The following is a 72089-nucleotide window of genomic DNA, read 5'->3' as shown; positions in this document are numbered from 1 at the left end:
CTGCTCTATCTGAATCAGGGCTGCTGTGGGGTAACCCTAGGAGACCGCAGAATCGTAAAATCATAGAATCACTTTGGTTGGAAAAGACTCTCAAGATCATCAAGTCCAACCATTAACCCAATCCTGGCACTAATCCATGTCCCTGAGAACCTCATCTCCATATCTTGTTCAACCCCTCCAGGGATGGTGACTCCACCACTGCCCTGGGCAGCCTGTTCCAATGCCCCACAGCCCTTTGGGGAAGAAATTGTTCCCCACATCCAACCTCAATCTCTCCTGGCACAACTTGAGGCCGTTTCTTTGTGTCCCTGTGTCCCCTCAGCTCCTGTTCTCCAGCTGAACCCCCCAGGTCCCTCAGCCGCTCCCATCACACTTGTGCTCCAGCCCCTTCCCCAGCTCTGTTCCCTTCTCTCCACTCGCTCCAGCACCTCAAGGCCTTTCTTTGCTCCCAAAACTGTCTCCAGGATTCGCGGTTTGGCCTCCCCAGGTCCCAGCACAGGGACGGTCACTGCCCTGGGCCTGCTGGCCACACCAGTGCTGCTACCAGCCAGGATGCTGGTGGCCTCTTGGCCACCTAGGCACACACTGGCTCATGTTCAGCTGCTGTCACCAACACCCCCAGGTCCTTTTCCACTGGGCACTTTCCAGCTGCTCTTCCCAGCTGCTTATGGGGTTGTTGTGACCCAAGTGGGGAACCCAGCCCTAGATGCAATCACTTTTTACTCCCCTTGTATACCAATCCTGTTTGTGCCAGTGTAAACCAAGAGCAATTTCACAGACACCATCTATGAGCTTGGGGAAAGTGAGTAGCAAGCCTTGTGTTGTTGCACACCCGGCAAAGGGCTCCGTAAGGAAAACCGAACACATGGCAGCCCCGGTGAGGCAGCAAACCACGTCGGGGCTGGGCAGGGTATCTGCAATGCGGGTCTCTTGTGCGAGCTCTCACTGGCAATGGGAGCTCCTCCCAGGGGTGCCAATAGCATCTCGACGGGTGAACACACACAGAATAGGCAATTGGGAGCACATCTTTACTGGCTATGCGGGATTGTGCCCTTAAATTATCCGCTGACACCTCTGACATTGTGAGGTGCTGTGGGGCCCCACAAATCTCAACTTTTGCTGCTGCCTCTTCTTTATTTTTTTTAAATAGGTTTTCTTATGGTTTTCTTAATTTATTTTTTTTTAGCCACAGCAACTAAGCGAACCGTTCAAATTGAAACACTGAAATGAACCAAGCTGAACAATAAACTAAAACATGCCTAGAGCAAGTTGAGCAATAAACAGGTTTTTAATTTTTTTTTTCCCCTTCCATCTCAGTGGTGTCTGCCTCTGATAGATGATGTGACAAAGGAAGAATCCTCAATAAATTCTAAATTCTGAATACTAAATCAGCGAGCAAGAGCAGACATGTGAGATGCCATCCCCGCTCACAGTGGCTTTACTGCTGCGATACCACGATGATACTGCCCCGTGGGGCTGGGATGGAGTTGCAATGGGAGGGAGATGGGTCCATGTGTGATGGTCTTATCGAACCTACACCCAGTCCGAGTCTGTAACCCAGGTGTGATAGAGGCTTTTCCCACTATATCCTGCTGGAGTCTCAAAGGGAAAATATTATTCATAGATTTTAAGGCCAGGAGGGAATATTTTGCTCTGTTCTGACCTCCATTATAGCACAGGACAGAAAATTTCATAGAGTGATTCTTGCAGCAGGAACAAAGCGCAGTGATCGGCTACTGTGTTAATTCACCTCCTGCGAGACATAAAAAGGCTGTGATTTCTACAAAGGGATGCCACCAAGAAGGAGGACCTGTGAGTCAGGTACTGAAGGAAATGAAAGTCCTGAACTAAAATTGTACTGGAAGCATTCTATAAACTTAATGTTGTGTGTTCAATTTTCCCTTGTCAGGGTGCTGAGTGCTCTAAAATGTTTGTCCTTGCAAAACGTGTATGGTTCAGGAGGAAAGATTTCTTTTATTTATTTTTTTTTTTTAAAGCATTGTCGAGGTCTTTGCCTCAGAAGACCTTAAATGTGAAATAATCTAACAGGGATGAGATATAGTGTAAAGTAAGATGCTAGTAGGCACAGAGTGTGCATTGAGCCCTGGGACAGGCTTGGGCACAGGACTTCACAGCCTGATTTGAAGAGACCTGAGATGTGTTTTTCTTCTGCAGCACCTTTTATGCTCTGGGTGTCCTGCCCAAGTCATGTTATGGCAGCTTTTCCTTCTCAGATGTGGTGAAACCTCTTCAAAAGGAACTAGACATTTCATAGAATCATAGAATGTCCTGAGTTGGAAGGGATCCACAAGGATCATCAAGTCCAACCCCCATCCCTGCATATTTCTGCACAAGACACGTTCTAATATTTGGTGCACAGTTCTGTCATAGACTTGTTCCTCGCTACAGCTCAGACTAGCTGTACTTACTTATTTTCCATATTGTTCCCTATGGAACTTCTTGGTATCAAGAAGTTTTCACCTTCAACCAGGGAAACCCTTCAGTTTAGCTGGAGAAACCCAGCAGCCCAGCTGGGAACTTACTCTGAATTATTTTCTTTTCACTGAACTTGCAGCTCAGCTTGAAGCTGACACAGGCAAATATACATGAACAGAGCCTGGATTTGCAATCCATCAAGCTGTGCATGACCCTACTGAACAACCCACAGCAGACATGTGCTCAAACTTAATAATGGCATCCTGGGGTGGGTTAGAAGGGGGTGGTCAGTAGGTCAGAGAGGTTCTCCTGCCCCTCTGCTCTGCCCTGGGGAGACCACACTTGGAATCTTGTGTCCAGTTGTGGCCCCTCAGTTCCAGCAGGACAGGGAACTGCTGGAGAGAGTCCAGCGCAGCCACCAAGATGCTGCAGGGAGTGGAGCATCTCCCGGGTGAGGAAAGGCTGAGGGAGCTGGGGCTCTTTAGTTTGGACAAGAGGACACTGAGGGGTGACTCATTCATGGAGATCAATACGGAAAGGGTGAATGTCAGGAGGATGGAGCCAGGCTCTTCTCAGTGACAACCAATGATAGGACAAGGGATAATGGGTACAAACTGGAACACAAATTCCACTTAAATTTGAGAAGAAACATCTTCTCAGTGAGGGTGGCAGAGCCTGGCCCAGGCTGCCCAGGGGGGTTGTGGAGTCTCCTTCTGTGCAGACATTCCAACCCGCCTGGACACCTTCCTGTGTAACCTCATCTGGGTGTTCCTGCTCCATGGGGGGATTGCACTGGATGAGCTTTCCAGGGCCCTTCCAACCCCTGACATTCTGGGATCCTGTGATTCTGTAATTCAGGCATTTGGCTTCCAACCTACACTTCATCACTGTGCTGGGCTGATCACACCTGTGACTCTCATTTGACTTACTAAAAGTGGAGCCCTCTGAAGGTCAGAGACAGATTTTTGTCTAAACTCAATCTGTAAATCCAAATTAATCTTTGCAACCTGTCTACACGAGTAAACCAGAATGACTCAGTTAAGCATCAGCTGGGAGTTGCTGTAGAGCCCTCAAGTTGGCTTGACATGGTTTGTTGGAGGATAATAAGTTTAGCCTAGCTTGCAAACTAATGGACATGTTTATAAAACCCAGAATGACAGCAAAGAATTTGGGTCTGTCGCCTCCACAACTGTTCCCCTGGCTTGCACATATTGCCCTGGTGTGGTTAAAATACATGTACAGACATGACAAACTCAACTAGGCATGATTATAAACATGACAAATAAGCTGTGATGCCACATGCAGATTCCCTGTAGGTACTTTCAAACTATTGCTGCCATCACTTCTGCTGCCAGGCTGTTTTCTGAGGATAACCCAGGTATTATCAGATTTATTGCCTTTTCTTCCTCACTCCATTTCTCACAGCCAAATGCATCAACAATTCACCAGTTCAGTGACCGTTACCATTTCTTTATCTTTTTTGCCTCATTCATTTCCTCTCTGAATAATTTTGCCATATTATTTTTATCCTATTCATACAATGAACATTAGTGCCATGCCCTTCTTCCATTATTTGACCATCACCATAAAGTACAAAAGGAACAATCTTTTGGTCTGTGGGGCACCACTTGGAAGCACAAAATGACTCCAGGTATTGGGAAAGTTGGGGCACAGCAAAGTGTCCCAAATGTCCTGCCTCATCTCACCTTTCTCTTCAGGTGTGATATGCTCCCAAAAGTACTTGGAAATATCTCTGAAAATGAAACTACCATATTGGGAAGCTGTGAAATGAAAGGCAGTTCTTTTACCTGGCTGGAGGAGATGTCCTAAAATAAAGTGGTTTTATGCCAGTGATGTCTAGCAGGCACCAGTAAAAATAAGGCTGTGCTCTGCTGGGTGCTGACAGGGAAACATCCCATCAAATTAAACAAGACGAATAAGTAATATGTGGAGATTGTTTCCAGCCCGTTTTTAAGCCGCAGGACTGAGCAAGTGGCATTGCAGCACCAGGAGCTGAGCCCAGATGTTCCTCATCCTCCTCCTGCTCCCTCCAGCCCAGGGCTACTCAAAAAACAAAAGCCACTTTTCATTTTATTTCAGACAAGTTCAGCAGAGCTGAAAGACTGGAAAGAAAAAGGAATGGAGATTTTACAACTGCAGAGATGATACAGCTGGAGATAAAAGCGCTGCGAGCTCTGGTGCCACAATCTTTAATGCAAGGATGGTGTATATAAAAGAAGAAACACAACGTGGTTTTCAGATAGATAAAGCAGAGCTTAAAAATCTGGTAGGCAGGGCAGAAATAACTGATTCTTAACTCCAGAGTGGTGAAAAAGAGGAAGTTAATAGGGAAAAAAAGGCAAAAGAAAAGTGTAATAACAGATGAAGTGTGTGAAATGTCCTGCCTGGTAAAGAAGGGGGACGAGGTGCTCCAGCTTAGTCTTAATTTATGTTAAAAAAAAGGGCCATCGCTGTAAAGAGTCCATCAGGACAGCCCAAGGGGCTGACGGCAGGCTGTGAGCGATGTGCCAGGCACAGGTTGTCCCCTATTCACCCAAGGCTGGTGAAGAGATGTGAGAAAGCACTGTGGTTTATCACCATAATTAATTCCTTTCTTGGTGCCCCTCTCACTTACTCTGAGATACCGGCAGTGGTTTGCGTTTTGCTCTCTGCTGTGAGGTGTGTTTCCCAAGAGGTGTGTGTAAAGGAACATGGGAGAATTGTGAGGAACCTGCATGGTCCTCTGGAAGTTAGTGCTTTTTCCTTCTGAGGTGAAATAAATTCAATAAACTACCTGATGGTGGCTGGCTACGAGTGTTGACCCTGCAGGAAGCAACTCAAGCTCCTGAGCATGACACCACAGTGCACCTCTAAGTAACTGCTATTCTTTACCTCTCATCTTCATGATGCTTGCACTGAAAAATCTTAATTAACTGCACTCCATGAACTATGACCATCCCTGGACACTTTCCCACCCAACAGTCTGAGAACAAAGCACATCTGTGCTTTCTCCAAGCCATGGACAGGTAGACCTCCGCAACTTTCTTGTCACAATGCAGCACATTTCTGCACTCACACATGGGCCAGTGAAGGGTTTGACAGCAAATAACCTCACCCTGGTGTTTAGGAAAATATCATGAAGACAGACGAATTCAGAAGGTGCTTCTTCCCAGGCCATGCCATCCTTGGATTAGACACATCATGAGATGGAAGTGGTATTTAATAGTCATGGAGGGATCCTTCTTCCATGCATTCATTGATTACCTTCTCTACCTATTTATAGCCTTTAGCTTCCAAAACTTTACACTGCAATATGTGAAATCACTCTTTTTGTTTCTTTTAAGCCTGTTGCCTGGTACATATACAGATTCTTCTGAGAAGAAAAATAGTCAACAACAATTTCTTATTCCTTTTACTGTTCGGGAACATGCATATCTCTCTCAGATTCTCCTCCAATTGCTGCTTTTCCAGGCTGCAAAATTGCAAAGTGACCATTAATTTGTCTATTCATAGGCAACTACTCCCATTTGTGAAGACCTGAGTATCCTGCTTACACTTTGACTCTTGCTCCTATGCCATATCTGCCAACCCAATGTGGATAATGGGCACAATAAGACATGTCAAATGGTGCTAGATACCTGTGATGTGGAAAACTTACTCTAAGCCTTCATCTGTTCAGTATTGTCTTCCACAATACCCTTTTTAGAGATGGAGCAATCAGATTGCCACCCAGGACCACCCGTTCTCATTGACTCCTCTGGAGAAGTCTCATATGCTTGAGTCTTCTTTTCTTCCATGTTTTATGCAGGATACACTCATTTCTGTACCACAAGGATAAACAAATATATAATTCTTCTCTGTTACATTTATATGCTCATACTTATTGCTTTTGATTTGACAGAATTAGTCTCACACTTCACAAAATTTAAAGCATCTTTGTTAGCTATAGAAATTCAAACCATCAACACAGGAATTAAGCTGCTTAACAGAATACCCATCCCTCCAGCTGTCCGTTCCCCAATACTAGTGGTCTTTCTTTGTGAGCTTCTCTATCCAGGATGAGGTGAGGTGCTGAACCCCTTTCTCCCCATAAGGCATCAGGGTCTCAGAGATAAAGAGCAAAGAGAACTGGAAGAAAATCCATGCAGGGACAGAAATTAATAGAAAATGTCATAGAGTAAGAAATAAGACTCAGACAAGACCACCCCATCAGTGGTAAAATCAAAGACAACATCCATTTTACAGCTTGATAAATATATATGTATATATGTATTTTAGTAGTGGCAAAGAAGGGTAAGGGCAGGATGTAAGTAGGCGAAGGTAAGGACTGGAATTCATCTCACTCAAAAAGAAGCTCTTACCAGAGACACCTGAATAAGAAGTTAATCATCCTTGTTTCTTCCACAGGAGTTGGCACTTGTCAAGCTAAATTGGATCTTTTGCCAGAGGTGAGTGTCTTTATTCCTTACTTAGGCAATTATGTGTTTAATGTTATGTAGACACTCAAAGACATTAGCAGAAAGATGGGAGCCAATCCATGTTGACTGAGAAGGTGCTCCAGACAAGAAAAATGCTGGAAAAAGTGCTGAAGTTGAGAAGAAATAACCACCCAGAAAAGTTCTGAATTTGTCCATTAAGAGTTTCATGTCCTTCTAGCTTAGTTCTTCTCCCTGTAGTACCAAGTGATAATTTTTCCTACTGCTAATGACATGGGAAGCCTTACCCTGTTGCTAGAGTGGTTATTAAAAATTACGCCAATAATAACAATTATAATAACAACAAGATAACATACCAAAGATACAGCATCTTCATCAGACATATATAATAAAAGCCATTCTAGAACAAGATCTATCTGCAGTCAAAGACAGGATGCAACTGAAATGTAAATTAAACCAGAGGAAATACTGAAGCAGGTGAAATATGGTTACCCAGGCAAAGATCCTGCACAGTGCTGATCATTCTGAAATATGAAGGGACTTTTAGATAGTTAGTATAATAAATATCTTGCCTTACTGTGTCATACACATGGGTCTAGTTCAATATCTTGTGCTTGACTAAGATATTTCTTCCAAGAGGAAAGACAGGCTTTTTTGCTTTTTTTCTTTTTTTTAAGACACCAAGAATGCAGAAATCTACTTCCTCTGGTGATTATCATCAATGGTTAATTATCCTCACCGAGAAAATGTGTGTTTTGTTTCCAATTTGAAATCTTACAGCTTTAGTCTTCAGTTTTCTTACATCTTTCCCCAGTAGACCAAGGAGTACTTTGGTACTCAGTGAGAAGGAAATACATTCTCTCATCAGTTCTCCTCTGTATCTTTCTGATAAACTGAATAGATCATGTACCTTCAGCTGTTCACTATGAGTTAAGTTTTCACTCTTGCATTACTTCAAGCTCACACTCTTTAATAAAAGTGCCCTGAGGTCTTTAACCACTGTAAACAAGGTCACACAGCATAAGGACCAAGCTATGAGGGGCAAAGCAGCTAATTCAAGGTGCCAAAACACTGCAGCAATGGTTCGTCCTCTGGAGTCTCAGTTCCAGGATGGTAGAGAAATCCACTGAAGGCTGTTAGATACAGAAAACCATGCAGCATGGGCAGTGATTGGAGGCTTAAAGCACCAGATGCTCACTCCATTCTTACCCTCTCACCCAGGCTCCATGGGGAACCACTACTGAAAATAGATGAGATGGGCCTTTCGTTTATCCCAGTGTGTTTTCTCTTATGTTTTCACATCATCCCATTGCACTCATCACACTTAGTGTTGGACCTTTCTGGAGGTATCACTTGCCCGCTGAAATCCCAATAAGACATCCATCGGCACATTGCCACCAGTGTTGTCCCCAGAAACAGGGTCCCTTACCCGGTGTGCGTACAAACGAGCCAAATTTAGCACACAGAGACAAGGTATTCTTTATTACAGAGCTGTGTAAGTCTAGATGCTGGAATAAAGCCAGCATACCAGCAAGAAAAGTAACAGCCATTATATAAAAAACATCTTATCACTACTCATGGCAGTCCTAAAGAGTCATCTGGTTACATATTTGCATATTGCATTACGTAATCATTTTAACATATAATGAGCAACATTCAGCTAAAGGACACTTTATCCAACAGTCTTGAGCATTTGTTAAAGTAAGACTCAACTAATTACGTGGGCTTCAAAATGTCTGAAGCTGCAAGATCATTATCTCTGATTAGGTGTTTTGCAAGTCACTCTTTGTCAGACTGACCTAAAACTGAAAGGATTTATGTATCTTTAGGTTAGTAATTGCAGACAGCATTCATTCTTTCAAGTGATAATGACAACACCAGCATGAATCTTCTACACGGATGTGAGATGTGAAGGCTTCATTGCTGGCACAACTGAGTTCTTTACTTATTCTGCATCCAGCTGGAAAACATCTGTAAATACAAGACAGACTCTGCTGGTGTGTCGGAAGCGCAGTACAACGTGCTAATGCTGCTAATAATTGAGTTATGACTGGTGTGCAAGGAGCTGATACTGCAAAACTACAATCCCATGCTCAAGTTGATGCTAGAGATGTTGCAAAAGGCAGAGCAAAGGAACAAGACTGTAGTTTGTGTTAAATCAGCTCAAACTAGCATCAGGTGACTTGGATTAGTACACAAAGACTGTATGAAATATACTCATTTTGTTAATAGAAATGCCTAGCTATTAGCCACTTTTTTGATTATTATTATTAATATTTTTCTACAATACAGAAAAATCAGGTTTTACTTTTATAATGCAATCAAATTATATTTCCTATTAAAACTTTAATATCAAAACAAATTAACCAATGCTGCAGATTACCCATTAATAATGTAGTTCTGACATAATTCATGCTCGTCTCAATTCTGTTATGAACTATCATACTGCTGAAGTGCAACAGTTCATAACTTGTTCTTAAGGGGAAGTGAAACGGCGGGGAGGGGGTTAGGAAAAAAAGTGAAATAGACAAGATACTCTGATAACAGCAGAACGTGGTTGTGCCAAACCTTCAGATAAAAGTATTTTAAGATCAAAACAAGACCAAGTCTTATCCGTCTCTATTAAACTTCTGAGATTGATGGGCTACTCTTTTACCAGATGCAAATATCACTGTTCTAGAGTACAAACCACAAGTCCAAGAGGATAGCTGCAAGAAGTTCCAAGTCCCTATTGTGCAGCAGTGTCCACTACTCCAGAGATCGTACCTGAAGCAACTCAAGTGTGAAGAATCCTGTAAAATGGAGCTACCAAGGGAGAAACACTCAAGTGTGCTTTTGTGGAGGAGGCCTGGTGATGTGATGCTTTTCCAGATGGAGATGGTTCCCAAAAGGAAAGTAAGTGACATTTCTCGTAACCTCATCTTCTCCATCCCTTTTGGAGGCAGTTGCTAACTCACAGCTTGCCAAACTTGGTGAAATAGTCCACCCCAGGTCCCAAGGTTGGAAGAGGCAGGTCAGCCCTGCTCTGGAAGCTGTTAAGAAAGGTTTGCTTCAGGTGTCCTGACAAGTGCAGTTCACCTTGCTCTGTCACAGCCTCAACCTTAGGTAGAATCACAGAATGTCTTGAGCTGGAAGGGACCCACAAGGATCATCAAGTCCAACTCCTGTCCTTGCATAAGTCAACCCTAAAATGCACACCATGTGTCTGAGGGCATTGTTCAATTGCTTCTTGAACACTGTCAGGCTTGGGGCTGTGACACCTCCCTGGGGAGCCTGTTCCAGCGTCCAGTACCCTCTGGGTGAAGAATCTTTTCCAAATGTCTAAACTAAACCTCCCCTGACACATCTTCCTGCCATTCCCTTGGGTTGTATTGTTGGTCACCAGAGAGAAGAGATCAGCACCTGCCCTTCGGGAGCTTAGATGGAAGCAGGAGCATCACTGGAAGAAGAAAAAATAACAACAAAAAAAATCAAACCAAACCAAGCATAAAAACAAAACAAAAAAAATGACAACAACAACAACAAAAATTTCAGAATAAAAAATATGCAAGCCAAGCAAATGGCTGCAGTAAGGGGAGAGCAAGTCAAAGGCAAAACTGTGCAACCTGTTTCCAGTGGTGGAAACAAGCACAAGGAAGGTGCAAAGAGGAGACCACAAGGTTATCATCCACAACAAACAACAGAAAGCAAGTATCAGGTTGGCAATGAGAAATGTGATCACTATGGTTGTCCACCACATCAGAGTCCTGCATTGAGCAGAAGGGTATAAGCTGGATCCCAGGATGGGGAGTCTGGAAGTTGGTCCCTTGCTCAGGTATATTCTCTCTGGCCAAGACTTGGGACTTCACATGCACAAAGTCAATATCAGGTTTTCAGCCCTTTCTCTGCTCCAAATAGATGATCTGCACCTCCCAAGCGTAGCTGTATGTGCTGTTAGTTACTCACTGATGATTGGGACGCTAATTAAAACATACTAAGAGACACACTATAAACATGCACAGCACATGAAGAAAATTAGCCAAGTGAGCTTGTCGCTCTCATTGTGCTTTTATTATGATGCTCCTCGGATGATGTTTTTAAATGAATTTTGAATAGTTTTCTTAATTTGTTTTATTCTGCTTCATGATAACAAAACTGCCAGAGCCCCACAGGAATGATTCGGAGAAGTGCAATATTATTGGAACATGTCTCCTGGTTTTCTTACTGCTTACTTATAATTAAGCTTTATTGAGGTGTAAAATGAATAACAATTAAAAAAAAAAAAAAAAGTTTATTGGTCCAGGTGCAAATTCAAAAATACTCTAGAAAACTTCCTTTTCTATGACCTCAAAGAAACATTGCTGGTTTCTACCAGTTCTCATCGGTTTCTACTAAGGCACTAAGTCACCATCCTGTTCAGCCATACGTCCCAGCAGGACGTCTCTTCAGAGCCACTTACTGTTGCTCGCTGTACACAGATGAGTGGAGAGAGTATTGCTATTTTTCTGTGAAGAAGCGAGCACACACATTAGCTGCAGCTGCTCCCCGAAGCACAAAGAGCTGAGTACCAAAGCTCACCTTTTCCTGTCCTTGGCGGGAATCAAGACCCTGCTGTGAAAAGCAAAGTATAATACAAACCGATACTCTGCCTGTTGTTGTATTTGCTCATTTAGAGGACTGTCATGACACAGACATCTATCATAGATGCAATCAGGCAGTAAGGTCTAATAAGTAGAAAAAAAAAGGGGGGGAAACATAGAAAAATTTAGTAGACCTACCCAAAGTGAGAAGTTTCTCCCAGGTACCAGTTTAGCCTGGTTATATGTTAGTGAGACCAGTTGTGGTCATACCTCCAGCAGAAGCTTTAGCACATCACTGTTTCAGGTTCTGCCTTCCCACTCTTGGCCTTGTATAGTCTTCTGCTTGGGGAATATTTGGCTACACCACTCACAGAGATGGTGGGTTTTGTCATTATTGGTTTGGGTGGGTTTTTTTGTTTGGGTTTTTCTTAAGGAAGGTTTTCTTGGCAGCCAAATAAAGCATGTCTGCACCTTCAAATGGATTTCCCAACCTGTAGCATGGTTCAAAGCTAAATCCCACAGTGGTCAGCAGGCCTTCTGCTCAATCTGGGATTTTAGCAGTTACAGCATCCATTTTAGCACCATGCCGCTCCCCCAGAACGTGGCACTAATGGATTACTGTGCATTACGTCCCTCATTACTGCTTAAATATTTATCAGAACATTATGTACTTAGTGGCTAGGGGGAAAGAGACAATCCTGCATTTCGCCATGCAAAAGGGTTAATTACAGGCTGGATAAATCTCCATGACTTAAAACAATTGATAAAACAGATACAGAGATTAACAGAAGAATGTGTTATTTACAGCTAAATAAACATTCAGCTGCATAATCCCATCTAGGATTTCCCCATAGGAAAAACTATTAAAGTAAATATTTTATATCCATGGTCTGCATTTATACAGCAGCAACACATAGAAAGCTGGTTTTATACTGTCTGGAAACAGAGCTGGTTGCTCATCTAAGGCAGATTCCTAGCCTGGAGCTGGTGTCCTTGGAAATATTTTGAGTAGTTTGTTAAGAGCAGATTCACTCTGGCCACTACCTGAAGGTATCTGAGGCACTCATATCTCCACCTTGCCCCTCTATCATTGGAACTTTTTCTGTCTTGTTCAACATTGTGGGTCCTGACATATTTCTTTAGCTTACACATCCATAAAAACCAAGATAGCAAGAAGTTTTCATTGGGGTGTATCATACCTATACTATGCAACACTGCTGGAGACACACAGAGGTACATATGCCAGAAGGAAAAGTGAGAAACCAATGTCTAACGTGAAATAAAGAACCCTCTGTTCGCCTTTCAGCAGGAAATTACACCCTGATGCTAACCTGTAGCTCACTACCATCACTTCGATCACTGCAGTGGTCCACATGTTACACACATGTAACATGCACATCACCGTAACGACAGGCTTATTTATAATTAAAAACCTTACTCAAGTTTGGGTTTTTAGCAGACAAAAGACACCAGAAAACCCAGTTGTTCATGGAATTCAGCCAATGTTTGTCTCATAAAGTAAGTTCTTAAGGTAACTTATACTGGCACTGTGAAATATTGTTCATTATAACGGAGCAGCTGAGATAATGTTGTTTTCTAATTTCCCTTTCTCAGTCAGAAATTAAATAAAAAGTCATGTCTAAATTACAATACTGGATTGAACGCAGACAAGGACCCCATGCGGGGAGCTTATGATATATCCTTCCCACGTTTTATAGCCATTAAAAAAGATTATAGGATTTTTTTTCCTTTTCTTTTAGGCCATTTACATTTGTTCTGAACTCTCACTGTGTTTTATTTGAAGCTCTTAAAAGTGCCAATGTACATAATAAGTCAATCAAGAAGTTAAATTAAGAAAAAAAAAACCCAAACATATTGACTTGTCTATACCAAACATGCACTTGGAAATCTGAACTCTGCCACCTAATGACTTACCGACTTTGCAATAAATATCACTGAGCAGGGATGTCAGGGTTGTTCTGCACAGGGAAGTACATTTATAATCCGATTAAGAGGTCTTCTAATATATCTTAGCACAACCCCAATAATGTGGTGCTCTGAGCTCTCCCCCACCAATGCAGCCATTAATATCTGCAGAAACACTCCATGGGGACTGGACTCCTCCTAGTAAAGGTTATCAGCCTCTAAAAAACCTTTTCTTGTTGCTGTCTGTCTCTGTAATGCCTCGTTTGCCCATGCCCACGGGGTCACAGAGCAGCTCACCACATTGCCCAATGCCTCCTCCATGCCACCAGCTCCCCTGTCACCCATCACCTGCTGTCTCACTACTTCCCCAGATCTCAGACTCCTCCAGAGTTGGGCTAAGCCCTAGAAGTTTAGTCTGCATGGTTTCCCAGCTGCTTTCTCAATCATTTGTTCACCACCCACCACTCTGGGCCCAGCATTTCCTCACCCCTTTGATCTCCTCCTCACATCAGTTGCCATCTCCTTCTAGAAATACATATCACTCCTTTTCTCCTACATATATTGAGTCAGTCAAGGCCACCCTCTTATGCTATCATTGTTTTGAGTCTGTAAACAATTTTACACACTGAAGAAACTGCTTATTCCTTTTCAAGCATGAAGATTTGCTCTTTTTCTACAGCTTTTCAAAGCCAAACCTACTCTCAGTTCCAAGAGCATTTGAAATATCTTTCTTCACTCTAGCAGTCTACCTCAGAGCTGGTGGCAACAAAGGAGCTTGAGGTATGTTTTCCATGAGGTTTTGTTAGCTAAAGGTGGGATTTCTCTCACTTTCACATCTGAATGGCATCTCAGGCCAGACCAGTCAGCTAGGTTCTCTCGCAGTGAGCAAAGAGAAAGAGGCAACTCCAGAGGCAGATTTACACAAGTAAATTTAATCACCTATCTTAAAAATAAATCTCCTTCTTTCTGGAAGCACCTCTTTCTTTCCATTGATGAAGAAGGTATCCTAGGCTGCCAGTTTAGTCTTGCCTACCTAAGTTCAAAAATGTGGGCATCTGGCCTAAGTCTTCCAGCATAACATGAAGATACTCTCTCCTAGAAGTGACTTCTTGGACTGACTATGCAGCCTGCTACCTGCACAAAGCTCTCATAACAAGTTACTTCAGCAAGGTCAAGGCATTGGGAAAATTTTTGTTGTGGTCGTTAAGCTGGCCCCATGCTGACAACTCACATCAGAAACCTGATGCTTTCACTGGAATTTAACATCTTTTGCTTCCTATAGCTTGTTTAAAATACTGGCCCAGGTTAGGCAGAGAGGTGGTGGATGAACCATCCCTGGAGACATCCCAGGCCAGGCTGGACGGGGCTCTGAGCACCCTGAGCTGGTGAAGATGTCCCTGCTCATGGCAGGGGTGGTATGGGCGATCTGGGAAGGTCCCTTCCAACCCAAACTACTCTTTGATTCTATGATTCTATCCTCGTGACAAGTTTGCCATGTTTCACTCCAGAAAGTGGCTGCATTCCAGTAGAAGGTGAGATGTTCTTGCATGCGGATTCCTGGACCTTGTTCAATAAACATAAAAGTTTAATATTGTATTTGGATTGCTGCAAATGGAAGGTGCTGTGTTCCCCTAATGCAATTTCTGGGAACATAAGCCCACTTGATACCTCAGGGCTCAATTAATTAAGGAACATTAAATACAGTATAAGGTCTTCCTCCCAGCAGCGCAAACACCTGCACTTCATTGTACAACTTGTGCCTCTCCTAATGGCTACACAGACAGCTAAGGCCTCATCCAAAACCTATTAAAGTCCATGAAAAGTTTCCCATTTCCTTCAGTGTGGGTTGGATCAGACACCAAGGTGATATCATGAGGATAATCAACTTGGAAAGTGAATCACATCTAATTTGCAACTGGGAAAACCTGGAATGAGTAAATCAGTTGTGCTCCAAGCCCCAGACATTAAATGTCTCGGTATAGTGTGAACAAATGACAGTAAAGGACTCTATGATGAAATTGCTGTAAAGCTGCATTCCAGAGATGCTTTTCCTGTCTCTCACTAAAACACAATGGTTTCTAGCTCAAAGTCTGTTTATTTTACTATTCTAAGCAGAAGATGCTTTAGTCTGCAAAGGAGGTTTTCATGTCAACCCTTTGTAAACACACAGATTTTCAGTTCCCTAATTCTCCTGTCAACAGGTTTCAACATACAGGGACAGTGGGAAAGATAAACTAACCTCGTTTTAAAAGACCATCAGACCAGTCAAGGAGTTTAATCTGATCATCACAACAAAAAATAGCTGTCTGTGTCTGGTTAAAAGGTCAATGAATGACTAGGATGTTACCAAAGGTGAGATCAATTCATTTTCCCTAGACAGGTTACCCACAGTGCTAACCTGTGATGATACAACATACAGTGGACTATAAGCAAATACTTTATCCAAATTTATTACGTGAGACTCATACTTCAGCTCTTGTTTGCCACTAAATGTAAGCTATGAAACCAGCAAAAGCTGCACATCATTTTTTTTTCCTCAAGGAAACCCTGTATAACAAAGAATCAAAACAGCAAGGACATGAAGCCGGAGTCAGCTTGAGATCGAACCACTTAGATTTAGGCAACTGCGTGTCTACATCTCATCTGGGTATCCAGGCTCCCATTATAGCCCATGAGATGATGTATAGAGAAAGCCCCTCCAATGCTCCAACTGCAGCCAAGGACTTGGCCATGACATACCTCTCCTGGAGAAACACAAAGAAATGTCTGTTCTTAATAAATGCAGTTATATATGATGGCTTAATTTGGTCTTCTCACTACTGTGTCCAAGACTTATGTCTGTAACTGGCTCAAGAAATAAGGTAAAATAATTTTCACGTATTGTTACCCTGGTATTCACACAAGGTACTCAAAACACTGGAATCAAGACTAAAAATATCTGATAATTCCTAGCAGCATACTGACTTTTTCAGCATCACAGGATGTCTTAATAAAGAAAGGAATGGACACAAGAATTTTAATTCTGTTGAGCTATCTCTGTAGTCTGTGGTTGGAATACACCCTAGGTTTTGAGGGAAATCATATTATTTCTTGAAGACAGTAGTTACCAAATACAAATTCTTATTGCTCCCCACTGGCACAAACTTAAGAAGTCAAAATAGGAGCTAAAATGGAAAACAAATATCCTAGACACACAGTGAAATGAAGCAACGCAGGGTAGGAGGCTGTGGAAAACATTTAGCTCTGTGACCTTCCATCTCATTTGTTTCAGTCCTACAAAATTAACTCTGCTCCTGCTGAACTGAACTGCAGCTTAAAAGAAGGGAACAACTCTCAGACCTCTGCTTCTGTCACTATAATTTCCAGTTTTTTGTCTGATAATAAAGCTGGAAGAGACCAAGTCACAGGAGAGACTCGATCCAGCTCCAAAGTGGTCACCTGAGGAGCAGGTTACCCATCTAAACCTTCCTTCATTATTTCTTTTGTTTCATTGTCTATGTGCCATTTTGATAAGTGCCTTAAAAAACCCTGTGCTGGAAATCTTGCAGTTCATATGTTGGAACCAGAGCACTGTGACATCAGCTCGGTCTCTTCTTGCTTTGTGCGTACAATAATTGGGCATGTGGTCTTTCTGCTGGCACCTGGAATTTGCTTGGATCCTTAGAAAAATACTGGGAAATTTCAACAAATAGAAGTCATTAAGATATTTCTAGTTGGTAGCTGAATGGGTGTCTACAGGAGAGAACAACTGAGGTAAAAGCAAAGTGAAGTTTTCTGCAATTTCCATCATTTTTAAGGGCAAAAGCTGAACCAAGTTACCTGCTTTAATATTGCGTTCTCACTAAAAGATTTAATACTGAAGAAAACTACTTCTATTATCCATACCATTCTACAAGAAGAAATTGATACCTCATAGAGACAGAAGTGTCCATGACTGGAGAGATGATCTCTGGTGATAAAACATCCATATCCCAACAAGAGCACAAGGGCTGTCCTAGACCATGACTCCTCAGTAACCACCTCTCTTCTGTATATGCACAGGTGATAAAAAATTAAAAGCAGGACCCTGAGATCCCACAACATGTATGGGTATTAGATATGGTCCATCACCAAGAAGATTTTCAACACCTCAATATTCATGCAAACCTGACGACCTACCAAGACCCAGACAACTGAAACAGAGATGATTCTATATCTTTCTTTACAACATGTTCCAATATATCTTTTAATTTCAGTGTCTTAAATTTCCCTGTGTCTCAAGCCCAGCTTTGCTTTTTCATGTTGATTATTGTTTGTTCAGTTTGCTCAGGCTTTTCTATATGGGAGCCATCTGCTGTTTATAAAGCTCTCTTACAGTCAAGTTTCCTGTAAAATACAACAGCTTTATTGGCCTTTTTTACTCTTTCTCAGAGGCCACTTCTGATTTTGATTATTTACTTTTGGTTTGAGGTTTTTTTTTGCATTAAAAGCATTCAATATTCCATGGGCAGTTAAAATCACTTTTACTGGAAGAAATATAAAAATCTCCATAATTACAAAAGTTTTCATCAGTCCTGAAGAACAGGAATATCCTGGTGTGTTATTTTTAATAGGCACAGTGATATAGACACTTTTAACAGACAAAATTAATATTAAAGATGGAAAAAAGTGTTCTTCTCTCAGGAAAGATACTAACTAAAATGTAAGAAAACTAACCAAACATTAAACTTGATTAATTAAAATATTTTCATTAACAATCCAGGAAAAAAATAATCTCAGAGGTGAAAATATTGTAGTTTATATATTATGAACTTTATAGTGCCTTTGAAGAGAACATCTCTACATCCATCCCTTTTACCCAAGTAAAAACATCTCATGTGAAAAGTTTTGTTGAAACCAGTCCTAGTGAAAACTGATCTGTGTCAGGTACCAACTTCAGCAAATCTCTTCCAGGCATCCGCTTAAAGAGAAAGATATAAAACTCATTTCTTTCTTAGCACTAAGGTACCAGTCCTTTCTCCAGAAAACATCAAATAATTCAGCAATAATTATTTTTTTTTTTAAAAGTGCTTCCAAAAGTACAGGCACTTGGAGGTAAATTTGCATCTTTTATAAAAATATATAAATGCATATATCAACACATGGGAAAAAAAACCTATAATAGGTCTAGCTGCAGCGATGTTTAACTAGTTTGCATGGAGTTTTCAGCTATAAACACCACCCTTGCCTTATCATGTTTAAATCTGTCACGAATGTCAGATATTGCCTTCTTAAGTGGACTCAACTGTATTACAGGCTTCTGCGGTAATGCTGGGCTGAAGTGTATCTCCATTTGACGTTCTTAAATATTCATAAGAAGCTTTGGAACATTAATATCTTAGAAGGCTTACAAGAACACTTAAATAATGTGTCTTACCTCCCTTCGCCCCTCCCAAAATGTCCCAGTCTTTTCCAATTTGTGTAATGCATTGAGCCATTTTAATAATTGTTCGGGGATTTAGTCTGTGGTTCTGCAGTTCTCTCATAGTGAGTGTAATTACTATCTCCACTGGTCTTAGTGTGTGCTAATCCTGCTTGTTTTACCAGCAGAGGAGACAAGATTTGAGAGCATAAGCATGAAGCTTTTGCCATGGAATTGCACCCTGTGAGCCCCCTGCTTCCTCATGTCAGCATAAGAAACAAAAATTAAAAAAATTAGACTCTACTTTCAGCTGAAATCTCATTTTTAACATGAGATGAGTGAAGGAAATTAACTTTTCTGTAAGTGTAAACAAAGTTATAGATTGTACAGGTTTAGCCATATTCAAAGAAAATATTACAGAATCACAGAATCAGAATCTCAGAATGTCAGGGGTTGGAAGGGCCCTGGAAAGCTCATCCAGTGCAATCCCCCCAGGGAGCAGGAACACCCAGATGAGGTTACACAGGAAGGTGTCCAGGCGGGTTGGAATGTCTGCACAGAAGGAGACTCCACAACCCCCCTGGGCAGCCTGGGCCAGGCTCTGACACCCTCACCATGAAGAAGTTTCTTCTCAAATTAAGTGGAACCTTTTGTGTTCCAGTTTGAACCCATTACCCCTTGTCCTATCACTGGTTTTAAACATTAATGAGGTCACCCCTCAATCTCCTCCAGCTCCAGAGCCCCAGCTCCCTCAGCCTTTCCTCACACAGGAGATGCTCCACTCCCTTCAGCATCTTCGTTGCCCTATTTTTTTCTTTAGTCTCTATTTAATCTAGGATTTTTGTCAGGTCATTATGAACAATGTATATGTGTACATGCTTGTGTGTGTGCGCAGATCATCTGATGCCTGTGGAAAGTCACAACCCTGTAATAAATCCTGAAATACAGAAAGTTTGCATGGATTAAAGTTGCTGAGAATTGGCATTAACAGAACTTCTCCCCAAATACGTAACTGAATTCCCATCTGTGGAGTGAGAACTATCCCCTGAAGGTTTCTGTGCATGCAACTAGGAAAATGGTAATTTTATGTGAGAGAAATACTTAATCTTTCTTTTGAGCGGATTCTACCTTATTTTCTTTACAGTCTTGGAGATCTTCTGCGTAAGAAAAGTTTGCTCCCACAAATTCTGCATTTCACACATGTACATTTCCTATGCTATTATAGACAAACCACCCTCTGAGCTTTCAAAATTAAGCACACGAGGGCTATTTGCTTAACACATCAAGGCCTGAGCTTGCCATGATGAGATTATCGGATATTAAGACCCACTCTCCACTTCTCCTCACTGATGTTACCAATCTGCTTCCCACCAAAGGGCAATATTTCAAAAAATACAGAAGCAATACAGAAAAATATCTCGATTTTATCATCATGCTGGTGTTCCAGGGAGCCTTCTCTCTCATTCACCAGCCACGAGCAGCAAATAACCCCAGCAAATCAATGTACATAAGTATGCCTCAACCTCTTATCTGTGCTTCTTGGTGATGCTTAGATAAACTCAACTCAAGGCTATTGTTTGCAATCCAGCCTCTTGTTATGCTTATCCAGGCCAGCAAGAAAATTCATTCAGAGCCACATGCCTGCAATGTGATGGTGTAGATATATGGGGATATATAGATTGAAGAGATAGCTTGGACGTAGTGAAAGTTGGGCTTGAAAAGGGTTGGAAATTAGTTATGGGGCAAGGTTGTTTGTTCCCCATTTTTGGTGGCTTCTGTTGATTGGGATCATAGAATCATAGAACAGTTTGAGTTGGAAGGGACCTTCCAAGCTCATCCAGTCCAACCCCTGCCATGAGCAGGGACATCTTCACCCAGATCAGATTGTTCAGAAACCTGTCCAGCCTGGCCTGGCTTGTGTCTGGGGATGTGCACTTTGAGCAGCTCTGCTCAGTGTGGTTCAGATTAGGATGGCAGAAGGTTCATCAAATGTGAGACAGAAATAGAAGGTGCTGCAGAGCCCCAAATGCACTTCACAGCAGAGTAAGCCTGGGGTCAAGCTGGATCACACACCCAGCATCCCAGGGGACATCCTGGAAATGCTTTGGATGCCCTGTGGGATAAGCAGAACTCGTCTGTCTCCAGGACCCTGCAGACACTAAATGCACTTTAAAGAGGAGAGGTTCAAGCACTGTCAGTCAGAAGGAACCACAATGGAGGTGATCAGCTCTGGCAAAGCATAAACCCTCAAGAGCATGAGAAAGCAAACCCCATCCTCACCTACAGTGCATTTCTTATTGCAAGTCGAGAAAGACAGACACAGGTATTACAGGTACTGTATGTTGTCCTGGGCTTCTGTATTGGGGTGAGCAGAGTTGCTCATGTTACTCATCGGACAGAAGTGCTCCTCAAATGGCATCAGCTCTGTCTCCCCATTCCTAGGGTGGATCATGATATATTGAACTCTTACACTTTCATATATTCCCATAAGTAATATCAAGCTTAGAAAAGAACACCATCCCATAGGCAGAAACAGGGGCACGAATCTTTATTTCCAAGCAGCTGGAGTGTTTGACCGAAAAGCTCATACAACATACCGTCGATATTCAAACTTTGGGGTGTTAAATCCAAATCTAAATAATACTGCAGGTTTCTTCCTTGACTAAGCACCTGAGCACTAATTACATGCCTGGTTAATTCAGTAATGTACATACGTTTCTGGGCTCCCTCTGCTTGTATTGCTCTCTCTCCGCTTCAGGAGATTAATGAGGTGAAGAAACGGGAGATTGTTACAAACCTGCAGCTTGCTGTACCTCCCAAGAAGATGATGGGAAATGTACCAAACATCATGTTATTTTGTTAACACTGCTGTGTACAGCACATAATTATAATTTAGTTGTTATGTTTTTTGCCTATTAAAATAGATAAGCAATGATCCAGGACTGCAATGAACTGCACAGCTTTGCAGGACTGTTTTTTTGCTGCTGTGTTGTGATAAGCTAAAATACAGTTGTGTATGTAAGATTTTTGGTAGGATCCTTCATAGAGAGATTGTTTCCGAAAAGTATCTATTATTATAGGTTTAACACCTTCAATTTTCTTGCTTTTTCTCTGCCTTTGGGAATACTGTTGCCTTTATATTGCTGAATTTTAAAAGCATAAAGCCTTGGGCCTGATTCTTCATTTATCCATTTCCTTATCTGAGAGTCTATTGGAATTCTGGATGTTCAAGACATGCTGAATTGTACCCTATTCCGTTCAGCGGTGGGGTACTCAATGTATATCAATGCTTACGTATGCAATATATGCTCATGTCATATGCTGAACTATAGTCTAAATCTGCAGCCATAGACTACCTGTTGTTGCCACTGACATCAAAGGGAGGTAGAAACTGGGTTGAAATGCTTTGGGTTGTTGCTTTTGGGGCGTGAATCCCAGCCAAACTGATTCATTCTGACATGCAAAAAGAACATAAAATGATGCTTAAGCCTCAGTCTAGATGACTTTTCTTTCTCTGTTTTACCTGCTCTCGATCTTTCTTCCTCTTCCTTTTTTTTTAAAAAGGCTACCATGAGCACAGGCCTGATGCTGTGCAATTAAACAATTTTCTCATTTATCAGTGTTTTATGCCCCTTAGTCTAGTGCTTACACACTCATTATATTAAAGAAGAAAAGTCTAATGAACCCAATTAATAATCCAAGTAAGTCCATTAACACTGAAACAGCTGAGAAGACACAGCAGTGTGGAAGTGAATGCTGCTTCAGGAAGCTCAAGGCTGCAACAGAGGCTGAAGTGCTGCAGAAAGATGGGAAAGTCATACGCCCAATCGGTAGGATATGCAAAAACACTTAGATCAGGACTTAGCTGTTAAAATGCAGGCACTTAGAAACATAGAATCATTTCGGTTGGAAAAGACCCTCAAGATTATTGAGTCCAACCATTAACCCAACACTATCACTAAAGCATGTGCCTGAGAACCTCGTCTGTGTGTATTTCCAGCCCCTCCAGGGATGGTGACTCCACCACTGCCCTGGGCAGCCTGTTCCAATGCCCCACAGCCCTTTGGGGAAGAAATTGTTCCCAGATCCAACCTCAACCTCCCCTGGAGCAACTTGAGGCCGTTTCTTTGTGTCCCTGTGTCCCCTCAGCTCCTGTTCTCCAGCTGAACCCCCCAGGTCCCTCAGCCGCTCCCATCACACTTGTGCTCCAGCCCCTCACAAGCTCCATTCCCTTCTCTCCCCTCGCTCCAGCACCTCAAGGCCTTTCTTGGTGTGAGGGACCCAAAACTGACCCCAGAATTTGAGGTTTCACCTTTCCAGTGTCCAGTCCCTGCCCTGGTCCTGTTGGCCACACCAGTGCTAGTACCAGCCAGGATGCTGGTGGCCTCTTGGCCACCTGAGCACTTGCTGCCATTCCAGATGCTCAGGAGTGTTCAAAGCACCTTCATGGGTAAAAGCAAGAGGTGAAAAACCTTTCTAATGTCCTTTTTAGTGAAGGTGGAGTTTGCTCCCTTGTTCCCCTCTAACAGATGCTCAGAGGAATCTTGCCTCGTCATTCTGCAAGTTTCTCTCACATTTCAGACACATACTCAGAAACTGCCAAATTTCTTTTGCATTCAAACCAGAGCTGGAAATGGGAAATTTTCATTGTGTAAATATAGTAGGATGATAATTGAATTTAAATCCAGCACATCCCAACCCCAAATATAGATGGATTTGATATTCAGTTCAAGTTTTGAGGCAAAGGAAGAAGTAGGGACTAAAAAATGTTGAATGTATGGACTAAAGATTTCAGTGTTTCTTCAGAAAACATGTTTCATCAGTTATCACAAAATAACAGCTAAATATCATCAGAATTTATATCAGGCTTTTCAAAAGTCACTGCCCCTTCCTTCTCTTATTAGGAGTTCAAAAGGCCTAACTCTGTTCCATATCCCAGTATGCTTACCCACACACACACACACACACAAATCTACATATATTTACATGGATATGGCAACAACTTAATACCCTCTCTATATGCATGTATTTATTTTTCTTCTTTTCCTCACTAAAACTTAGCGAAGCCTCTTCTCTGCTATACAACAGTGCATGGGAAAACAACCAGATAGTAGTCCTGTAGTATTTTCCTCCTGTAACCCAACCTCTCAGTGGGAGCAGAGAGAGCTATCAACTCCCTTTGATTAACAGGGTGGGTATGCTTGACATTCACTTACCAGAACAGGCCAGATAACTTTGTAGACCACATTAATGGGGATCTACCTCTCTTGCTCATTGATGACATTGAGCCTAACCATGTGGTGTTTTAGGAGCAAAGTAATTCCATCGGCTGCCTTTGATTACATCATAAATTGACACCTTGCCAAGATATAAAAACATGGTTTTAGTCCGTGGAGGCCAGGGCACTTCAGATGATGCCCTCTCCAATTTGCTGGGTCTTGTGCCACAACAGAGCTATAGATCACATCTGTAATCCTGTGGAGTTCATTATCTCCTAATGCTATTTGCTTTTTTAGATCATTAGAACGAAACTTGACCTGACCTGTGAACTATGAAATTGATTGTTGCCTTTAAATGGTCATCGGCCCATTTTCTAATCGATATACCAAATAATTTTATACATATTTAAATTATATATAACTTTAATGCTTGTTAAATTTATCTGCCACTTTCCTTCTACAGTTTATTTTGTAGGCATTTGAAACATGGATGGTGCTTTTACTGCTTGGTGGTACCATTTAGAAAAAGAAAAAAATGAAGGAGGAAGACACAAATAAAACCTGGCTTGAAACAATAGCTAAGCCACTGAACAAGAGTGCAATTCTGCTCTGAAGACTTTTAAAACATATCCTAGGCTGGGCTGTGGTTTTGGGTTAATAAATTCCCTGATGGCTGGGGAGAAAAAAAAATAACACAGTTTTGCTGTAATCATTCAAGTTTGAATAGAGTTTGTGGCGACTGAAAGGCGTCTTTTCACTGCCCATTGTTTTGCAGAATGAATAACAATAAGAAACAAAAGATGTCAAGGTATGTTAATGATAGTGTTGGATTCAGAAAGAAGGAAGGTTTCTGTGATTAATAAGGTTATTGCTGCTCCTGGGGAAGCACCATTTAATGGTTTGAGTCTATGGGGGCTTTGCACAAGTTTATGAAAGGATAGGAAATATGGTCTCTGGCCACCTTACAGATCACTTGACTTTTAAGTAGATATAATAAACTTGCTTGTGTTCTGATGATTTTTGGAAGTTATCCTCTGGGCGTCCCTTGGCATCTTGCCTTTGCTGTATTTTTGCTGTCTTCATGTACAAATTCATACGAAGCCCACCCCTGACACCCTCGTTGCTTTGCCTTTTCAACTACTTAGTGAAACAGTCTTCGGTTGTTTGCAAATTCAGAAAAGGGGCAAAAAAAGTCTCCCATCCCAAACTGTGTCTTCTTTTGACCCAGCCTATCCAATTCTCTCAGCACCTCTGCATCACCAGAGAAAATTCATCCCAGTGTCCCAAAGCTTCCAGTCTGGGAAAAAAACAAACTCAGGTACTTACAGCTTCAAGTTTCTTCTCTTATCCATGTGATAGAGACAGATGCACAAGTAAAATCCGTAAAGTCTGTTTATTCCGAAGGAGATGAGACCTGTCAGCACCAACACAGCATTCAGAAAGAAACAGTCACAGAGTCAGCGTGCATGTTATGATAGGTTACTCAAACAAAACTCTTGGTTTCATGATTGTGAACAGGTCTTTTTATCACCTTCATGTTCTCTAGTCAACAAAAGGGGATATTATATTTTAATATACATATATATATATATATACACATATACATATATATATCCCCATTCAAGGCCTCTAAGGATGAAGTAGTAAAGTTTTGTAAGTCTTTTAAAGAGGGAAAACAGTACATGCTACTGCAAATGACGATTAATGATGCACAAAATAGTTCTTCAGTGGAAGGGTCATTTCCTATTACTTGACAAGACAGTCCCTCTTGTAATGTCTAGGGTTTTTTTGAACTGTTCAAACATTCTTTAAAAAACTGAAGAAAAAAAAAAGGAAACAACCTTCTTTATTCCCAAAATCACAGGCTTGCTCAGGCTGTCATAGTGTGGCTTTCACCCAAATGAGTTGTTGGAGGAAAGAGTGGGACAATACCTCACTCTTACACCCTGTCCTGTACTCTCTGGGCTTACAGAAGGAGAAGGATGTGACCTTTCCACCAAGGATCCAGCCAATGCCACTGAACTCAACAGCATCTCAACCAAGGCACCATCAAAACATCTCCTGGCCTTTCCCTGCATCTTGAGAGATCTCTCTGAGAAAGGAATAAAAAACCAAATAAAATTAGAAACAAGCAAAGAACCACAGAAGAAAACAAACCTCCAAAGTCCCCAGAATGACTTCCCTGGATTATTACTAGTCAGGCAGGACTTAATCTTCTTGACGTTCTCATCTTTGAGAGCGAAGAGGCATTCGGCACTTATCTAAAATTAAAATGATGAGCAGTGAAAGCCCTTGCAGGTACAGGGATCTCATCTGCATACGTTTCTCCTTTGTTTCTGGTATTAACATCTGCCTCTTGCTTGCCAATAAGCAGAGTCCACTTGCGGAGGGTAGCAATGGGGGAGCGTAGCTTTTACTGTGATCCTACACCTGCCACTGCAACACCTTTTAATACATGTCCATTTTTACTTATATTCCAGTTTTATCAAAGCAATGGGGCATGCGATAGGCTGGTAAATAATTAATTTGTTTCCCAAAGAGTCGCAGTGGAAGAGATGACAGGCTCTGCCATTTATACTTTTATGAAATGCCAGATGAAGTGAAGGCGTCAGCAAGGGGGCAAGATGCTGGGAACAAAGTGAATTAGAGAATATCTTTCCTTCAGTAAGACAAATTTGTGTTGGGTAACCATGCTTTGCTGGGGAAGCCAACTGGAAAAGAGTGATAGAGGCCCAGCTACCCAAGTTCATCAAAGTCATCTGTTTCAGGTAAGCTCATTTTTCACCAGCCAAGAGGATATTTACCTGGAGTACACCTGTAAGGTACAGCCGACAGATTGAATGGTACAGTGCTTTATTATATTTCACACCCTGATGATTCAATATGATAGGAAAGAGAGAGAGAAAAAGGGAGAGCTGCAAAAAACCTGCCGTGTCTTGTCTTTGTAGTGCATTTGTTGCAAACCATGACTGCAGCGCTTAGGTAAACCAAGGGAAAGCGAGCAATGGTTTGCAGTGAATTACGCTCCTGTGTGAGTATTTAGCTCAAAATAACATTCATTTCTTCTCCTTTCCTTTTTGCAAGTGATGGCCCAGATTTTTGTAGTAAGACAGCCCTATGCTATCTATATCATTAAGTGCATCCCCCCAGCCTGTTTCCCTGGACAAGAGCAAGGGGTGAATTTTCCTATTGGCACCCCAGGGAGGTCCGTGCTCCTGGTGGGAGAGCACAGATGCCTTCAACTGGGTAAAAGGCTGGAAAAAGGGACCACCTCCGAATTCACCTGTCTTTGCAGCTATCCTCACAGCCACCTCCTGTCCAAGTGTGCACCCTACTTGCAGGCCACCTCCCAAGGTCCTTCCAAGGCCGTTGCTTTGGAGAGTCACTGCTTTGCTGTGCTGAAGACAACTTCACCTACTGAGGTTCAAGTGAGAGGCTCAACCCAACTTCTACAAGGTTGGGAAATACCATTATTTCACCCAAGCTTGCAAATCTGAGAGTTACAGTCCCCAAGAGACTAAAAGGTGTGTTGGAAAATAAGGACCTTAAGTGAGTAGTATCAGGTACTTGGTGGGGGACATGGGATTTTGGAGATGGGAAGTTTGGCATTTATGCCCACTGTTTCCACCCAAAAAGGAAAGGGACATTTCTCTCAGCTCCTGGGAAACAGCGGGGACAAAACCTTTCTTACTTGGAGAATACAAGCCAAATTTGATGTACAAGTCCTTCTCTATCTCTGCTTCCCAACAGTCAAATGTCTTTGTTTCCTGGGAAAGGAGTTTGTTACAGCAAGTTTGGCTCAGAGACTAAAGTAATACAGATGTCACTGGGGTCAATGGGGCAAAGTCCAGTTGGAGGCCTGTATTTAGTGGAGTCCCTCAAGGGTCGGTACTGGGAGCGGTACTACTCAATATGTTCATCAGTGACTTGGATTAGGGAATAGAGTGTAGTATCAGCAAGTTTGTTGATGACACCAAGCTGGGAGGAGTGGCTGACACACCGAAGGCTGTGCTGCCATCAGGGACCTGGACAGGCTGGAGAATTTAATGAAATATAACAAGGGCAAGTGTAGAGTCTTGAATCTGAGTAGGAACAACCCCAGGTTCCAGTGTAAATTGGGGAATGACCTATTAGAGAGCAGCATATGGGAAAGGGACCTGGGGGTCCTGGGGACAGCAGGGTGACCATGAGCCAGCACTGGGCCCTTGTGGCCAGGAAGCCAATGGGACCTGGGGTGGGTTAGAAGGGGGTGGTCAGTAGGTCCGAGAGGTTCTCCTGCCCCTCTGCTCTGCCCTGGGGAGACCACACCTGGAATCTTGTGTCCAGTTGTGGCCCCTCAGTTCCAGCAGGACAGGGAACTGCTGGAGAGAGTCCAGCGCAGCCACCAAGATGCTGGAGGGAGTGGAGCATCTCCCGTGTGAGGAAAGGCTGAGGGAGCTGGGGTTCTTGAGCTTGGAGGAGACTGAGGGCTGATTTCATTAACATTTATAAATATACAAAGAGTGAGTGTCAGGAGGATGGAGCCAGGCTCTTCTTGGTGACAACCAGTGACAGGACAAGGGACAATGGGTTCAAACTGGAACACAGGAGGTTCCACTTAAATTTGAGAAGAAACTTCTTCATGGTGAGGGTGTCAGAGCCTGGCCCAGGCTGCCCAGGGGGTTGTGGAGTCTCCTTCTGTGCAGACATTCCAACCCGCCTGGACACCTTCCTGTGTAACCTCATCTGGGTGTTCCTGCTCCATGGGGGGATTGCACTGGATGAGCTTTCCAGGGCCCTTCCAACCCATGAGATCCTGTGATTCTGTGATATTGCCATCACCACTTTGCCGTGAGACGGCAAAGCTGAGCTGAAATACATATTTCAAATAAATCTGTAGTTCCTACAGAAATAATTGTTGTGACAGACAACATGTAGAACTTTCTGCTGCCTGCTGTTACTTGCAGCAATAAGTCAGGGATTTCAGGTGTCTGAGCAGCTGTAGATGGTCTGGAGACAATGGTGTGTCAGAACTAGCAGGAGCTATATATCACATAGATCCTTGAGAAAAAGGCTTTAGGTTTTTCTTTTTTATTTATTTTCTCTTCTGACACAGCTGTAACTACTAACGTATGGCCCAGGGCCAGATTTCAGCCCTGGGGCCACAGTCAAAGGTTGCATTAACCAACCATTTGGCAGGCAGGATCACCTGCTAGAAAGGACAATGGCTGGACATGTCAGCCCACATCCTGACAGATATCATGGTGCCATGGACTAACAGAGTGATGCCAGCTTGGTCACAACAGCCAACGTGGCTCCAAAATATTTACTGTTTTGGAAAGAGCTAAGAGGTACCTGGTTGAATCCACCCAGATAGGGACACCCGCTTTAGTTTGAACCAACATTGAAAGTCACCACTACTGTACATGGGATTTTGTCACCCAAGAGAGACCTTTTCCAGTGGTGCCCAACAATAGAATGAGGGGCAATGGGCAGAGACTGAAACACAGGAGGTTCCATCTGAATGTGAGTAGAAACTTCTTTACTTTGAGGTTCCAGATCTCCGGAACAGATTGCCCAGAGAGGTTGTGGAGTCTCCTTCTCTGGAGACATTCAAACCTGCCTGAACATGACCCTGTGTGATCTGCTTTGGTGAACCTGATTGAGCAGGTGAGTTGGACTGGATGATCTCCAGAGGTCCCTTCAACCCCAACTAGTCTTTGATTCTAGTGGGTAGCAGATACCAACAGGGCAGTAAGGCAATGATGTAAAGGGGCTCACGGGCTCTACACTTGGTGGCACCACTGGAAACACCTACTGAAGATGGTGCAATTGTGCCAACATTTGCCCCATAACATGTGAAGTAACTAAAAATGTCAGTTTAAATGCATGGCTGTCCAGATCTGAAGGAGTCTTTCTCTAGGACATGAGCATCTCCAGCTTCCAGGTGCATTAAAGAGCATTTGGGACTGTCGAGGGAACATCTTTCCACATCAGACACATGCTGGTATTTTTTTGCCCTTATAAAGAAGGTGGTTTCTTCTAAACTCTAAGGTATGCCTATTTCTATTCCTTTTATGAAAAAGAGTCATTCTATAAATTAACATGCCTTTACAATGATAATAGGGACTATAAAAATTATTGTGATTCATATCAGGACACATAATGATTTAACTAATCAGTCATTAAATAAACAGGTTTTTACCTGCGGGGGCTGCAAGAGTTTAATAATTTAAGCTGACTAAATGTTAGTACTACCCAGGCATAATTAGAGCTATGGGGAAAGTTTCACAAATACAGCAAAGCTGGCTACATTTCATGCTATTTACTGTGTGTAGGCAGCAGTCTGCTGGCAGAGCAAACTTCTCACATCTAAATGAGTGTGTTGCCAGGAAAGAATGACCAGGAAGGGACTGGGTTTAACCTGAATTACAAAAGAGGTCCCAGTCCTGCAGCAGTTTAAACATACTCTTCGTACATAGAATCACCCTTGTTGCAGAAGCTGTTACAAGGCTGACCCCTTCGTTATTATGAATTTATGTGTTGAGCAGATCCTCGCGCAGGTCTTAGGACATTAAGGTTTTTGGAGCAGTTTGTGTTAAAAAAATGTGTTGCTTTATCTTGCAAGAGTGGAGATGAGCTTCAAGAGTCTGGGGTCTTTATGCTGGGACCTTCACAGCCACATTTGTTCCACCTCTAAGTCCCATTTTACTTGCCCATAAACCGGTAACAGTAGCCTTTGCCTGTTTTGGGATGCCTCCTTGCTGCACTCAAAGACAAAAAATGTTTTGTAAACAGTATTATTTTATTAATTAGGGGCTACAAGTCTGCCTTGGAGCATTAGGAGCCCGTAGGAATACAATGGAGAAGAAAACACCTGGAAGAGATCCCGAGTGGGATGGTTTCTGAATCCAGCTCCTCTCCTGTTGGTAACAGCAAGGTAGTGATGCCCATGTATTTAGTATTCAGCATCCGGGAGGGAAGTGCTTTGGTCAAAGCAGCATCGAGGAGGAGGAATTCTTTGTTCTATGAAAGGTTAATGCACCTAGGTAGCAGCCGAGAGCATTTGCATGCAGAGAGATCATTAATCCATGCAGTAATAATTTGTGAAGTAAAAATCAATCTTGGAAAGGAGGCAAAGCCTCTAGTTCCAAAGTAATGGACTGCCTTTTGCACTGCATCTCGTTAAGCAAGACCCAAATACATAATGGGCTCAATTTCCATGCAAGGCTTCTCTGCAACCCAGAGAAACTAATAGCAACCCTAAACAAAATGTATCCATATCCTGCTGCCTCTCAGGGCCTGGAAATTGCATCTCAATTAACATGGCAGTGCTGGCCATGGCAGAATGTTTTCAAATAGCAAAAGCTACAATACATGTTCCAGGTAAGTGGAGCTCCAGGGTTGATGAACCAGACCTGTAGATGCGCTTGGCACCATCAGCTCTTGATGAAAGCACCTGGTGGACGTGGAGCTTTACGAGGGCTCAGAAACATCCCAGATCTGCTTCACTTGGAAAGAGAAAGGGAATCATAGAATCATAGAATAGTTTGGGTTGGAGGGACGTTCCCAGCTCCCCCAGTGGCCCCCCTGCCATGAGCAGGGACATCTTCACCAGCTCAGGTTGCTCAGAGCCCCGTCCAGCCTGGCCTGGGATGTCTCCAGGGATGGTTCATCCACCACCTCTCTGCCCAACCTGGGACAGGCTCTCACCACCCTCAGTGTCAAAAATGTCTTCTTTGTGTCTAGCCTGAACATTTAGAGGGCTGCAAGGTGCCCCATGGAGATGTTCCCAGAGCCCCAGACAGCCACATCCGTCCCTCTTCTGCTCCTGTTTACTTAAGAGGGCAACACAACAGCCAAGGACCACTCAATGCCTCTCTCTCAGGCAAGACTTGGTTCAAAGGCTGCAGAAATCCATGGTACATGTCTACAGGTAAATAAAACAAAACGGGACACAACCCTCAGACACATGACGTGAACTGTGGCATTGTCTTTTGCAGGGACAGGAGTTGTACTTGATGATCCTTGTGGGTCCCTTCTAACTCAGGACATTCAACGATTCTATGAAAGGGAAATGTGGGCTTACCTAAGGAAAAGAGAAATCCTAAAAAAATTATATTTCTTTGAAAAATAGCACACAAGCTCCTTTAAAGAGGAGTAACAGAGTCAAATTCACTCCTTGGTTTGACACACAGTAAAATAGCTTTTCTCTTTCATCCTACTCGCACAAGTTAAGGTGATATCAAAGCTGCTGTGCTGTAGGCATCTGGTTTCTGCCAGGAACCCAAAAGGAAAAAATATGCAGTATCACTTGCTTCTCAGGTTAAAATCTGTCCCTCTCACCTTTTCCCTATCTCCCAGGGGCTTTAATTTGAATTTTCGGCTTGGGGTGGACAGGTTTTTCCAGACACTGTCACGAGTACAGATTTCTCAAGCTCAGCAGCATCTCCAGATGACTTTGGTGAGAGGGGGATCACTGCCAGGCTGCAACCCAGCCCCGAGTGTGGAGGTGTCACTCTGTAATACTGACAAAGTACAAAATCCAGTCCCAATAATCCTCTTAAGTCAGAACAGAAAATAACCGGGTGTGATTGATAACCCAAAGACAATCAAAGCATTTAGGATTTAGGGAAGGTACCATACGTATAGAATATTTCCAGAAAGAGCTACACAGCTTAAAGGACAGCTTAAAGGTGAGGGTTTTTTTCCCCTTTTGTTATAGTAAAAGAGAGGAAAAATAACGATTATAACCTGAAAGTGCAGTGAAATCAGTGACAGTTTTACCATCGATTTGAATTGGTTTTCAATCAGCCTTTTAAGGAACAAAACAGAAATATCACTTAACAATGGAATAATCATTACAAGTAAACAAAGACAATAAGGACTAAATTAGAGCAACACTGTAGATCAATATCATTCAAAGGCAGAATATAAGTTGAGTTCAGTTTAGAGATAGGAGATTCAGCAAAACTAGTGGAAAAAACTTATGGCTTGGGTGTTTTGGGTGGTAACATGCTGCAGAGACCTGTCCTCGATGGGCATGGAGGCCCCAGTCTGTCAACTGTCCATTTGAGCCCTGCAAAGTGTGACTCCCTCCTGGTGTTGTTTGCACAGCAACCTGAGAGACTGGATATCTGATTCCCACTTTAATTACTGGGAAATTAACATCCCAGACTCATCTCTCCAGTGTAGAGGTGATTTTTCAGGTGTTCATGGTGCTTCAAGGGAGAGAAGGATATGGAGGTAGATATGCATATATGGATATAGCTGTAAAAATCTAAAATGTCTGGCAGCACTGGTGGAACTTATTTCCTTTGTGCTTTGGAAATAACACGTTGCCTCACGTGATATTTCTGGGAGATGTGTTACAACAGAGCAACACGTATTTTTCAGCTTTACCAAGAGGAACTTTTTCTGCTGAGAGTACAGAAGGCACTGGAGTTGTGTTAACAACAATTTCACAATCCAAAGATTCCCAAATATGTGAAATGCAAAATCCTTGCATCTTTACTTTCCTGCCTTTTAAGATATCCCTTGGGACTCTCTCCACTGCCAGAGTTGACTTTGATGCAAATACCTCCTTTAAACAAAACAAAAGAAAACAAAACCAAAATAAAACAAAAAATGAAGGCAAAAAAACACCTCAAACAGTAAGGCCACCTCAAGATACCTTTTGAAGAATTGACACAAGATCTATTTTGAAACCTTTAAACTCATTTTAGCCACCCAGTACCACATTTTCATCACATCTTTTCCTCCAGTCAAGGCTTCCCCATGATAATATTTCATCTGTGATTCATCCAGAGTGAGGGGAGAAGAATATCCCACTAGAAATGCCAGGTTTATGGAATGATCTGCCTAATCTTACATGATGAGATGGTTCCCACTTTCAGGCTGATTTTTTCAAGATATTCTCGAAAAACAAAGAAATCTTCTGATAAGTGAATAGCCTTGTCTTTGAATCTGGGGGCAGCTGTCTCTTTGTAAACCCTGTATCTTCAGTGTACTGGGCTCTAAGGGCATCCCAGAGCACTGTTGGGTAAAAAAGGGGTATTTTTCCCTTTCTATTACATATTGGGATAAACTTGAGATGGTCGGCAGACAAAGGGGGAGGTCTGGCCTTCCTGACTTTACACACTTGCCTTCACATCTCAGCCTTAGGTCACTTACTAGATCCAGAAATATTTTTCCCCAAAAAGGACAGAGCACTTGGGTTTTGCTCAGTTGGGCTTCATCTCTCACATGGGACACAACCCAGTTGTCTTGGCAGTAATTCCCAATTTCAAAACCCTCCTGTGTTTGAAGAGGCTGCGCATTCCCTGTCCCTGGGCAGCATTTCCAGGGATGTCCCTTCCTCAGGGAGCACGAGAGCCCCAACATGGCAGCCAAGGGCGAATCACTATATAATATATATATAGGTGTTTGTTTGGTTTTTTTTTTAACATAAACACTGCACACATAATTCTTCACACTAATCCCATTCCTGACACAAATCTTCTATCTCAATCTTCCTATTTTTCTCCCATCCAAATCTTGACATCCATTAAATTCTCAGTGTGCCCAAAGCTTACCAATACGGCACGCTGCTTTATCCAGTGGTGTCAGTCCATCAATAAAGGTCAGTTGCTAAGTTTGCCTGCTTTCCTGCATTTTCAGATTACTGTAAGTTAAGTGGATGCTGGAACCAGCGATGCCGATGTGCCAGCACCAGGATCCAATGTCCCACTCCCTGTGGTCCAGCAGCATCAGGAATGTGGCAAAAGCGAGACTTTCCCATCATTTCTATGGACCAACAAAGCCATCACCAGCAAAATAAAGCGGTATCTGCTAAAGCTCAGCCCAGCTGGGAGGGATTGCAAACGTGAACGGCATCTTTCTCCTTGGCTGTGGCTTTCCACTCATCTTCTCTTTCTTTTCTCACTCCAGAATGAATGTACAATTAAAACACAATCAATCTCTGTGACATTTCCAAAGTGTGCAGTCAGTGCACTGGCTTCTCTTTTAGCCTTGGCGGGAGCCCAGATTTCTTGGGAAAATAAGCTCTTGGCTTTCCCCCTGGAGAAACTCAAGATTAAAGGTTGTCAAGTGGGGACAAATCAAGCTTCAAATTTGTTGTCAACAAATTAATGCACTGATAAGTCTTCTCTGAGTGACTCTTTTCAGGTTTAGCAGTAAGTGGGGATGGTTAATTCTAATGGTAGCCAGTGATTTGCATTCAATAGCCCTGTGTAATGCGAGCAAGTACCATTTTTTAATAGAAGTGACATATTACACCTTCCTTTATCAAAAAATAAGGGGAGTGAGAGGTAAGAAATGTATTAGATGAAAAGCCTCTTGTTTGTGCTAAAGAGAAAAAAAGGTTTTTTCAGTTTATTTTATTTGTCATCTAAACACAGACAGGAAGAAAAATATTAATATTTAAGAATACCTCTAGCAATCTTGTGGTTTGTTTTTCTATTTATACACCCTCAAGGTGCATAGAGGGTTATAGCTATGCCTCAGGTCACACTCATAATAACAGGAACCTCACTTTTTTCCTTTTTTCCCCATCTCCCTTTAAAACAACTCTATTAGTACTGCGCAAGCTACCTTAAGCAGCATCTGACATATACAAACTGTTGCCTGTAGGTTGCCTGTTTGTTTGATTTTCTGCAGTGTGAAGGTTGAGTTGAGTCATTTTGCACCCAATTACTTTGCAGTAAATTTGTCGGATGATTCTTGTCGTGCCGTATTGATCCAACGTGTCACCTTGAACTTGTTTATTGACACATCAAATTCCAAAGGCAGCCCTGTTCAATTTACCACTTCCCAATTATGGCATTTATATGATGTCACTGAAGCTTCTTGTCACGTTCAGATGAGGCCATTTTCCCCCCTCCACCACCAATCACCTGAGCAGCGGTTGCCATTTTTCTCTGACCTTTCCCGAGACAGATGGTGGTTCATAAAATACATCATTAGCACACATGTCATTTTATCTTGCCTGGATTTTTTAAGTGAAAGGTACTTTGTTCAACAAAAGATTTTTCAATTTCTTCCTCAACAATGGTGCTGCTAAATAGGTGGTTTTTTTGGCGACCACTACAGTAGGGGATTCATCCCCAACAGCTTCACCAAGGGATTCACGACATGACGCTGAGAGAGCTTCATCCTGGGCCTGATAGAGAATCTGCATCCCTGGATGGTCACGGGAGCTGCAAACACCCAGGCATTTCAAGATCCATCCCAATAAGACATCAAACAGATATGGGAAATGGGATGTGGATGTGACGTTCACCACAGGAGGTGACAAGGCACTTTGTCGATGGTCAGAGACCAGCACATGGAAGCAAAAGCTGTTTCCTTCACAAAGTCTTTTGGGGTTTGTGTGTGTGCTACCCTGATTTTGCTGATGGCAAAGATGTCAAAAATAGCCTCCTTTTTTACCCCAAGGGGTTCTGTATATTTTCTTTAGGACAACCCATTTGGTTTTTTTTAATAACTCAGGAGCAGCGCAGAGTGGGTGCAAGAAGTGTGTTTTAAAATATTTTGTTGATTTGCTCTTAAATCATTATAATATGTGACGCTAATAGCTAAAAATATTAGCTGACCAACTTTGTCCCTTTGAATTGATTCAGCAACACACTTAAAGCTCAGATTTCTACTGGGCACATGCTTCAGTCTCAGTATTTGCATTTAAGGTGTCTGTGCGGTTTCCAAGATGAGGACCTCTGAGTTCATGCAAAATAAAAATGTTCCTCCCCTCCCTGTGCAGAAACTCTGAGGTAACACAGAAGAAAATCTGGACCAAGAAATATTTTGTTGTTTGCAGCTCCCTAGGGCTGAGGTCAATGTTAAAGACAAATAGAAGAGACATGCACTGTTCCACTGCATGATTTATCACATGCCAAAATGTGCTCAAGAAAAAAGCCAGGGGAGAGGGGAGAAAAGCAACCACAGCAGAGGAAAAGATTATCATCTTGCCAGTTCCTCAGTTATGATGCCAGTGGTGTTTTAAAGTAACTGTAACAAAAACATTTCCGAATCCAATTTCATTAAACATAATTTCTTCTTCTTGCTTGACACTCACTGTTTTACTTCCCAATTCCCCTGACAGGGGACATGATTGTTTCTCCATCACCAAAACTTAGAAAACAGCAGACAGCATCTTTCTAAATTCCTGAACACCCTGGCTTGTCTCTCCAGACTAACATCCCAAATTCACACAGTGCTGCTGCTGTTTCATCCCAACCAGCAGTGCTGCAGTGGTCTGGGATGGAAAAGAAGAGCATACCTACATGGGGAGGAAAATAAAGTCAGCAGATGCTCTCAGATTGAGACCTTGAACATCAGGTGTCAGCCAGGAGCCAGCTCCTGATTTAGAAACCTTGCTTGAAGTGTTATGGGTGGACACTTGGCACCTCCTGGTGCTCACTCAGGCAGGGAGGTGCTGCTGTCAGACCTTATCAGGTGATGAGAAAGTGAGACGTCTCATTCTTTGTGTCTTGGATGATGCTTCCATCTTGAAACTACCACTTAAGTCAAAGTTGCTGCTTTTGCAATTTATTGTTCTGGTCTTTCCAGCTCATATTGTTAATCTCCTTTACTGGACTAGGACTCTCTGTCCGAAAGAAATCATCTATGTCCTTCCTCCAGCTTCTTCCATCTATCTTCTCCTTCACAGCTCCTGATCTCTTCTTCTTCTCTGTTATTCAGGGAAGCCACAGTTAGTGTATGAGTGTTAGTTTCCTTTTCCAAAGGTCATTGTATCATAAGGCACTCAAAATAACTCCAGTTCCTAGCCCTGAAAAGAATCAAAGTCTCCAAGGCCACTCGGCATTTCTGGATTGCCAAATATTTATTGTATACACACTCAAATGTTATGGCAGTGGTGGCTGTGGCACAGCCAGATGTTTGCACTTGGTTTGCAATCCAGCTTGAGACCATCACCTTCTTCTCTACCAGGGGCTTTGCAGATATTTGCAGGAGGCTATGGCTGAAGTGGGTAATACTGCTGTTTATAAACCAGGGAGCCAAGAAAAGGAGAGGCCACACCTGGGACATCATAGACCAGGAAGGTCTTCTGAACTAGAACCAAAATCTCCTGACAGACAAATGGGAATATGAAGCCAGGTCATTTCCAAGCACAACAGGATGTGCTGTTTTGCTCTGCTGCTCTAATAATTACTGATGGTTCATCAGGTCAGGACTGTCACTACCCCATGTCCCTACGAACCTCATCTCTGTATATTTTCAACCCTCCAGAGATGGTCACTCCACCACTGCCCTGGGCAGCCTGTTCCAATGCCCCACAGCCCTTTGGGGAAGAAATTGTTCCCCACATCCAACCTCAACCTCCCCTGGCACAACTTGAGGCCGTTTCTTTGTGTCCCTGTGTCCCCTCAGCTCCTGTTCTCCAGCTGAACCCCCCAGGTCCCTCAGCCGCTCCCATCACACTTGTGCTCCAGCCCCTTCCCCAGCTCCGTTCCCTTCTCTCCACTCGCTCCAGCACCTCAAGCCCTTTCTTGGCATGAGAGGCTCAAACCTGAGCACAAGATAAAGAGTGCACATGTTGGATGGACACACCATGGGTATGGCTGTGTGTGTCTGCTTAGGTTCACTTACAGAAGACTATATGGCAAACTAGATGGAACCCATCCCAAGGCAGAGACACAGGTCCAGTCCCAGCCTTTCTCCCATCTGCATCTCCGCTTCTTCTCCCAGACTTTCCTAGTGTGTCTCAGATGTGAGAGCTTTAGAGCAGTTAATTTGGCATGGAATCCCCTGAAATAAATGTCCAAAAAGATTTGGGTGAACCAGACTTCAAAATAAACATTTCTATGGAAGGAGGTCGCTTGCAAAGTTCAGGGCTTACTTGCTTTTGGCTGCAATGACACATCTTTGTTCGCGCCACTGCAATTCTCTGCACATGCACACAAATAAAATGGGATGGAGAGCAAATGCTATGGTAGATACTGGATTTATGACATGCCAAGTTTAAATAGCACCCATAAGGCTTAAACCAGCAGCGATGGGGAATCCATTTTTCAATTGCAGCAAGCACACAAAGCTTTCTCTTTCTCCTCTCCCTGGGTAAGATAATGCTGGGTACCCATTTCCCGAACACCTCATGCCAGGAAACTGTGTCTCCACCTCCTCACATGTGACTGAAGGTTCTTTTGTGGGTTCTTTTTAAAGTCCAAAAATGTACTAAAATAGCAACCATGCTACTTAACAGTATCAGATTACTAGAGACAGCCCTTAGATACCAATTAACCTCTGTGCCAGTTTTAGCCTGGTGTGCATGCACTCATCATGCCTGTAACTCTTGAATAATTAATCCCTTAGACTAAATAAACCGTGGCTGGATTGTGCTCAGCTTCCTCTTCTGCTAGTTAACGCACTGATGTCTATTTTTCTGTTGTTGATTGCCACCCCCTTTTAATGGGCACTTTTTTTTTTTAAATGTGGAAATTATTACATTACTTTTCTTGGTTATCAGAAGGGGGGATCAGGGGGTTTTGTGGTAGCCAATATAGTGGGAAGGTAAGGAGTAAAAAAAGGAAGGGGAACGGAAACAGAACAGGAAGGGAAAGGGGAAGGGAATAGGAAGAGGAAGAAGAAGGCAAAAAGTGAAAGAGTGGAAGTTTTTTACTGTAGCAAAACAAAAATCTCATTTTGACAACTAATCGAGGAGAGATGCATTTTGGTTACAATGACGGTTTGGTCTGCTGTATTATTTTGCAGGGAACTCCAAAATTAAAAATTACTTCCAGTGAGTAATTTTTTATTTCATTTTTGAGAATATTAGATAGCCCATTTTCATCTTATTGAACATATTGTCACTCCAAACTGGCAGCTCGTTTGTTACTCTCTGAGCACTCTAAAGATACAGAAATAATACTATGGACAATACAGAGGGCTACATGTTTCATGAACACTTTCCAGGGTATATATTTGTAGTCATGGAACAATTTGCAGATACATCATTGTTTTGTTTTCAAGTCAAAGAAATATACTTTTACATTTCATGCGTAAAATTGTATCTACTGCTGTACAGCAAACACATCAATTAAAAACAGAAGGCCAAAATTTTGTGGTTCTTTGAGCTTTTTCCAGGTAAAATTCCCACAGGTGACCAAGCACTGCCTAAAAAAAAGTTGGAATACCTTTATTTTTATAAGTAGTTTGATCTAATTTTGTTGGTTAGGTAACACCTGTGAGTTTCCAATGCCTCTTTGAACATGCTGAGAAGAAATGGCAGGAGGTCTGAACCATAAAGCACCAAGGCCTAGTTTGGCAAAGACATTCTTTAATATTCTACATTAAGAATGCCTGCAACAGGTGTCAGTTGCCTATCAAAGAAAGCTCACACAAGCACCAGAGAAGTTGTCTCAGTCCGGCACTATTCAACTCTTCATTGTACACTTTGGAAATGTCACACGAGCTCCTCATATCCATGAGTGATGTGACACCTTCAGGAAGGGACAAAGAGATGGTCAAGAATTTGAGAAACAAAATAGGAATTGTAATCCCTTGGAGAGTCTGCTCCAATGCAAACCCTGACTTTCAGCAGGAGGTTCGCCCCAATCAGGAGCCAGGGGATTGAGTCCCATGTACTTACTTCTCATTATTCTTAAAATCAATAAGTAGATACTGACTACTCTTAAGGTGAATATCAAGATTAATTGACCCAAGTGGTAAGTATTGATCTAGGAATGGCCAATCGATTGTCAAGGGAAGATAAATCTCGAATTTTATTGGAAGACGAAGCCACAGGCAGGAGCGATCCGAGGTTTGCAGAGATGGACACTCTCACAGAGAACTCCTGGGGCAGGACGTGCTGCCAGCACTGAGCACTCTGCCCAGAGAGCTGCCTTTGCAGAGTTAAAGTACCTAATTCATCCTTTTTTTGCCCCAGAGGAAGTCCTCCCAAAGTCTACGACTTTTCTCCCTCTTCAGCGCAGCTTGGGTGAAGTTTGTCACACGTACCAGGTAAAATCAGAGCACCTAGCTATCGCAGAGGAAAGCAGAAGAAAGGTCCGGGCTGAGTCTTTCTCCAGCATGGACTGACTTGGACAGAAGTATATCGGGATCTGTTGGGATACCAATCTCCAGAAATACACCCACTTTCTTTGGGCACTGGAGCTTTTGTAAACACTGGAAATCAGTTGATTCCATGATTATTTTTGGCCAACATCATCCTGCCATGCATCAAGAATAGTGTGGCCAGCAGAACAAGGGAAAAGTGACAGTTCCTGTGCAGTGGGCACTGTGGAGGCCAAACCTTGAATCCTGGGGTCAGTTTGGAGCCCTTCACACCAAGAAAGGCCTTGAGGTGCTGGAGCGAGTTGAAAGAAGGGAACGGAGCTGGGGAAGGGGCTGAAGCACAAGTGTGATGGGAGCGGCTGAGGGACCTGGGGGGTTCAGCTGGAGAACAGGAGCTGAGGGGACACAGGGACACACAGAAACGGCCTCAAGTTGCGCCAGGGGAGGTTGAGGTTGGATGTGGGGAACAATTTCTTCCCCAAAGGGCTGTGGGGCATTGGAACAGGCTGCCCAGGGCAGTGGTGGAGTCACCATCCCTGGAGGGGTTGAAAATGCACAGAGATGAGGTTCTGAGAGACATGGTGTAGTGCCAGGGCTGGGTTAATGGTTGGACTTGATGGTCTTCGAGGTCTCTTTCAACCAAAATGATTCTGTGATTCTATGGATTTTTTTTCTTATGAACTTAACAACTATTTTTTAAAAAAGCAAAGCTAGTAGGAAATGTTTATATTGATGTTATACTAGAAGGAGTTTTCAAATCAAAGAGGGGTTAGTCAGTACTCTAAAATCACAGTCCAGGACCATGTTTGTCCAGAGGCTGGACAGAGCAGGTTGTGACCTGCAAGAAAATCCATCTGCCTTCCCAGATCAAGACAAAACCTAAAAGTCCCCAACACTGGGGCTTCAGGCACTGCCTTCAGGAGATGTCCTAAGCATCTAGAGGAAACTTCCTTAAAAGGTTTCCTCCTTTTTTCCACGGCAGCATATCTGTGACTCCTTAGCCACATTCCCTTTCCCATCACAGCGGTGCTACTTCTCCTGAGCATCCTCGTCTGTGACGTTTCTTCAAAGAGAGGAGCACCAGGGAACCGCCAAGCAGTATCTAGACCTCTGGGAGGTGAAATATTTGTATTTTAATTGCATCCTTTGTTCTTATTTCTAATAAAGGATGATATTATGAGGCCTGAGGGCCATATTCCTCTTTCTAGGGACTGTTACTGTGCGATGGTAAGAAGAAAGCTACGTGATGTGGAAAATGCATTCAACAAAAATGTCCTTCAATGTGAGGAAATATCCTATCTGCCTTCATAACCTCAGGTGGAGGGAAATACAGCTGAGAGTTCTTCCCTTAAGCACTGCTTCCAACCCTGCATTTACTCTTCAGTCTTATTTTCTATGCACTCTGGTGAATGACACTTGGAGGCAAGACAGAGAAGGGAATTTTCAAAAAAAGTGTGCAGGAGGCACGGGTACAAAACCAATTATTTATTAATGGGTTTCGTCCACACACCTCCTGTGCATCACTTGGAGCATTTACCCTGTAGGCAGTGAAGAGCAATCAGGTGAGAAATTTGGGTTTGCATCTTGCCAGACGGGCTTGACAACTTCGTGCTGAACTTTAGCTCCCCATCTCTGTCCTTGCAACACAAGAGTGTGTTTAATTTACACAAAATGCCTAGGAAAATACATTTTTTCCTCAAAATATAGAATATTTACTCCCCAAATGTAAATAAATATATATAGCTGATGTATAAATACATGTGTGTGTATTTACATCTAATAATGAAGTCTCGGTTTTGCACTGAAATATGGACATCTAGTCAGTAAGAATTTGAGAGCAGTGAGAACTCCATTAAAGAAAACAATAACAACAAAAAGAGAGAGGGAGAAGAGATGACTGAAAAATAACAGCTAAGCAAAGGAAAATGACACTTTGAGTAGATCTCTAAACATCATTTGCAGCTGCAGTGACTCAAGTGTTTATCACTAATGCACAAATTTACTAGTGTCAGTTGAACCACCGGCATTGAAGGACTTAGTTTCAGCATGAGCTAGAATCCTCAAGATGACACCAAGGAAGGAGTTTCTTAACATCTCTTGCAGGAAAAACATGAGGCAGTGGTGTCCTCATTTAATGCAAAAAAAACCACTGATTAAGAGGCTTTTCAGGAGTTGGGCAATGAGTCAGTTGGCCAGACTGGAAAAAATAACCTCATCACGCACTATTATTCAATCCTATTTTGATCATCCGATCTCTTTGGTATATTATCTTGAATCAGAAAACACTTGAGCATGCTGGAATTTCTTGGACTTGTTAATTATAATACAGTAAAAGTTGTACAAGAAAATTCTCCAGTGGTGTTTAAGTTTCTTGCTCAAATGCTGCTCAGTGTAGCTTCAGTTTCTGTTGGCTGTTGGAGTAAAGTTGCTTGATAGCTCCAGTGGGAACTGCCATAAGTAAACACTGAGCAAACACTGAGCAAGAACTCAGGATACAATCTTTTGTGTACAGTGCTGAGAATATCACAGATCAGAGGTGAGCAGGAAAATCAGATTCTTACTACTCGACAAGGACAGGAGCCAATGAAACAGAACTGCATACCCATTTGCCCTAATGGACTTTACCAATTCCCACTCTTCCTATACATTTTCAGCATTTAGTGTCAAGTTAATCACAATGTTTGGGCTTCAGTCAATAGCATATGTTTCTTAAAAGAGGCTTTATTTGCTGGTTGTCCATCAGATTGCAACCAATCTTTCAAACACAAACGTCAGACTCAGGCACAAGATCTACTAAGAGCAGCAGGATGATGCAGACGATGGACTGTATGATTAGGCCAAGGGGACAATTTCTGATCATTTAGAAGAGCAAAACAAGTTGGGATGCTGAGATCAGTGCTCACCCCTCATTCCTCCCCAAACCTGCACCTGTAATTAGCATGCATGCAGGGCTCTTCACATGTAACTCACGTAAAATATCTGTTAAAAACTGAAAAAGCAAGAAGAGTTAATTTTACAGTATGAGCTACCTGGCGCACCTGGCAAGATTTCACTCCATTGCCCTCAGGTAAGTGTAGGTGTTGGACATGTAAAGCTGGCAGCAGGCACTGCGAGGAAGACAATTAGCAGCAGTAAGGAAGCACAGCAGCCTGCCAGACTTTTATTGAGGCAGGTCATAAAATGCTTTTGTTCACATTTTCCAAGATTCATTGGCAGTCTTGTAATTGATGACAGAGCTAAGAGAGAAAGCGTCTATCTCAAGAGCTGTGCAAGGCTCCCTGCGCCATTGATAATGACCTACTTGCATTTACAAGAAATAAGTTCCAGCATCCTTTTATTGATACAAAACTGCCCACCATTGAGGAAGTCCCAACAGCTCTGCAGAAGCTAAAGATAAATAAAGCTATTAAAACCTACTCCATTTCTCCTGAGCTGCTAAAGTCTGTGGCCTCTTAATTGCTACAAAGCTATAGACGCTGTCCAAACTCATTTGAAAGAATAATCATATACTCAATAACCAGCACATTGGAATAGCAATAATAAAATACCACAGAAAAGGAAAGATGATGAAGCAAAAAGGCATTGTTTAGTGTGGTTCTATTTTTAATACCTGGCAAGTTTTGCCTGGGTGATGTTCTGAAGATTTGTTATCAGAGTGATTCCCATGAGAAAATCCTCTTCAATATTTTTGAACGTGCGTCCATAACTTGATGGTTTTGAAGGGTAAAATCCTAGAGAGTTCATCTAGCTCCAGCTGTGACTCCAGTAGAAGATTTAACTGAAGGCAGACTTGATAAGTTTGGTTTTTTTTAATTCTCATTTTCTCTTCTTTTGCACCTTCATCCTCTTGCAAAACAGTGGGACCACTCCTCCACAATGACATATTTGCAAGGGAAGAGAACAGAGGTCATCTCCATGGACACCATCATCATAAGGGCAGGCCAAACTACAAGATGCATTGGGCATCCCCCAGTTTTGGGACCCCTAAAACAATAAGCAGTTTGTCCCAGCCCCTTTGGATCTCCGGTTAACTGACTGGCTGGTTTGATCTTGCTCCTTCAGAATGACCATGGTTCCCTTCAGCATCCCTGGTAGCTCTACAGATTCATAGAATCATAGAATGGTTTGGGTTACAGTGGACCTTCCCAGCTCCCCCAGTGCCACCCCTGCCATGAGCAGGGACATCTTCACCAGCTCAGGTTGCTCAGAGCCCCATCCAGCCTGGCCTGGGGTGTCTCCAAGGATCAGGCATCCACCACCTCTCTGGCCAACCTGGGACAGTGTTTCACCAGCCTGCATATAGAAAATTCATCATGTGTAGCCTGAATTTCCCCTTCTTTAGTTTAAAACCATCACTTCTTGTCCTATCACAACAGGTCTTGCTAAAAAGTCTGTCCCCATTTTTCTTACAGGCCCCTTTTAAGTGAGGAAAGGCCACAACAAGGTCTCCCTGGAGCCTTCTCTTCTTTGGGCTGAAAATTCCTACCCTATGATGGCAGAGTAAACCATCTACCTTAACCTCTTCACCAAAATTCACACCAGCCTTGCAAAATCCACTACGTGCACAGATGAATAAACTTTACACCATTGACTCCAATGGAGACCCTGCATATTTACAGCAGCTGAAGAACTGGCCGATAAGCACTACTGCAGCACTGGCATACTCCAATGATAGCGGAGAAAAGATCATTTAGAAGATATTCTATTCTGTTGCATTTTCCAACCTGTTCCACAGATTTGCAGATCTCCCCATAAGTCACCATAAAAGTATGTCGTTTTTCTCTGATCTTTAATTCCTTGAGTAGCTACTTCCTTAATTGTAGTTTACAGATAATTCCAGGTAGAGTAGGTGTCATTAAAATCTCATTTGTCACTCGGTAGCGACTGCAGTAACACAGTGTCTCCTACTGTAACTAGGAGAAGGCTCCACAATAATTGCACATCCCCAGGCAGTGAGCACCGAGAGTTTAATGGTGCCAACTGTAATGGCAGCAGAAGGAGAAAAGCCCAACACACGCAGTACAGAGGGTACTAACATAGCAAAACATCCTTGGACAGACTGCACCAAAGGGCTACAACCCCTTTCCCAGACCCTGGGCTGCCAACCTGGTCATGGGAATCATATTTATAGTCTCTGCAGTAAGAAAAGCATAATCTGATGGGATGTGCATCTTCTGTCATTAGGGCTGGGTAGAGCCACAGGGCTCAACGATGCAAAAATGCAGGGTCTGAGCTCTCCCTTCCCAAAGGAGAGAGGGGTTTACCGAACAAGATGCATCCACCTACAAGCTGGGGGAAATGTCATTAAAAGGTTACCTTTTGCAATCGAGAGTGCTCTGCTTAAAATGTAACTGTCAGGATGGTAAATGCATTAAATCAAATTAACTCCACCAGAGTGAAGGGAGTGTTAGAACGAGAGAAGATAGTTTGTGTGCTTTATATTGTCTGCGAGAGAAAGCAGTGGAGCAGAGAAAACTTTCACGCTGCCATTTATTAAAATTACACTCAGCACTTTCTTCCCTTGCTTTAGAAACATTAACAGATTGTCAGCTCTATTCTCATCTCACCAGTGGGGAAACAAGGGCACAGAGATTAAGTGGCAATTTTAAGGTGAAGTAGATAGCTACAGCAAGCCCATGGGAGCCAGGGCCAGAGCTAAAAGAAATGTAAGTTCCTTTGCACAGACATTGACCTACTGGCGTGACGAAGGGGATACATGGCTCTGCAGTTGGACTATTTAGTTTAGGGAAGTGCATAAACACAATCACAGCACTTAACTACAGAGCTTCAGAAGCACTGGTTGGGTCAGGCTCAAACAGAAGGGTAGGCAAAACAAGTTTGCCACTCTAAAATTTTCCCTTGCTCTTCATTTTTATAGAAAAAAAACATTGCAGGGCCACCAGAGAACAATTTTCCCAGAAGTAATGAGGGCTCTGAACATTTGCAGGTGACCTGGCATTGGTATAAAAACAGGGAGGATTTTCCTTTACTTCTTCCTATGCTTTGATGTTTGTCATCCTCACATGGTTTTCTCATTATGAGTAAGGTACAATAAAGCAAAGGTGTCAGAGTCCTAAATATTAGATGTGCCTGAAGGAGAAAATATTAGTGTAATTAGTGTGTAATTAATGGGTACATTTGATGTAGCTATATCCAGTTCCATCGCTGTCATCTTTATTCTGTCCAAACTCTTGCTGGCTTTTGGCATCTTACTGTATTAATCTAGCCTAGCCTGGTCCTTGGATCTCTCCACTGGGGTAAAAATTAGCAAAAACCTTCCTCTGCTCATATCTTCTACTCACTGTCAACAGCAGCCTCAGGGAGGAAGGCCAGATGGATCTCACCACCGTTTTCTCTCCAGGGGATGCACTGAGGATGGATGCACGACGAGTGCCTGCAGGTCTGCGATTCCTTCAGGGCAATGTGGGCTTTGCCCTTCTTGCACAAGAGAGCTGCCCTGGTTTTACAGCATCTGTGACTTCTCGGCCCCAGAGAGACAGGAGGGCAGGAGCAGTCCCTTCATGTGAACAAGGGATAAAAATGGCAATTTGCATATAACAAAAGGCATTCTGAGTCAATGCCATATCCATGGAAATGCCATGGAAAGCGTGGTGGAAGCAACGATGAAATTTAGAAGTGGAAAAATTCTTTACGGCTGATTTGCCAAAAATGGTTATTTAGGTATGTATTCACGCACAGCACTTTCGTGCAATGATCTCCAAACGGCACTTTTAGATGCAGCTACAGTGTGCATAATAAATAAAAATAACAGAAGGGTCCTGGAAAGCAATGAACTTGTGCCATTGCCAGGAATGGCATAGCTCAAATGCTGGTTTTAATCCTATTCTGTTTTTATGGGTCTGAAAAAGTACCTCATTGCATCACAGGAGACTACTAAACCTCATCAACTTATTCAAAATTCTTTTATGTGCCACAAAAGGAGAAAAAACAAGGCAAAAATTAACTGGTATGAACTCCCTACTGATAGACAGCCACACACCTGCCTTGCATCTCCCTATTGCCAATACCCATGTTTCCTTTGGAGGCAGAATCCAGAGAAATATGATGCTCCAGGTATTGATTAGAATCACAGGATCATAGAATGTCCTGAGTTGGAAGGGACCCACAAGGATCCTTGAGTCCAACTCCTGTCCCTGCATAGGACACCCCACAGTTCACACCGTGTGTCTGAGGACATTGTCCAGTCTCGTCTTGAACACTGTTGGTCTTTGGGCTGTGACACCTCCCTGGGGAGCCTGTTCCAGTGTCCAGCACCCTCTGGATGAAGAACCTTTTCCTCATGTCCAACTGAACCTCCCCTGGCACATCTTCCTGCCATTCCCTGGGGTTCTGTCATTGGTCACTAAAGAGAAGAGCTCAGCCCTGCCCCTGAGGAAACTGTAAACCACCATGAGGTCTCCCTTCCATCTTGGCTGAACAAACCAAGTACTTCAGCCACTCCTCATATGGCTTCCCCTTCAAACCCTTCACCCACTTCATAGCCCTTTTCTGGACACTCTCCAGTAGCTTTATATCTTTTTTTTACTGTGTCCCCAGCCATGCACACAGTGAATGTTCCAGGTGAGGCCAGAGCCGAGTGGGAAAATCCCCTCCCTGCCTGGCTGGCCGTGCTGTGCTGGATGCACCAGGACACGGGTCCCTCTTGGCTGCCAAGGACACTGTTGGCTCATCTTCAACTTGCTGTCAACCAGAACCCCCAGATCCCTCCCCGTGGAGCTGCTCTCCAGCATCTCATGCCACAGTCTGTATGTACAGCCAGAGTTGCCACATTCCAGGTACAAAATCAGGCACTTGCTCTTGTTAAACTTCATGCAGTTGGTGATTGCTCAGTTCTCCAGTTTGTCCAGATCCCTCTGCAAGGCCTCTCTGCCCTCGACAGTGTCAACAGCTTCCCAAAATTTTGTGTCATTGGCCAGCTTACTAAGCAATCCCTCAAGTCCGGTGTCCAAGTAATTTACAAAGACATTGAAGAGTGTTGGCCCCAAGATGTGGAAACAGCTAATGACTGGTCACCAGCCTGACACGACCCCAGTTGCCAGAACCCTTTGAGCCCAGCCCATCAGCTAATTGCTCACCCACTGTACTGTGTGTTTATCCAGCTGTGTGCTGGACATCTTGTCCAGGAGGATACTGTGAGAGACTAAATGGACATGCAGAACATGCTCAAAATGAAGTGCAATCAAGCAACTGTTTTGATCTGGGAAGTGTAAACATTAAACCACTAGAAAAGCTTTGGAAATTATTTTGTCACTTTGGAAACAGTCAGAGGCAGCATCCCAACAGATGTCCCAAAAAAAAAGAGATCCCAACCACCAGGTTGGGTTTTCAATCCTTTCCAAGAGCCGGAAAGACCTGGAAGATCATGCAGCTGCATCCTGCAAACCTCAGGCTCTGTCAACTGCAAGAACTTGGTTTCTGTCAATAAAGGCATCAGTCCTGGACTGGTGCTTGTTTCAAACACAGGCAAAGCTTGTAGTTGCCTAGAGTAGAAAACTGACATGGGTGGAAAAATCATTACTGTCATTGAGAGAGAACCAATGAGCTTCAGAAAATGTGTTGTTACAGAATATCAACTTCACTCTATCCATACACCTGGAGATGGAGTGAGCTTCTCAACTATGCATGACTGTGGGAGAAATGAGTGCTATTTGGGTGTAATTCATCCTGCTTGCTCTTGGCATCTATGCAAGGACCATAGAATCGTGTAGGTTGGAAAAGACGCTCAAGATCATCGAGTCCAGCCATTAACCCAACACTGGCACTAACCCATGTCCATAAGAACCCCATTTAAGTGTCTTTTAAATCCCTTCAGGGATGGTGACTCCATCATTGCCCTGGACAGCCTGTTTCAATGCCTGACAACCCTTCACAGGAGTAAAATTTTCCTCATATCCAATCTGAACCTCTCCTGGCATAACTTGAGGCCATTTCCTCTCATCTCAGATGAAACTTGTATCTCACTGTAGATGAACAACGATTTGGACCTGAGGCATCCCCAGAAAGTCAGGTGTCACCCAGTAGTAACTTTTGGAGCAGAAGTTGTAGATGTTTAACAGTGTTTAACAATTTAAATGCTCCTCTCCTCTCTACAGCTCTTGTGATTTGTCAATATTTACCTCTCAGTAAGGTACTTGCCAAGGTTTTCCAGTCCCCATTACTCCGTTCTGCATTTCAGCTCAATTCAAGTGAAGCCCAAACCTTGGGCAGGAGATGTAGGGGACGGGATGGCTGCATTTCATACCTCTGTCACGCCAGGCAGTTTATCGGAAAAGCACTGAAATCTCTTTCTCTCTCACCCACACCAATAAAATAAACTTGGACCCAAGACTAGGTAAAAATGTTTATAGCAGAAGTTTTTAGGGTCTGATTTTGAAAAGAGCAGGTAAAAGGAACTTCAGATGCTGAGCCCTACTAATGTCAGGTCTCTTCATGGAGGTGTCTAGCCAGATCCTCCCTAAATTGGGTCATTTATCTGGGCTCTAGAGGGAAACTATTAAAGGATTTTTTTAAAAATATAGCCCTATAATTAATTACTCTTGGATATGTGTGCTTGATGACAGTATTTCAAACACCTCAACAGTAAATTGCGAGATAACAGGAAAAATGATGGCACTTTAATTTTTGATCTAATCAAACAGCTTTTATTTACATGATCTACTAGTTAACTCCACCATATTGAAGCTGACAGACTGTCCAAGTTACTTTAGTCCCTAATCACTGAAATGAAGCAAGCATCGCTGTTGAATGATGTGTATTTTTTCCCGTCACCACAAAAGAGACCCCCCTCCTTGTGATTTAATCTGACCCATGTCCTTTCTGTAAATAACGTTTAATCATCTTAGCCAGCCTCATTTCTATAATGGCCCCTTTCCCTGGAGCTCAGAATGATATTAATCCACAATCACACACACAGAGGGACTAAAAAAGGATTATTTTCAAGATATTAACATTCTTTTATTTGCTAAGAATTATTTTCAAGATCAGATTAAGTGAGTGAGTCATCGAAGAGTTTGGGGATTTTTTTTCCTTATGTCCAGACAATGATTGAACTGTTGATCTTGTAACTTCTGGCAACAGCATCACCGACTTTGTAACATACACTGAACTGTGAATCAGCAGGGACCGACTAATTCTATAGTCAGGTGAGTTGTCAGAAGTTTCTCTCAGCACTCTTATGGAGTTATTAAGGGCAAGAAAATCATTAGAAAACTTATAAACTCTTGTGTTATTCAGTAAAAACTTTCTGCAAGCGGCTATCTGTTTTGGTATTGCATATCTTCACCCAAATAGAAAATCAAGTATTATCTATGTTTAATGCCTTGCCCCTTCACTCTGGCAGGGTTTGCCTCTGTATGCCCAAAGGGACAGTGCTAGCAGAAATAATCCATCAGATGCTTTTTAAAAATCCAATCAGAAAAGCAACCCATACATTTTCATACGCATATTACGTTGGCATAGTGGTGGACAGATCTCATTTTATTTTTTGTTTACTAATTTTACATGCAGTAGTGTGGAGAAGTACAAGCATAATTGACTTTTTAAGAGCTTGATCAATTCATATAAATCCTTAGTATTATGAAACAAATAAAATAAGAATCAGTTAATGTTCTTTTATGGCTCCAAAATGTATAGCAGGTGAAAATGCATTTAAATAATGAGAATTTCCTCTCAAAATGTTACAATTAGGTTTTGTCCATAGAGCTAGAGTGAGATTGTTATAATATGAGCCACATGGCACAACACTATCTGGTTTCATCCACAGGGAGAAGAATAATCTTTGCTGTGGCATAGCTATTCCAATAAAATGTATTTTTCTTTATGTGTTAACATGAAATGTGAAGCTATAATGAAAAAAAAAAAATGAAAAGCCATGAAGATCAGAGAGGACATAGAAGATATGTAAACTGATTTAAAAGGTTAGAAGGGACACAGAGCAGAAATGTTTCCCAAATTCATGGAAACATGGCAACAAAATCTGAAGACAAAAGAGAGTAACTGTGTGTATCAGTGTTTGAAATGTAATTCAAAGGTCAGGGACCTCCATAAGAAATTTTCCTTTGCAAGAGGGTTTGCCTACTTTTCCTTTTTACCAGGACATCCAAAGATGCCATTTCCAGAGCAAAGGCAGATTAGAAGATGACTCAGATGAAAAACGTACGTCAAGTAAACCAGAAATGCCGAGTTAAAAAACAAATGTCACATTCTGGGGTTTTCTCTCATACCAGAAGCCCTCAGAGGACTGTGCAAGAAGACCAGGCTCTGTTTGCAGAAATGGTGCCTGAACCTTACAGGGAATCATTCACATCCCTCTCCACCACTGACCCACCACATATCCCTCTCCGGAAAATCAGGTCACCGATCCAGAGTAAAAGCTAAAAAGGGAAATGGGAAGGGTCAAGTTATTAACTTCATATATATTCATAGCTTGAAATAATTTCCCCTTGACATTTTTAAAATGCATATCCCAACTCATGTTTGGCTGTGTTTCTTAGATCAATATGACTAAAGGAACAGATTTCAGAGTCTCTTGACATCTGCACAGGTTTTACCACCCAATTCAAGTGAACCATCCATTCTGGAACTCCAAAACACGAATGCTATGGATGTGTCCCACCAATTAGATGGGTTACTGAACTCCCCAAACATGTGCTGGCCCAATACCAGACACTGAAAAGAACAACTTGTACTTCAGTTGCCTATAGCAAAGAATAACCAGGCTGGGAGGTCATAAAATATGCTGTATATTGTCTTTCCTGGTACTTTGGGGTCTCAGTGTGTTTCTTTAGAACTCATATTTCTCTTCCAGACTCCATGGGATATGAACACACATTATATACCCCAGCCTGCTGCAAAATGAGTCAAAGAGAAGCAAAGGGGTGTTCTCAAGAATATCAGGAACTGGTGGAAGATGCAAGGATGCAAAGCAGATTCTATAGCTCTCAGGTCTTCTCTTAGATTTTTGGAATATACTTGAACTCAAAGTGTCCTCACTTGGTTGGTTCAAATGGCAGGGAAATGAATTGTGAATTTCCTCATTTCCCTGTCAGAGTTTGCACCACGAACAAGAGTAGCACAGACTGGGTCACTTATTGCTTTGTACAGCTGTAATGTTGAGGTGTTTCATTTACAGATCCAGACTTGGATTTTGGAGACATTGTGAGGTTATTATTGGCTAAGAGCTAGACAAATGACCAAATAAAGAGTAGCAAGAGGCCGTTGTACCCTCTGTTTACACAGTCCTGGGGGAACACCTCCATCAAACATGCTCAGTTTGGAAATGAAGACAAAACTTTTTCTCCCAGTTCCACCTTTGCAAGCACAGCCTGATATTTGTATGTAGTACTGGAGGTCTTTGTTTCCTGGCTTATAGCTACTATAAAACACAACCAAAAAAATCAAGAAGAGTAAGAAAGTGCCTTGTGCACTGAGAAGATTGGGAGATGGAGTTTGATTTAGCTGCAGTAATTCCATTCTCAAAATAGGAGTCTCAAACCTGTTTCGCTGCCATAATAGGCTTGTGATCATACAGGCCTGCTCCGGCAGGAGAATTGGACTAGATGATCTTTTGAGGTCCCTTCCAGTCCCTGACATTCTGTGATTCTGTGACTGCAGAGTTTCTGCTATGACATTTAATTACAGAAGTATTAGGGTTTATTATTCTTATGTATTTCTCATCCCAAACAAGAGAGGACACAGTCTTACATGTATACTTTCAAACACACACATGGCTCCTGCAAACACCCTGCCTCCCCAGAAATCATCCCTGTATTACTTCCCTGACCATACCTCTCATGATGAGATCTACAAAGCTTCCAAAAGTTGTGCTGACATCGCAATAATCTGGAAATATCCCCCTGGAAGCACCTATTGATTGCCGCTGTGGGCAGATTACACAAAGGATCTATCTTAATTACCAGAAACTATCTCTTCAGAATGGCCAACAATGTAGCAAAAATGATGCATGAGGAGATCCATTACTCTCTGGGAAAGGTCAATCCAATAGGATGTATGTTTGCATTCAGGTCAAGTGATGGCTAGTCCATCACCACGCTCTGTTCTCGCTGCACTGTCAGCTCCGTAATGGCTTCAACCTCTCCTCCCTACATCTCACCTCCCTCCCGGTGCCAGACTGATCACACGAATTAGGGCAACTGGAGGTAACGGGGCACAGCTGTATTATCACAGATGATAAACAGTGTCAAAGTGAGAGGACGGACCTTTCGAACCCCACTTTTCCTTTCTGTGTTGTGGGAGGAGAGCACCTGGCCCATAATGAAAGCAGAAAAGAGGAGGTGGGAGGAAGAAGCCAGATTTACTGTTTCTTCCTCCATAAAGCACTTTCTCTCCTTTGGGAGCATCTCTGGTCTGCTGGAAACCCAGCTCTGAAAAAGTGCTGTGAGGCAGGACAGGAAGGCTTGGGTGGGAGAGACCTCACCCGGGATTTTAAAAGGAGCTGAATTTTGATGGAGACACAAATACAGAAGCATAGAATCATTTTGGTTAGAAAAGACCTTTGAGATCATGAAGTCCAACCACTATGTACCACTGCCAACTTCACCTCTGGACCATGTCCCTAAGAACCTCATCTACCTGTCTTTGAAACCCCTCCAGGGATGGTGACTCCAGCACTGCCCTGGGCAGCCTGTTCCAATGCCCCACAGCCCTTTGGGGAAGAAATTGCTCCCCACATCCAACCTCAACCTCCCCTGGTGCAACTTGAGGCCGTTTCTTTGTGTCCCTGTGTCCCCCCAGCTCCTGTTCTCCAGCTGAACCTCCCAGGTCCCTCAGCTGGTTCCATCACACTTGTGCTCCAGCCCCTTCACCACACTGATAATGTATGCACACTGGTCATAATTAACTCTGGCAAAAAGATGTCTGGCAGAGGTGTTTGCCAGAGGTTTGCTGCTCCAGAAGACAAACTCAGACAGGTGTATGGGCAGGGAGCTATGAAGAGTGCTCCAAAGCACCATCAACCCATTTCCACTGGGCACACAGGCAACCCAGGACTCAACTCCGGTCTCAAACAGTAAGGAAAACTTTGTACAACCACAGCACAATGTCCAGTAGTGCTGCCCATGATCCTACAGAGTGTGTGCAAACTGAGTTTATAAAGTCATGAACTAATTAAACTTATTATATTTTAAATAAGTTTATAAATTGCCTGGATGTGGGTGACTTTTTCCACAGAAAAGTCCCCTGCCTGTCACCAAATCTTGCACCCATGGGTGCTTTTAAGCCCCCTATAGCTAGAACCAAAAAGGATTTGCAAAATGGAGAGTGATGACCATATTTACCCTGGGGCTGCAGGTCTGTCAACTACACCAGATCAAAACTGAAAATACCAAAAAATACAGCTTCAGTTGTATGGAAATAGAACTAGGATTGACTACATTCACACATTTCTCAGGGCTAATCTAGCAATTTAGGCAGGAGGAGAAAAGCCAGTGAGGTGAACTACCCGTTGCCCTCCTGCAAAATCACCTTGGGTTTCTTTCCTTGCTATGGACAGGAACCCAGGTGCATCTTCAGAGTCACTCTCCCTTTTTATATCACCCTTCTCCACCTGTCATTGAAATTTCGTTGAAGAAAAAATGATTCAGTTCAGAGTTCAAAGCCAAAAGGACTTTGGAAAAATGTTTTCTTCCCACCACTTCTTCCCAACTTTTCCCATCACAGCCCTCCTGAACTTTTCGGTAACCAGCACAGAAATCCTTTCTAGGTAACTAGCGTGGATGTGCTGCAACACTTTTAATGATGGTCTCATCTGGAATTGCTTTATTAATATTTATTAAGTGATCACTAGCTGCAGGTATATTCTTTAATAACTTATTTATAAAGTATGCTATAAAACACATTAAAAATACATTCTTTAACAGATATCGCCATAACAAGATGCTGTAAAGTAAACTATAAAAAGTAAATGACGGCTGTACCTGAGCTGAAAACACACTGGAGGCTAGGAAAATGTGGGGCTAGAGGAAGGGAAGCTGTACCCAACATGCCTGAAAACTAGCAATACCTTTTGTCGGAGAAGAGGATTCATTCAGGTTGTATTTAAAAGGATAAATACAGAGCACTGAACTGTTTTGTCACGTGGCTATGAGTGAACAGGGTGGAACATGATGTTTCTGAAAAAATATTCCCAGACAAGGTGGGAAAGGGCTCCTGCTGCTCCTTGCAGGTGAGGATGGGTCCCCTCTGGATCCCTGCAGCCCCCTAGCCTCAGTCCATCACTCTCTGTACCTCTGATCCCTTCTCTTTTCAGGGAAAAGTGACTAATCTCCTGCACTGGGCACCGGTGAGGCCAAACCTTGAACTCTGGGATCAGTTTTGGGCCCCTCACACCAAGAAAGGCCTTGAGGTGCTGGAGCGAGTGGAGAGAAGGGAACGGAGCTGGGGAAGGGGCTGGAGCACAAGTGTGATGGGAGCGGCTGAGGGACCTGGGGGGTTCAGCTGGAGAGCAGGAGCTGAGGGGACACAGTGACACAAAGAAACGGCCTCAAGTTGCGCCAGGGGAGGTTGAGGTTGGATGTGGGGAACAATTTCTTCCCCAAAGGGCTGTGGGGCATTGGAACAGGCTGCCCAGGGCAGTGGTGGAGTCACCATCCCTGGAGGGGTTGAAAATGCACAGAGATGAGGTTCTGAGGGACATAGGGCAGTGCCAGTGTGAGGTTAATGGTTGGACTCGATGATCTTGAGGGTCTTTTCCAACCAAAATGATTCTATGATTATTCTATGATCCAGGTATCCCTTTGTCTTCCCTTCTTCCCTCTCCTCTCTCTTCTTCACCTCTTTCTCTTCCCCATTTCTCTTCCTTTTCCCTCTCTCTTGCCTTCCTGCACCTTTTTCCATCTTCTTTACAGGCTGTCAATGATATCACTAGAATATCACTGGATATCAAGGATTTAAACGCTTTATACATGGAACCCATGCCCTCAGTTCTCAGGGATCCTAGAGAAGGAGGATGGACAGCAGAGCTATCACTGCCCTTTCCAAACTAGGTTTGGTTCTCGGTGCTCCTGTGCATCAGTATTCCTCTCCACACCTCTGCACAGAACCAAAGAAAACACAACCAGCACTGTGCCAGCTTTCCTTCAATTAATTCTTCATCTGTGTCATCACTGTCAAGCAAAGAAATGTCTGATTTTTAACCCTAGGAAAATCCAGCTACCTCCCAGATTAGGATTTCCATCTGAGCTGACCACTGCAGTTCCCGTCAGAGCAAAAAGGGAGAAAAGAGCAAAATCAGCATATCCAAGGGTCACAGAATCATTTCTGTTGGAAAAGACCCTCAGGACCATCGAGTCCAACCATAACCTAACCTAACTCTACCACTAAACCATGTCCCTAAGAACCTCATCTAAACACCCTCTAAACACAGTTCACAGGAGCTGGAAGCAGGGAAGTCCTGTCCACCACAAGCGGTTCTGGCACCAGTGCTCTTTTTCCCCCCTTCATACTCTTCCAGGGGCATTTGCTGCTCATCACTTTGGTCTTCCCAGGTACAACATTCTTTATGTCCTTCCAAGAGAGAGAAAAGTTGTAAAAAATCACTAGTAACCACATTAAATTGTTAACTAATTCTTTTGGACAAGGGGGAAAGTTGATGAGAATGGAAACATCCATTTTTGGCTTGACTTTGCAAAATATTTGTGAACAAGTTTACTTTTGCACGTGTATTTGTAAAACAGCTGTGATTTCGGAGGTGTATGCAAAGAGGAGGTGAAGAAGTGGCCCGTGACTTGCTATCCACAGCTCAGTCCAGATTTCCATCTCCTAGCAGTTCTCAGGAGATCTAGGAGATTTAAAATGGAGGAAGAAAATATTTGCTCATAAATTAAAAAAATATAAAATAAAATAAAATAAAAGTCATTCATGGGGAAGCACAATTTGTTCCCAGAGAGAACTTGGAGCTGACCTGGCCAATGCATTACCATCTATCCCAATTTTTTTCCTCCTGTTTTCACTTGGGATCACAAGGACTTTCCATTTTTTGTGAAATCAGCTTTGATTCAGGACCACTCAGTCTCTTCATTTCATCCTCATGGGAGTGCTGAAACCTCTCTCACAGCCTTTTCCCCTTCCCTCTCCCCCTTCCTCCTGCGGCAAGCTAAAATGGCAAGACTAATTTCATTTCTTTTCCTTTAGTTTGTCTATCTGTGACAACCCTTTTTATGCATTTAATTCATTCTCAATTTCTCATAATCAGGAGAAAGGTGTCCCCTAAGGTTAGGAGAGAGCTTGTCAAAAAGTCAGTGTAAATTTGCAGAGGTAATCACCAGTCTATCTCCCTTCCCCACTGCCCGTGGAACTATTAACTAATATCACTGTCTAATCTTTTTTGTACTTATTTATTTTGCAGCAAGAAAGTAGCGTTATAAACACCCCTACTGTCAAAACTTGTCATCCTCATTACCTCAAGGCGGGCTCCATCTCAGTTATTCTAATTTCATAGTTTCTCGAATTTACAGCCGCTGGAAATTGAGTACAAAATCCATTATCATTTGTATATTTTAATTATGCAAATGAGGCAGCTCAGCTGCTCTGGCCGGGACCTGCAGGGATGCCTAACTTCAGTCTGGGTGATTACAATTTATCCAGTCGAGTCACTTTAATTGTAACAAGCTAATTACTTTGTTCCATTTGGCTTTAACAAAAGAAAAAGGAGACGGAAGATGCTTAATAGCAAAAGCCCGGCGCTACGTCGCATCTCCCTGGTGAGCGCGATGGGGACCAGGCGGGATGCGGCCCCGCACACCTGCGGAGGGAACGGGGTGGTTTTGGGGAGGGGTGTCTACCCAACGGGGATGAAAGGGGAAGGTGGACGTCAGCCCAAGAGAAATTTGGGAGGGGATGCTCACTGTGCTTGGTCGTCACCAGCTTGGCTCAGATTAAACATTCCCTAACAGATGAGGGATGCTGAAGTGGGGGGAGCAGCACCCTACCCCTGCCTTCGTCACCCCAACCATACCCCAGCACCTTCCTATAGGAATTTAACAGAGAGACATCTCAGTCACAGTTAAGGTCTCAAGGACTGCTGGTGAAATCCCTAGATACCAACTCTATCTCCATTATAAGAAATATTATCTGCATTTATAAGCATTTCATTCAGGTATAAAAAAAAAAATAAAGAACCCTGACCACCTCCAGCAGCCCAGATCAGCAATTACTTTCTCAGACCCACAATAAATGCTCAGTACCTAAATTAAATACCCAGGAGAGATGTAATATGGCTGCCCACACCTTCACGGAGGCTGTTAATAAATAATTACTTCTCTTGCACTGGCCATCTGAGGATCTCAAAACCTTTTGTAAGTATTAATGAATGAAGCCTCAGTGTGATATAGCAGAGAAATATTCTCATCAGCTCTTTATAAATGGGGAATGGCGTTGCAGAGAGGCAAAGCAGCTGTAGGGGGTTAAAGGGAAAGCTGGATTTAGTTCATCCAAGTCATAGAGACTTGTTTAGTCAGACACCTCTCACTCTTCTGTTATATCCCATGAGCCATAGGTTGAAGACCATCCTTTAGATCAGATCCCATCACCAGTCTGCACAGCTCTTCCAAGTAGGTTCCATCGTCACTTGTGGTGACAGTGGCCATCAGTTTCCTCCAAGTCTTCTTCCCCAAGAGAGCCCAATAGAAAGACCACTCATCAGCTCCTGAATGTGTGGGGTCATGGATGTCTCAGCTCAGGGCTTCTCTGGGGTCTTGTATGAAGAAGGTATCATGCAAGGGATGGAGAGAAGAACCACGTGCAGCTGAATGCAAATCCCTGTCTAGATGCTGGGGAAATCAGTTGGTTTTTCAAAGCCCAGTGTCAGAAAAACAAATTTGAGGACAGCAACTCAAACAATGGGCAAAAATCTGCATGTATGTGGGATCTGAAGCTCATTCATGAAAAATGGTCATGTTGACCTCAAAAGCACCTCAAGCAGAAAGCCAGCATGAGACCTCAGACCATGTCAGTAGAGGCACTCCAGCCTCGCAGCGTATCTGCTCTGCTGCCCCTGTGTCCTAGTTGAGCTCTGTGTCCTTCCCAGACCTCATGGCCACTGTATATCAGGACTCCTGCCTCTGGTGGTGGGCACCACTGTGAGACCTTCAGCACCTCCACCGGAACGTGCCAAAGGGTCACAGCTCTTCCGACATTAACACACACCCGCCCATGGAAAAACATCTTCCCTATTCAAAATCTCTACCTGATGACTGTGGGAATAACTGGAGAAGCAAATAATTACTCCTTGGCAGAGAAGAGATGAAAGAACCATATAGATCTTCTCCCTCTCTAGTTGCTAGGGATGTGTATTATTATTATTGTTATTTCCTTTGATACACAGCATCCAATTAATTTCCTTCAGCACACGTTTATGGCACTCCAAGGGACGTTCCAGGAGCTCAGCTTTTCAAACACATCCAGTTCACCAGCATCCTTTGTGCCAGTTTGAACTACTTTGGAGAGAGCAAGGGGGAGAGGGGAGAGAAAGGGGGATCATCCTACCCCAAAAATCACTTGTCCTTTGCCATGGGCACAGATGCTGAGGAGGGGGAAGCCTGAGCACTGCTCGTGTTGTCCCTGTGTGAACGTTCGCAGGGTCCCACTCAATAAAGCAGCAGTAACCACCATCTTGCTGCATTCCCTTGTCAGCCACCAAACCATGGCAGGGAAAGGAAATTGAACCCATTAAACACACACACAGATGCCTTTGTGCCATTGCTTTGCTCAGGAGGGGAGGAAGGAGCCTCTATTAATTTTTTTTTTTCCTATTGTGTCTTTACCAAATACAGTCATTTAATCACTAAAAGGAGAGGAGGGGGCGGGTGGGAAAGTATGATGAGGGGTGGCAGCAGCTACTGTAATATCCATACAGTGAGCCTCTAGGAATGAAGCATAGAAGTACACAGAAGTAGGCTGTCAGTCTTGTACAATCATAGAATCATAGAATCACAGAGCAGTTTGGGTTGGAAGGGACATTCAAAGCTCCCCCAGGGCCACCCCTGCCATGAGCCGAGACATCTTCACCAGCTCAGGTTGCTCAGAGCCCCGTCCAGCCTGGCCTGGGATGTCTCCAGAGATGGTTCATCCACCACCTCTCTGCCCAACCTGAGCCAGGCTCTCACCACCCTCAGGGCAAACAATTTCTCCCTTATGTCCAGCCTGAATCTCCCCTCTTTTAATTTAAAAACATCACCCCTTGTCCTATCACAACAGGCCCTGCTCTAAAGTCTGTCCCCATCTTTCTCACAGGCCCCTTTCAGGTCCAGAAAGGCCACAATAAGGTCTCATCAGAGCTTCTCTTCTCCAGCTGAACACCCCAACTCTCTCAGCCTGTCCCCCAGCAGAGCTTTTCCAGCCTCGGATCACTCCTGTGGCTCCTCTGGCCCCTCTCCAGCAGGTCCATGTATTTCTTGTACTGAGGGCTTCAGAGCTGAAGACAGTACTCCAGGTGGTGTCTCATGATGAGGGATGGCAGCAGCTATGGTAATATCCACACAACGAGTCTCTAGGAATGAAGCATAAAAGTCGTCTGTCAGTCTTGTACAACACAGGATGCTGCTGATGGCCATGCACATTCGTGTTCCCTTCCACTCCCCAAGGAGCTTTCCAACCTCCCAGGAACTCTCTCCCTCCTCCAGTGCACAATGTTTGGGGGCCCTGACAGATATTTCGGCACCCTGCTTAGAATTCAGCAGCTCTTTTGAGTAGAATCTCCTCCATGACTCAGCGTTGCAAGAGCAACATCACCTCACCTCTGCCAGCTAATTTTGGTCAGTGTTTCTAGCACTGATGAACCATGAAAGTGTTGTGTGGTTCTGGCTTCACAATCACAGCAGTCACAGCAATCCCAGCAATGGACATCACAAGGTTTGATGGGGACCTGCTGATGGTCCTCCTGGTAGTAATGGACTAAGGAGGACCTGCCACCCCTTAACACCCTCCACTCCACTCACTCCCACCATTGCACATGCTTGCAAACTCCAAGTTCTCTTAGTAGGTCAGGTTTCAGGTGACAGTCTCAAATTGTCTGTGGGTGGGTGTCAAGAGGGTGGACCACACTCCTTCCAGTGGTGCCCAATGACAGGATGAGGGGTAAAAAGCACAGCCCAAAATGTAGGAGGTTCCATCTGAGTATGAGGAGAAACTTCTTCACAGTGAGGGTGACAGACACTGGAACAGACTTCCCAGGGAGGTTATAGAGTCCTCTTCTCTGGAGACATTCAAAACCTGCCTGAACATGAACCCGTGTGATCTACTCCGGTGAACCTGTGTTAGCAGGTGGATATCTCCAGAGGTTCCTTCCTGTGAGTCTGTGTTTGCAGTATCAGACCCTGTGCTTTGAGTTTTTCAACATGAAAGGCTAAGCTCCATCCTGGTGCACTGATAAGAACACAAGGACAGACACTACTTAGTTGGACCCAAGCCTTGCCCAGGGTTCTGTCGGGAACTGTAGCCATAAAGACATGTCAAGAAAGAAGTATGCATTCCTACAACAACAGGTCTCCTGCTTCCCAGTCATTTCACGCACAGGTCCTGTGCCAGATGTAATTTCTCTGCCCTCGATAGCACATCATGAAAATCTGATTTTTCAGACCTCTATTGAGCACTCATAAAGCTTTCACACTAGTTTATAATACAACATATGGCTTCTCACACATAGAAGACAACCAAGTGAACTGAAAGGCCTGAACATACAAACATACAAGTGCGGGGAACCATAGGATGGCATCAAACAATTTGCAATGTATATCATCTGTAGCCTTGCATCATTTTTAACATAGACTTTAAATTGAAACAGGGATGAGACCCTTAAATATTTAATCCAGCCCACCTGAACAAGCTTTTGTTCAAAGCACATATAAGCCTAAGCATGGAGGTAACACAGTATGTGTATTGTGTACATGCGTATGCAATAACATAGAATCATATAACAACTTAGGGTTGGAAGAGATCCTCAAGATCATCAAGTCCAATCACCACCTGGCACTGCCAAGTCCATTACTAAGCCATGTCCCTGAAAACCTCATCTCCATCTGTTCAACCCCTCCAGGGATGGTGATTCCACCACTGCCCTGGGCAGCCTGTTCCAATGCCCCACAGCCCTTTGGGGAAGAAATTGTTCCCCAGACCCAACCTCAACCTCCCCTGGTGCAACTTGAGGCCGTTTCTTTGTGTCGCTGTGTCCCCTCAGCTCCTGTTCTCCAGGGTGAACCCCCCAGTTCCCTCAGCCATTCCTCATAAGACTCATTCTCTAGACCCTGTATATATTTATATATAGGGAAGTTTTGGTTAATGCCAAAGGTGCTGGGTTGGATACCTATGGCACACAATGATGGAGAGCAAGTCTAGAGAAGAGCAGGGAGAATTATCCTGTTAGACACCACCAGTTATTTGATCTACACTTCAGGGGGGAAAGCTGCAGCCATCTGCTTCCCCCTAGCTTGCACATTTCCTCACTTTTCACTTTCCTAATTTTCTACAAAATCTTCAGTACCTTTGCCAATATGAACTAAAAAAACCTACAAATTAACCTACTGCAGGGTTCAAATTTTGAAAAAAAAAAAGAAAAAAGGCTGCACTGCTGACATTTTACCCACTCCCTCCAGCAGACAGGTAGAGCATCTTGATGTAACGTTGGGTCTAGTGAGATGAGACAGGCACGATAGGTACTGAATACATCAACGGACAGAGTTGTTGGTCATCTTAAAAACTCAACTGTGCCCTATATTATCAATAACAGTCTGTATAGCCGAATGCCTGTCCACTGCTCTCCAGCATCCAAATGAAACACTACCCAAGCATTTTACTGAAACCTCCATCAGATGTGAATGAAATAACCTCTCCTATGGGTTTTTAATGTTTGCTATTTCACACAGTACTACCATTGGCATAGGAGGTACATTTAGCTATATATCTCTAATGGTTTCTGAATAAAATGCCTGGATAAATAAATAATAACTAGCTTTTTTATAGCTTCTTATACTGGCAGATCTCAGATTAGTTGAAATTATATGCCTTATGCCTGCTCATCCTCAGGACAGAGATTAAAATGGGAAATTAGCTTTTGTAGCTGTGTAGATGAGAATACAAGGTGGGATTTTTCTGACAGGCTAAGGCAGAGTTGGGCATCGCTTTGTTTAGGATTGCAAGGCCTGAACCAAGCCCTGTCCTTGACAATGAGTGAGGTTGTTGGGATTCACATCCCATTCATTTTCTATAAGACAAGCCCATAAGCACCGGTGAGCCTTCTAAAAGTGAAAATCGTTCTAGTTTTGTGATGTTCAGTAGAGGTGCTCCTAAATCCTTTTAGGGTGAAGAGATTTAAGGGCCTAAATCCTATTACAGCCTAATAGGAACTCTGCCTCTAAATCCACTAGAGCGAAGTGATACAGGAATGTCCTAAAGTTGTGGGGGGCCAACTTTTGGCCTTGTCAGAAGCACCACTGTGGGGATGGTCAACGAAAGATCATCACCACCTGCCACTGAGAAGTTTGGGCTGCATGTAGACAAGAGAGGATGTGAGAGAGAAGAGTGGACAGGAAATACCAAGTGGAAGTGAGGTGGGACAGGTTTGGGTCCCAAGTGAAGCACAAAGAATTTATTTTAAGATATAATACCAAAATAGCACCACTGGAAGGCAATCAATACTAACGGCATACTCATAGCACATCTGAGTGACTGTTTCAGACACAAGATCTAGTCTAAAATTTAAGGGAAAAAAATAGCATATTTATTTTTCCAAGTGGATTTAGCAAGCTTCCAATTATATTTTTAGGTTTCTGTTTCAGCTGCCTCCCTTTCATTTTATAAGAGCATGTACAGATGCAAAGCCAAAGCAGAATTTTATTCAGCTTTTCAGCAAATAAGTTGTCTAATCAGCTGGTATCATTTCACAGGCACCATGTGTAAAGACATCAGAAACATGGGATTTATCTCCTGGCCCAGTCTCTTCTATTACTTTAGATAGTACAAGACACTGATCTTAATAAGGCACTCTAGCTGCGCTTGATTAACATTTGTTAAAAACACCAGTGACACTTAGAGTCATAGGATCATTTTGGTTGCAAGAGATCCTTAAGAACATTGAGTCAAACCATAACCTAATTCTAGCACTAAACCAGGTTCCTAACTTGTATCATAAGTTGCAGATTTTCTCCTTCAGAATTTCTGCCACTTTCTGTGTTTAAATTTTCATCTTTCAGGAAAGAAAGCAATGGGAAAATAGCTTCCTGGACAATCCCAACAGAAGTGATTCCCAGACTTTCAGGTTCATTTTTACAATGGCAGGGGTCTGAGATATATCTTTTTGCTTTTCATTTGGGCTTGGTAACAAGTTTCAGTCATCCAGAATGAAAAGGATACTTTGGGACAGCATTATTATGGCTATAATGACCTTTTATGCATGCTGTATTTGTTTTATTATGTAAACTTAGAGTAGTCTATAGTCATAAAATCTCAGGACTCTTCTCTCTAATGTCCTTTCTATTAATCGCTATTTGTATCAAAAATAACATTGCTATGGTCAATAGTTTAAATTACATCACATTATATATACATATATATATGCAACTATTGAAAGAATGGAGAAAAACATTTTGTTCTAAGAAATATTCTTCTGGCTAGTTTAACTCATGTAGATGAACAAAAGTACTGCAGTAGCAACTCCACCTACCATATATTTTGCGGTATGGTCATGTTAATGTGTTTGAACATCAGCTTAATCGCTGATGTAAACGTAAGACCATCCATGAATTCCAGCAGCCACTGGTATGAACGTCATACAGACAACAGGCACATCACGTAATTAAACAGCCAAGTAGGCAAACCCAGACAAAAGAGCCATAAGTTGTCAGCAGTCAGCTCATAAGGCTATATATAATGGTTAATATATAGCATGCCTGATGTTATCGCCATCACCAAAAAAAAAAAAAAGGAAAAAAAATAAGTTGGATTTCTTTTCTGAAGGTTTGGAGGTAGGGAGAGAGAAGCATTTAAACTTCTTCATTGTTGCTGATGATGATAACAAGGATAGATCATCGGTTATAAAATTGGCAGCCTTAATTCTTCTTCCCAGTCTCATTTTTATAGCACACCAGGGGATCTCCTCTCGAGGGGCTCATACGGGATCAACTCACAGGATCTACACACACCGGTTGCGATGTCAGAGAGCAGGGGGTTCCCCAGCACTGGACAACTGCAATGATACCACCCACCCTCCTCTCCGAATTTTCACCTGTCAGGGGAAACAGGGCAGCACATACAACAATTTTTATTTAAATGAATGCCATTCCCAGAGAAAAAGCAAAAACCCTGCAGAGTAGTGTAAGGGCAGCGGAAACTCCTTGCAGCAGGCCCAGGCCCTCCATACAATAGATGGAGGAACATAAATAATTAAAGAGAATCATTTTGTAACGCGCTGACCCCTGAGCGCTACACATCAGTCATGTGGATACCGTTTCTCTCCAACCCAGCCCTCCCAGTCCTCACCTCCACTCTACGCACCATTAATGACCTTGTATGAGAATTAACTGATACTAACGCATCAGCTACAGATCTAATGCATTTTTAAAAAGTTCATTTACTTGTTTGCCTGCACGGATTAGTTTTGTAAAAACAATTATCATGATTTAAACAGCTGGTTATGGAAATGTCTATTGAGCTGCCGGGTAGCATTTTCTACCCTGCTCATCGAAAGCGTTAGAGGGTCGTTCAACAAAAAAAGAAGGGTAGGATACTGTTAAACTTGTAAAAGGAGCTAAGTCATAGAATCATAGAATGGTTTGGGTAGGAAGGGAACTCCAAAGCTCCCCCTGTGCCCCCCCTGCCATGACAGGGACATCTTCACCAGCTCAGGTTGCTCAGAGCCCCGTCCAGCCTGGCCTGGGATGTCTCCAGGGATGGTTCATCCACCACCTCTCTGGTCAACCTCAGCCAGGCTCTCACCACCCTCATTGTAAAAAAATTTCTAATTATGGCAAGTCTGTTGGCATGCCGTGAGCTGAGGAGACTCAAAGCGGTGGAAATTTAGGGTATTTTTTTTTAGTTTAGTTCAGTTGGTTGCATATGAGTGGATAGATGAACGGAGAGTTGGATGAGAGAGTGGAGGAGTCTCCCAGACCCTCCTGGGCATCCCTTTCTCCAGCAGCAATATCTGTGATGGAATGAAGGGCAGAAGCACAGAACAAAATGATGCTTTCTGTTCCAAAAGTCAAGCCTGAAAATAAAACCATAAGCATAAAGGCCCAAGCGAAAATAAAACAGAACAACTCCACTCACGCTCCAGCTTAGAAACTCAGATCACTGTAAATAGATGAGACATTTCCAGCATTTGTGTGTTTCCTGGTCATCCCAAAGGCTTTTCCCCTTCAAGATTTATTTACACACAGGAATGTAAGTGACCACGCTAACAACATCAACATGGTAGATATTTCTATTGCATGCTCCGTGCCCGAGTCCCTTGGCTCTTTATAAGCATTAGCTAAACAGACATCACGGCGTAATCGGTTTTGTACTGATTTTTCTGGTAGGGAAGCCAAGGCATTGATGCATAAGTAATTTATCCAAGATCACATTCACATGGGCATGAGAATGAGGGTTTCTGCTTTGCAGTGGAAGGTCCCGGTGAGATGCAAACATCCACCAGGACAGTTTCTGCAAGGGGGGTTGCAAAAGGCATGAGAGAAAAAAACACAGTGTCATAACAGAGAAAGGGAAGCAAAGGGAAGATAATAATAATAATAATAGGAAGAAGAAGAAGAAGAGGGAGAAGAAGAAGAAAATTAAAACAAAACAAAATAAAACAAAATAAAACAAAACAAAACAAAACAAAACAAAACAAGATAAAACAAGACAAAACAAAACAAAACAAAACAAAATAAAACAAAATAAAACAAAACAAAATAAAACAAAACAAAATAAAATAAAATAAAATAAAATAAAATAAAATAAAATAAAATAAAATAAAATAAAATAAAATAAAATAAAATAAAATAAAATGAAGGAGAATTTCTGCTTTGGGGAGAGAAATCACAATAGAACCATCTACTAAATTATCTCTGTGTGCTGCTCAGCCCCCCTGAGGGACTTGGGGTAGAGAGAGCACACACTGCAGGAGCTCCTGTCCTTGCAGAGAGGTCTTCTTGCCAAAACAAGAGATGCTGAGACACATCTCAGTTACTTAATCAGCTCAAACCAGTAACATGTTCATTTTAGAGGATAAAACTCTGGTGTAAGAAACAGGCTGCCTTTGTCATGCCTGGTAATATTAATCAAAGCTGCTGGATTTGTCAAATATAAGAAGGGCAAGAAGCTGTCAAAGTTATTTGGCTCTCAGGAATTGAGGGTTTGGGATGGCTTCCAACTCTTACCCCTTGTAGATCGGTCAGAGCCGCCTCTTGGAAAAGTACCACAGAAGGACAGTTATCTAGATTTTTCTCTCAAGGCTTGCTGTCTCTAAAATCATCACAATAACTACTCAGAGAAGGGCTCCTTGAACAGGAAACATCTAAAATGTGGTCACTCATCCTATAGATCTAAGGATGGACACTCAATTGGGCAAAACACTGGGAAACACCATTGTAAGGTAGGTCCTGGAGGACAAAAGAGAGTGGAGACATTTTTAAAGAAAACCTTCTTATCAGTGGCTGTCAAACACTGTTTTATCTTCTCAACATCCAACCATAAACATTAGTTCAGCATTCAGGGAGAGAAATGTAGCTGAGTGTGGCAGTGCAGGCAGGCTGAACATGGAGGAAAAAGGCAGGGAAAAGTGAAATTACCATCTCTGAGATGCAAGAAAAAGACAGAGAGCTTAATGCTATTTAGGCAAAGGCACTGCAGTATCTGCATAACAAATATTAAGTGACAGAAAAGCAAACCAGTCCTTTAATTACACAGTTTTGAAAGTGCTTTAACCTCAGTAAGGTGACAAAACCAGAACAAAATTTTAAGGGAAGAATGGCTACAGATATAGTGCTGTGATACAAAATATAGCTTGGGGTTTCCCAAGATAGACAGTGTCACTTGTGTTTAGCATATTCCATTGATAAGAACCCTAACTTTTAGAAAAGGATATGAAATAGGCGTAACTTCTCCTTGTTTCAGAGAGGGGGGAATTAGCTAGGTTAGTGAATCTGGATAAATTGGGCCTGAAAAAATAAAACTATAAGGTGTTTTAACCTGTAGGGGAAATAAAAGTCTCTAGTAACAGAAGAAGAGCTGGACTGAAGTTAATTTGCTAGTGGAGCTCCTCAGGGATTGTTTTTTCTGTAGTCATATTTAAAATATCTGTGAGTGAGCTTTGGTACAAAAAGTAGACCCTTCTAAGGATGTTTTCTGAAAATGCAAAAGACATCATTTTGGAGAAGACTGACACACTGTGCAGGAGGAGCTGAGTGACCTTGAGAAACCGTATTAACAAATACATTAGCAGTGCTGACACGTAAGTTAAAAAATTTCTGGTGTCTTCTTGGAATGACTGAGAAGAAAAACCCGAGTGAATACATAGAACCATAGAATCACAGAATGGTTTGGGTTGAAGGGACCTTCCCAGCTCCCCCAGGGCCACCCCTGCCATGAGCAGGGACATCTTCACCAGCTCAGGTTGCTCAGAGCCCCGTCCAGCCTGGCCTGGGATGTCTCCAGGGATGGTTCATCCACCACCTCTCTGCCCAACCTGGGACAGGCTCTCACCACCCTCAGGGACAACAATTCCTTCCTCATGTCCAGCCTGAATCTCCCTCCTTTAGTTTAAAACCATCACCCCTTGTCCTGTTGCAACAGGCCCTGCTCAAAAGTCTGTCCCCATCTTTCTCACAGGCCCCTTTCAGGTCCAGAAAGGCCACAATAAGGTCTCGTCAGAGCTTCTCTTCTCCAGCTGAACATCCCAACTCTCTCAGCCTGTCCCCCAGCAGAGCTGTTCCAGCCTCGCATCATTCCTGTGGCTCCTCTGGCCCCTCTCCAGCAGGTCCATGTGTGTCCTGTGCTGAGCACCCAGAGCTGGACCAGCACTGCAGGGGGGTCTCACCAGAGCAGAGCAGAGGGACATGACTGTTATGGTCATGAAAAATGCAAGTGAAATCTACAATGTGAGAGATTTTCAGAAAGTCCTGCAAGAATCATTCATAGTGGACATTTTTGCTGCAGTGAACATTGCAATGTCCAGCCTTCTCTGCCTTCCATCTCAGCCAAAGCCAGACCCAAAACTTGGTGCTCAGACTCTTGGTCACAGAGATTTGCTGTGAGCAACATACCAAGAAAATAATGTTCTGAGATATAGTCAGTAGGGTAACAGCTCTCTTGGGAGACAATACAAATTTTAGTGCTGTGATGGGGAAAAGGGACAAGTTCTCTGACTGGGATGCTTTCTTGGTATTGTCTTGACAGTGAATTGCTAAGATGTGCATGAATATGTGAGAAACCAGCCCCTAATCTGTTTTTTTGTACAGTCAGAGAGCTTCAAATTGATCCCAGTCTAATAAAAAAAAAATAAATAAAATATGAAATTTAAAAAAATTAACAGACAGATGGCAAGTCTACACTTTCTGAACCAGGACTGCTAACAGCCATAGGATGGGACGTGCTCAGAAGCACCATGGAGATGGGGAATGCTTGCAATACCTGTCTTCATCTAGCCTAAACTTCAGATGTGTTATTATTCAGAGAAAAATAAGTATGGAATCGGTAAGGTTCTATATGTGGTATGGGTTTCTTTCTGTTTAAGAAATGAACTTGGAAGAGTTAAGATGATGCAGGATCTCCTTAAAGGTCAAATCTCTCAACAAATTGTTCATCTGTCCAGCACTTTTCGGGAAAACTAGATGTTCTTCAGCCAACAATATCCTTCCTTAATGACAAGTCTGGGTTTATATCAGCAGACCTCAAAATTTGAAGCAACTGCCAGGACAGCAGTGTGACCGAGGTGAACTATAAAGCAAGAAGTCTTATCCCATTCAAATGAAATGAGCATAATGCTTTCCCTTCTTTCTTGATTTTCATATTAAAGCTGGTGAGTAGCCCATGTGAATACTGAAGTGAGCAGAAAGCAACAGGCAGATTATTAACAGCTGTAAATCTTTCAAGAGCTTTTTGTTTACTTAAAGCTTCATCTGAGGCACAAAACAACACACACCATATTTCTCCTTTCTTTGTCTCTTTTTTTAACATAGTGAAAGTGTCCCTGTTTGGGGCATGGAATAGTGCAAAACATCTTTGATACACTAAACATAAGTTTAAAAGAGTTTCGCCTAGTTCTGGCTATGTTTCATATGAAATGTTAATCATAATTTATCATCATCTTCATATATTCTTATATAAGTAATACAAATCACCACAGTCAATTAATCAATCTGTAATTAGGAACTGACACGAACATTTACTACCATCAGGCATAATTTATATGATTACAGATGATTAAATAAAATGTAATTGAGTGAACAGGCAATTTGTTAAGCACATGTAAATTCAGCCAGACCACCTCAGGCTGTGATCTTGTCAGATCTCAATAGCTGAACAGGGTCAGGATGGGTCAGTGTTCTGATGAGAAACCCCAAGGGAGAAACCCAGGTGCTACAGGAAGGGGTGATGGTTAATAGGTAGTGCTCTCCTTGCTGAGATGGTGTTGGAAGCGTCGTGTCTCTAACACGTTAATGGAGAGATGGACGTAAGCTATTAAAAGTGCTGCCTGAGCAGTTCTTGATAGAGGTGGGAATTTGTCTCCTGGACTTGGGTTAATTTGATTTCAAGTAGAGCACACATTTGGCCAGTAACCGGGAGGAGGCAGTAAACCATAGCATCCTGACACTTGCTGCTCTTCAGAGACATGTCACGTCGGTGATTTAGTCTACCTGACTCAGATACCTCCATCTTCATTATTTAGGGAAGGGGGAGTCCTCTTAAAATAAGCACATAAATTCCTCTTCTGCCTGGTAAAGAGGAGCAGGTGCTCTTGAAAGCCAACCAAGGCAAAACATGTCTACCTAACTCAAGTGCTCAATCTCCTGCAAAGACATCTATGTCCCTTCATTGGCTGGCTGGAGAAGCTGGTCATGTACATCAGGACAACTGCTTCATGAAAACACAGGTAAAAATTAGATCTTTGTCCTTG

Source organism: Nesoenas mayeri (genome assembly GCF_963082525.1).
Source record: "Nesoenas mayeri genome assembly, chromosome: Z".
Classification (NCBI taxonomy): Eukaryota; Metazoa; Chordata; class Aves; order Columbiformes; family Columbidae; genus Nesoenas; species Nesoenas mayeri.
Note: the sequence above shows the minus strand (reverse complement) of the source record.